The sequence below is a fragment of the Carya illinoinensis genome, chromosome 4, assembly GCF_018687715.1.
Source record: "Carya illinoinensis cultivar Pawnee chromosome 4, C.illinoinensisPawnee_v1, whole genome shotgun sequence".
Lineage (NCBI taxonomy): Eukaryota > Viridiplantae > Streptophyta > Magnoliopsida > Fagales > Juglandaceae > Carya > Carya illinoinensis.
This window is the reverse complement of record NC_056755.1, coordinates 33,692,345-33,764,433: the sequence shown is the minus strand read 5'-3', so window position 1 is coordinate 33,764,433 and position 72,089 is coordinate 33,692,345. Positions and strand designations below refer to the sequence as shown.

Below are 72,089 nucleotides of genomic sequence, written 5' to 3'. Positions count from 1 at the left end.
ACTGGTTTTACGGGTGCGTGTGTATCACGAGCCCAAGCCGGGATGGGTTATTATCTCGGTGGAGCTCCTCTGGTCACTCGGGAGCGGAATAAACTGAGTGATGTCCCCTGAGTTATCGAGAGAGATGACGGGAGCGGGACTAGGGGATGCTTGGCTACGAACGTGCCGGGCATGGAACCGGGCATCGCCCTACTCACCGACTCCGTGGCCCTTCGCTGGCGAGGGCTAGAGGATGCTTGGCTACGCACGCGCGGGACGCGGAACTGGGCATCGCTTGTTAGGTGTCACATGCGTGGTGGTACTCTGCGGTGTGACACTGGAGCCAGGGTGTGCGGATGACTCCTAGGGGAGGTCATGGTGCATACGGTTAAAATTGGATAATGGTTTATGAGGCCAAATGTGACTTTTGGCGTGGGCCAGATGGACTTCTGGTGAGATATTGGGCCGGATGGACTTCCGGCGAGATATTGGGCCAAATGTGACTTTTGGCATGTTTTTCGGAAAGGATATGTTTTTGGGTCATATGGGTTTTTGGCGTGTGTGGAAAACTGGTGATTTTGGGCTTTGTGCATTGGGCATGTTTCATGCATCTTGTTTGAGTTATATGTGTTTTTATCTGGTAGTGTTTGGGGTTTTACTTACCTGCGGAACCATTTGTGGTTCCGTAGCTTTTGGTGCAGGAGTTGAGGAGGAGGAGGAAGAGGCTGAGCCCGAGGATGCGGCTCCGCCGGGTTGCTGATGTTATCTCTTTATTTGTTTAAAACTGCATTTGTGTTTTGTAATATTTTATCTATGTATGTTTTAAACAGCTTGTATTACGTTAAGAAAAATTCTGGTACTTAGTTATGACTTTCTTATCCGCTGCGTGTCTCTCTGTACACAATTGCTGCCTTGCACACACTCGGCACCCGTCGATGGGATGGTGACCCGGGGTGTCACCATCCGGACGTCTCAATTTCCCCGTGTTCGGGCATGGGGATTTTGGGGGCGTCACAATATATATATATACTAGTTACTTACAATATATATAAGTAACTAGTATAAAACTCTATACTATAATATATATAGTTATCTAATATATATTATATATACTAGTGAGAAATTTTTTATTAGTACTAATACTAGTATTACTAATATAAAACGTATTGTTTTACCTCTTGTACTTATATATATATTTTTATGAAGTATTATATAATTTATTCGAACTTATACCCTTTTAATTCGAACTTATACCCTTTTAGTTCAAACTGATTATATGTCCATTCGAATGAAATTATGTTATTTAAGCCGCAAACCAGTTTCTTCTCCATTCATTTCGTGTCTCCTCTCATTCGAACTTACTCTTCGATTCCTCTGCTGTTAGTAGCCACAACGCCGCCACCAACTCCGACCAACTCCTCAAATCTCCTAGAACAAGAGGTATGGGTTAAATGAGTTTTATTTTTATTAGTTTTTTGGTTAGTTTTGGGGGGGTCGGATTTTGAATCAATCCGACCCCATTTTGTTGTTTTGGGGCCAAATGACACAACTATAATCGGTAGAAATGATAGGGATTTACTCCTAAATCATTTCTACCAATTAAAATATTGGATTCCTTGTGAAAAAATGAATGTGTCGATTCGGGTCTGAGTCGACTCAGACATGTCTGTTTGGCTCAGGTCCGTTCGAATGAATATAAATTCCATTCGAATTAAAGTCAAGTCCATTCGAATTAAATTTAGATTCGTTCGAATGGAATATAATTTTATTCAAATGGAGTTTAGGCTCATTCGAATTAATTTTATGTTCATTCGAATGAATTTAAATTTCATTCGAATGAATATAATTTAATTCGAATGGAATTAAAGGCCATTCGAATAAGCAGTTGTCAAACATGACAGCACAACATCATCATTCCTCTAATTCACTTTAATTAGATCACATATATATTTTATACATCAACAGTATACTAATGGCAAGCAGCAGCGGAAGAAAACGTTCCAAACCCCAGACAGTCGAAAGTACCTCTGCAGCGTCTTCTCAGCCAGTCGTCAGGCCTATACTAGTTGAGTGGGAGATCATTCTAGGTGAATTCCGTGACCTCACTTGGGAGGGGCAGAGTATACATGACATCATCACCGATCGTGGATGGACCCTGATCTGTCGACAGAGGGGCACAGCATATCCTGAGATGGTCGGTGAGTTTTACTGTGCCATAGGTGAGCAGTCTGGTGATGCTCTATGCTATAACTTAGTAGTCCGGGGAGTGAGTATTATATTCTCTCCCCGCGTTATTGCTGAGTTTCTAGATTTGCGGCGAGAGCCCGGTGCCTATCCTGCAGTAGCAGAAGCGAGAGCAGTAGTGAGAGTAGTGACTGCACCATCTAGAGAGGACACAATAGTCGCATCCTCATCGCCCTCTCCGGATGTACAAACCACAGAGCTGGATGCTAGCTCGGATGATAGTGAGAGCGGTGATGAGGTACCTGATGATGGTCTCACAGACGATCAGGTTCGTGACCTAGTGCGAGACCCTGAGGCTCCTCCATATGATGGCAGTAAAGTGATCCGACAGGCCGACTGTATAGCATTTTTCAGAATGCTTAATTTGATTGTCGGGTATAACATTGATCCGAAAAAACACAAGACTGATTTCATGATCGAGCGGGCCAGATTTTTGTTACGGTTAGCACAGGGGGAGCCGATTGATCTGGCATTATATTTCTTCCACCGCACTCGCACAGAGTCACGCTATTCGGGTGGAGGTAGTCTACCATTTGCACTTTTGATATCTAACCTCTTACTCCATTCAGGGGTTATAGTGACTTTGACTGAGCGGAGGTCGCCACAAATGGGGCTCGTTAACAAGATCACATTCAGTAAGAGCAAGGGTCACTTGTCGAAGACTCGTGCAGTCCTACAGGATCAGCCTCCGCCTACTGATCCAGCTTCTACTGCTGCTGCCCCTATGTAGAGACACCCTGTTGGGGCTACTCCAGATGAGGCACGAGCTATATTGGCGGAGCACTGTGACATTTTATTGAGGGACTTCATTCAGCCCATGATGGAGAAGCTTAAGGACCTAGAAGGACGCTTGCAAACTTTATAGGAGGATTTTGATTTATATAATAAATAAATATTGTTAGTAATTTTTTTATTTTTTTATGTTGTATAGAACGTCTAAATCATTTTGGAATGTAATTAATGCAGTATAGTTTTTATTTTTAGTGTTTGCTAGCCTCTTTATTGTTAATTATATTTTCTTCTCATTATAATTAGTGTTCACGATAATTGAAAAAATGACACTATCTTTAAATTAATATTTAGTTAACTAAAATATTTTTAAATTAATTACATAAAATTAATTTATGAATTTATAAATATTTTAATTCATTGTAAATCATAATATATAATATATAGACTTTTTATTTACTTTGGAAATGATAAAAAATTAATAGAAAAAATATGTATTCTTACAATTTTAACAATATATCTTTTCAATTAAATAATATCGTTTGAACACGTTAATACTCATTCGAACAAATAATATTGCATTCGAATTAATTAATTTTCTATTCAAATTAAATTTAATTAGTTTGAACGGTATAGATTTTTGGAGACGACCTAATTCGTCTCAGAATCTCCAGTTCGAACTACTATGTTTTGGTTCGAATGGATTTATACGGTTTTCCATGTTTTGAGACAAAATTAAAATTTGGTCTAAGAAAAGTACTTTAAGGGACGAAATTAATTTCGTCTCTACGAAATTTTGTCCCTAAAAATAAAATTTCTTGTAGTGCATGTACATGCATGCAATTACATGAAAATCCTGTTTTTATTTTACAAACATGAACATCGTGCACTATGCAATGTATGACATGAAACCAAACATCATCCAAATATAAGTAACTCTATCCTCAAATCCATCCGATCTCTGACTCCTCGGACTCAATCCTGCAACCAACCAATCACAATTTATTGTTAAAAAAAATATATTTAAATCTAAAAGAAAGTTTGAAAAATACTTACAGCACTATATAATAATTTCTGAAGGATCAATGAGCTAAAACGGGCGTATAAAAAGCAACGTAACAATGTAAAAACACTGTGGCCGTGGGTTGTAAAATATCCACTTTTGAATGAGGACGAACCAAGCCTTGAGATTGATAGGGAATGGCTTAGAGGTGTTTATGAAGCTAGTGGAAGTGAGGGTTGGCCATGGGTGGCAGAGAAAACTACGGTGGAAGGCCGAAAAGCTCAAAACAGAAAGTGAGGTTGTGGAGGCTGCTCCGGTGATGGATCGAAGCCGGAAATGGATGGTTTAGGATGGCAAAAGGTCGGTGATGAAGTTGTGAAGAGGTGATGGCCGGAGGTGAAACGACGATAGCGAAATGAGGGTAAAACAGTGCGGCTTGGAGGAGCCCACAGCGGCTAAAGGTGGCTCTTGGTGGCTTAGGGGAGTCGAACAGTGGGGGTGGTGCACCGTACGGTGGCGACCGGTGGCAGGTCTGGGCAGATGAAGGAAAACGACATGGAGGGGGGGCTGGTCGCGTGGGAAGAGGGGAGTGCAGGGGAAGAAGAAGAAAAAGAAAATGAAAGAAGAAAAAGAAAAGATAGAGAGGACGAAAAGAAAAAGGAAAAAGGAAAAAAGGAAGGAAAATAAATGAGGTCCAATCCTCACTTCTGGAGTCAAAAAACTAATCCAACAAAAGCAATTTTAAAAGCTACAAATTGAATAAAATAATTTAAACACAATATCTAGCTAAAATATAATAAATAACTAATAAAAACAAACAATAAAATTTTAAATCCAAAAACAAACTAAAATAAATTAAACAACAATTTAAACTCAAAACAATAATTAATATTAAGAAAGCTCTACAAAATAAATTTCACCACTAAATAAATCCAATTAAAATACGATGATTTAAAATAAATGAACTAATATTTTAATTAAATTAAAATACTCATTCAATAAAAATACACGTAAAAATAGGGTATCACAAGAGAATAGCTCATGGAGGCTAGTGGTGGTTGGTGGCCGTGGGTGGCAGCACACAAAGGAGATCGGCCAACTTTGAGGAAAAGAGGCCGTGGGAAAGTGAGGGAGAGTGTGGTGGCTATAGGCAACGGTAGGGCATGAGAATGGATAGGAGAGGTCACTGGTGGATGGGCAAGCCGTTGGTGGTGGTGCGGTGGCCAGCGACGGTGGTGGAAATAGGAGAAAACTGTGGGGGGTCGTAGGCTTCGTGGGAGCAAACGATTGGGAGTTAGGGGCTGAGCTTGGTGGAGGATGTTGACCGGTAGGAGGGGAAGCTATGGCAGTGGTGGTGGCGCCAGACAATGGCACACTACGGCGCAGTGAATGTAAGCTCAATCAGGCTATACACAGCCAAGAGAGAGAAAGAGGGGGCGTGGGGAGTGGTGGTTGGCATGGGTGAGCTCGCCGGCGTGAGGGGAACGTGGTGGGCTAGGCGAGGAGGTACACGGCGGCGCACGGCGTTGGTGTGGAAGGCTAAACTGAACGGAGAGAGAAAAAAAAAAGGAGGGGGAGGCTCGTGCATGGGAAGAAATACAGGGAAGGAAGAAGGAAGAAGAAAGAAAAAGAAAAGAAGAAAAAAAAAAGGAAAGGGAAAAAGAAAAAAGAAGTGAAAATAAATGAGATCCAACATTTTCAACTCAGGGTCTCAAAACTGATCCAACGAAAATAAATTTTAAAACGGCAAGTTAAATAAAATAATTTAAACGCAGTGACTTAGTAAAATAAAATAATAAAATCTAACAATAAGCTACTTTAAAATAAAGAGCACAATAAAATAAGTAAAAGCCAAATAAAAACATTACAACTCAATATTAATAAAATAAAATAGTTAAAGCCCAACAATAAAATAATTCAAACTAGAGAGTAATTTAAATGCGAAATAATTATTAATATCAAGAAAATACATTATTTAAATCTCACAGCTTAAAAAAAATCATAAAACAATACAACAAAAACATGTTTAGTTTAAAATAAGAGAACTACTAATTATAATAATCTAGATAATCCTTCAGTAAAAATACACGTAAATACGGAGTATCACAAACATTCTCTATAATGTCTCTGTTTTATGAATATGAAGTTTTCCTATATATATACATATATATATGTATGTATATATAAGCATTTGATGCAGATTGCATCATAGAATATCTATCGGAAATGGAGTTTTGAAGTTGAGTTAATTTTGGCAAGGTAAGGTGACGTTGGTAACTCATAATTTTAGTTCATTTCCTTTCAATTCTCTTCACAGAATCACAAGCCTTGTATGAATTCGTGCTAAATTTTACAAGTAGTGTTTTTTATTTCTTTGAGGTTGCATATAGTTTAGTCTTTATCCTTTAAGTAGTTCTACCAATGTACCGCGCTTGGGTTTCGGGATAAAGTTAGGTAATTCCCAAGTTTTTTTATTAGTAACAAATTGTGTTATCGCCCAACAAATTACTTCAATAAAATTGGGCCTGCCGTCTTCTTTATAAAAGAAACATAAAGAAAAGTATCGGTAGCAAATTACCAGCGTAATCAAGGTGCCCATTTATTGCAAATATTGCATATCAAACTTTGATATAAATAAGACCAGCGACATTGTTGCAAATTATTAAAGATTGATGACAATAATTAAGCATATCGTTATAATTTGGTCGTGCCTCTACGAGACAAGGACAGCCAAACAGTTCACTTAGGAATACGGAAATCTTTCCATGCAACAATATTATGTAAGGTTAATTCTTTTTAAAATTTTCATCTTAGTAATCTTTGAAACGATCACCAAAACCAAACTGATTCAAGGACCCTTTCCAGTCATCAAATTTCTCCAAGACCTTAACAATTGTCGTCCCGTAATCACCAACTATGATTCGAGAATCTTTGCGGAGCTCAACATAACCACGATCACTTTTGAAGAGAGACTGCAATGCTTCAGCATGAATGGCTTCAGCTTCCCCCTGCTTAATTTCAATGCATCCTGTGTTCTGATGCTTATTTTTGGGTGGTTTATGGCCAAATCGCGAATGATATTAGTTACTTGAGCAAGAAATTGGTCCTTCCATCCGTTGTTGGTGGATCCATATAAGAAAGTGTAATCCTCGTCCACTTTCTATATGTACAAGATATATATATATGTCAGACATAGTCACATTTTATTTGGATAATGCAGTATATGAATATTATTGCTTCAAAATTGCAATATTATGCATGAATATTAGAATGATGATGTGTGTATATATCAATTCGTCTGCCAATGCCCCCCACCATATATTCCTTTTGATTTATTTATATATATATAGATGCAGTCAGAGATCAGGAAGAAAAAAAAAAATTACCAGTCCTGGTCCTGTAGCTTTGACCGTTAAAACTAATCGTCGTCGCATCTGCCGCATACGAAGTTTTGGCGCTTGTTCAGCTATGATTGTGGAAGGGAATGATCAGCACGTAATTTTATGTTGTAAAAATGGCAGCGCCAGTACCGACATATATATGCATTCACTCGATCATATATATATAGCTCGCAATATCCTTCATATATATATAAAGGAAACAAACATATGACGCACGAAATTCGCACCCAAATAAGAAAATCAAATTAATTTCTATAAAAGGGAGCAAAACAATAGAGATAAATTAATTAAAAAGATGAGAAAACATTTCGATTGCATAAAATGTGTTGTGCCTCCGGCCTGTCCGAAAATCACACAAAATAATTTTAAAGTGGTTCAGCAAATTGCTTACATCCACTGGAGCCTCTTTTATAGAATTTGTACGAGATTTACAAAACACTTTACAAAATTCTATTTCTCTCTCTCACGTCCCTCTTTCTCTCTTCATCCACTGCATTTTTATATCAGAGCTTTCTCCTATTTATAGGAGAAGAGCAGCCCACCTGTTGCAGCTTCTTCTGACTTAGGAGAGGGTGGGTGGCCTAACAATGGTAGGTGGTGGTGGGTGGTGGTGGGTGAGCATGAGTTGGTGGCTGCAAACCCAAACTCATTTCACACTCACACTTGGGTTGATTTCAACAATCACCCCCTCCACCCAAGTGTGCCATACCAGAATGCTTACAAACTGATTCATTCTTCAAATAAATGCACCTCTTTCTTTGACATGAGAGACTTCTGCTATCGAATACGCTCCAATGCACCCGAGGGTGCTTAGCAGTGTTCAATACTGATCAAATCCAAACAGTGTTGGAACTTGATCCCTGTGACGACTTTCGTCTACATATCTGCTGGATTATCTTCAGTGTCAATCTTTTGAAGTTTGATGTCATCTTCTTCTAATATTTCACGTACAAAGTGAAATCTGACATCTATATGTTTTGTTCGAGAGTGATATACTTGATTCTTGGCCAAATGAATTGCACTCTGACTGTCACAGTAAACGGTAACCTCTTGCTGCTCAAAGCCCAAATCTGTTACCAATCCCTGTAACCAAATAGCTTCTTTCACGGCTTCTGTTACAGCCATGTATTCAGCCTCAGTTGATGATAGTGCAATTGTTGACTGCAAAGTTGATCGCCAACTAACTGGTCCTCCAGCCATAGTGAACACATAACCAGTTGTCGATCGACGTTTGTCAAGATCACCTGCATAGTCTGAGTCAACATATCCAGTTACTAGACTATCTTCACTCTTCTCGAACCTCAAACCAACATCTACGGTCCCCGCGATATACCGTAGAATCCACTTAGCCGCATGCCAATGAACCTTTCCAGGATTATGCATATAGCGACTAACTAAGCTAACGGCCTGGGAGATATCAGGTCGTGTACACACCATGGCATACATTAAGCTTCCAACAACACTTGCATATGGACATTCCTCATTTAGTCCCGCTCTTCATCGGTTTTAGGAGACTGCAATGCACTGAGCTTGAAATATGGGGCCATAGGAGTACTCACCGGCTTCGTCTTCGAGTCGATGTTGAATCGTTGCAGTATTCTCTTCAGATACTGCTTCTGAGTAAGGTGAACTGTACCTTTCACCCTATCTTTGCTGATCTCCATCCCCAGTATTCTTCATGCTTCTCCTAAATTTTTCATTTCAAACTCATTACTTAACTGAGTTTTTAAGCGATCTATCTCCCCCTTACTTTTACATGCAATTAACATATCATCTACATATAAAAGCAAATAAATGAAAGATCCATTTGCAAGTTTTCTGAAATATACACAATGATCGTATTGGCAACGAGTGTATTTCAGATCCAACATAAAGCGGTCGAAACGCTTGTACCATTGCCGAGGTGACTGCTTCAAGCCATAGAGAGACTTCTTCAGACTGCATACCCAATTTTCTTTGCCAGCTTCTTTGAATCCTTCTGGTTGAGGCAGATAAATCTCCTCTTCCAGATCACCATGTAAGAAAGCTGTCTTTACATCAAGCTGTGCTAACTCAAGATCATATTGTGCAACCAAAGCTAATAATATCCAAATGGATGAATGCTTCACAACAGGAGAGAATACTTCACTGTAGTCAATTCCCTCTATCTGAGCATAGCCCTTGGCTACCAACCTAGCTTTGTATCACACTCCATTTTTAGCAACTTGATCATCTTTTTGATTGAAGATCCACTTACAACCAATTGTCTTCTTTCCTTTTGGAAGCGGCACAAGCTCCCAAGTCTGGTTCTGGTGAAGAGACTGCATCTCTTCATTCATCGCCTTTGTCCATTTAACTTGTTCACTGGACTGTATGGCTTCTCTGTAAGTGGTTGGGATCTCACCCCCTTCAGCTGGTAATGCATATGTCACATAGTCTGCATGACGTATCGGTACACGTTTCTCTCGTCTCGGTCTGTTGGTTGCTATTGACTCGGGTTGACTTGGAGGTACTGTGACTGGATTATCAACCTCATCTTGTCCATGCTTTCCCAACTTCTTTGAAATAAACTTCACACTCTGTGAATCATCTGATGTTTCGCCATCACTGCTGCCTTCACTGGAATCTTTATGCTTATGTGACTTAAGCATCTCAGATTCGTTAAATGTAACATCTCTACTGATGATTACCTTTTTGGACTCTACACACCAGAGTCTATACCCTTTTACATCGATACTAAAGCCCAAGAATTTTGCTTTCTTGGCTCTAGGATCAAGCTTACTTTCTTTAACATGATAGTAAGCAAGACATCCGAAAATGTGTAAAAGATCATAATCAGTAGCATGTTTACCTCTCCACATTTCAATGGGTGTCTTCCCATTATTGGCAGCTGCGGGTAGTCGGTTAATGAGGTGGCATGCATAGGTCATAGCTTCAGCCCAAAATTGTTTACTGAATCCAGCATTCAGCAAGATACATCGCACTTTCTCTAATAAAGTATGATTCATTCGTTCTACCACACCGTTCTGCTGCGGTGTACCTCGTACCGTGAAGTGTCTGACAATTCTCTCTCTGTGGCATACTTCCATGAAGGGGTCTGAAGTGTATTCACCTCCATTATCAGATCTGAGCCGCCTGATCTTCCTGCTGGTCTGAGTCTCAACCATTTTCTTCCAATCAAGGAAGATTTTCAGCACTTCATCTTTATTCTTCATCATATACACCCACACACGACGAGAATAATCATCAACAAAAGTTACAAACCAATGTTTACCTCCCAAAGATGCATTTTGGGTAGGTCCCCAAACACCGGAATGCACATAGTCAAGAATTCTTTGTGTATTGTGTACTGCGGTTCCAAACTTGATCCGCCTCTGCTTCCCCAATACACAGTGCTCACAGAAAAACAGTTTATATGTCTTGGCACCTTTGAGTAAGCCTTGCTTTACCAGTGTTTGCAAAGCTTTTTCTCCTGCGTGTCCCATACGCATATGCCAAAGACTGGTGGTGTCGGCATCAGTCTCATCTAGCTTCTCATAGCCTGTGGAAGCTCTTCCATCAACAGTACTTCCTTGCAAGAAGCACAAGTTTCCTCGCCTCAAACCCTTCATTGCCACCCGAACTCCCATTAGTACTTTGAGAGTTCCGTCTTCAATGGCGATTCTGAATCCCTTTGAATCCAGAGATCCCAGTGAGATGAGATTCTTCCGTAAGTCTGGAACATACCGAACTTCTGTCAGAGTCTTGACGCTGCCATCATGCAGTTTTAACCTAATGCTACCTATTCCTTGAGTCTTACAGGCACTATCATTGCCCATAAGTACTGCTCCACCATCAATTTTTGTGAAGTCAGTAAACCAGTCCCGATTGGGACACATATGATAGGTACATCCGGAATCCATAATCCATTCATCGGAACGACAAATAGATGATGAACTTGCCAAGGCAAAATCTGACTCGTCATCTCTGTCCACGACATTGGCTGTGTTGGGTTGATTCTACTGTTGTCCCTTTCGGTTGGGACAATCCTTCCTCCAGTGTCCTTTGTTGTGACAAAAGGAACACTCGTCTCTGGCGAGTTTTCTGCCGACTGATGAACCACGTGATGTGGCCCGGGTTTTCGAATGAAAACCTTTCCTCCTTCCGGGATACCTTGACTGTGATCTCCCTCTTGCTGTTAGTGCTTCACTTGATGTATCTTGGTGTACCTGTTTATCTTTTCTCTGGTACTCATTGCTAATTAAAGAGCTAGATACATCTTCAAAACTAATCTTTTCCTTCCCATACAATAGAGTAGTAATTAAATGCTCATATGTATCAGGCAAGGAATTCAACAGTAGTAAAGCCTTATCTTCATCTTCGATTTTAACATCCAAGTTTAACAAATCAGCAAGAATTTGATTATAATTATTCAGATGTTCAGACATTGAAATACCTTCACGAAATTGGAATCTGAAGAGCTTCTTCTTCAAGTGCAAATGGCTCTCAATGCTCTTCTTCATAAATTTATCTTCCAATTTCTGCCAAAGTACCCTAGCATCTGTCTCTCTCATGACCAAAATACTTTTGTTCTTTGGTAAGGCATAATCGGATTGTACTACAAGCTTGAGTATTAAGCTTCTTCCAACCCTGATCAGTCATATCATCTGACTTTACTCCCAACGCAATATCCAACTCTTGTTGGATCAACACATCCATGACTTCACACTGCCACATGCCGAAGTTGCTTGTTCCATCAAACTTTTCAACTTCAAACTTAGCATTTGACACAGTGGACCGACGTCCCGAGCTACTGGCATGTTCAGAGCTCCTATCTCTTCCAGATCCTTCCATTTGAATTTTAAAAAATTTAGACTCAAAATTTCAAAATTCTAACCGTACGGATGAGTCCGGAACGATCCAAATAGTAGGAAAGCACTATTTGATTGCTGAAATCGGACTCCGAATGGCTTAGATCAAGCCGAAAATGAATCTGAAAAACGGACGGTTGTGATCTGTCTGGCGCGTGGGATGCACGCGCTACACAGTGCAAGTGGGCGTGAGTTGGCACGTGTATTACACGCGCTTCAGCACTGTGTGCGCGTGGGGGCACGTGGATAACAGCAGATGCACGCGCGGACCTTCTAGGGGTGCGTGTGGGCTACTCCGACCTCCGTTTTCGATTCCGTTTGAGGCAACGGATTCGTTTCGACGCGAGGAACACCCTGGAGTTGTAAAAAATTGATTTTGAGCAACATGAATTTTCAGACAGCTCAAACCAGATCTCTGATACCAATTGTTGTGCCTCCGGCCTGTCCGAAAATCACACAAAACAATTTTAAAGTGGTTCAGCAAATTGCTTACGTCCACTGGAGCCTATTTTATAGAATTTGTACGAGATTTACAAAACACTCTACAAAATTCTATTTCTCTCTCTCACGTCCCTCTTTCTCTCTTCATCCACTGCATTTTTATATCAGAGCTCTCTCCTATTTATAGGAGAAGAGCAGCCCACCTGTTGCAGCTTCTTCTGACTTGGGAGAGGGTGGGTGGCCTAACAATGGTAGGTGGTGGTGGGTGGTGGTGGCCGGTGGGTGAGCATGAGTTGGTGGCTGCAAACTCAAACTCATTTCACACTCACACTTGGGTTGATTTCAACAAAATGTACATAATACAGTAACTACTTTACTCGTACCGCTGAGGATGAGAGGTACGTACGTAGTTTCCATTTTCTATTTTCCTTCCAATAATTAGAACTCTATCTGCTACGTACCAATACCTCACTTTTATATTCAGTTAATTTGGAAGAATAATTATACAATGAACATCATGTAGGAATAGGGGTGTGCATCCGGACCCGGATCCTGGTATCCGGCCATAACCGGATCCGGATCCGGATCCGGATTTCAAAATCCGGGCAGTTATCCGCCCGGATTGAACCCGGACTCAATCCGAGCGAATAACCGGATTCAATCCGGATATCCGGAATTTTTTTTTTTTTGGCTTTTAATCCCGGATATCCGGGTTATACCCGGGTTCAATCCGGGTTATACTAGGTTTTGGAAAAAAAAAAAATCTAAAAAAATCTTTATAACTTTAAAAAGAAATTATATCACTTTTTTTTTAAAAAAAAAAATCTGATCTTATATATTAAATTGCCCAGATTTTTTTAAAAAAATAATCAAAACTTCTAAAAGAATTTTCTAAAAAAATTAATCGAAAAAAAAATAAAGTAAGAACGTCTATAACTCGGTACAAAGTAATACTAACCTACTAAAGCAAGACAGAGACAAGCCACTGGATAAAATATATTACAGACAATCACTAGAGGGGAGTGGATATTTTTTAAGTGCAGTATCTGTTAGCATAAACAACCAAATTCATAGCTCTTCATTTCTCTCTTCGTGAATCGTCATTTGCACAGAGTCTTCATTCTCTTTGCAGCCTAAACAAATCCCACAATGACTTGCAACTCGTCGATTTGCTTCACCAATAGAAAAAAAAATACATTTTTCATAACAGAATAATGGCAACTATAATCCAAAAGCTGCTGAACTAACAATGTCATTACCGGATTAATGTACATATGTTATTCATTCAGTATTTTATAAATATAAAAATAGAAAATGGCTAGAAAAGGATCAAAGTGAACACATTTTGAAAATACCTGTGACATGAAATGCCTCTGAATAACATCTACTAATTGCTCTTTTGATGGGTTGGGTATGGCATCCACCTACAAATCCAAGAACATGTTTGTCACTATTGTTTCACATGAAAGTTGGACAGCACAAAGGGTAAAACCAAGCTTAGATAAAGGTCACATACCACGGACCCACGAGGAGTAGAAACAGACCCCTTAGACTGCGAGTCACAGGAGAGAGATCTGCTCATAGTCCTATGAGATGACCCAGACGATTTATGTATTCTACGCCTCAATCTGTGGGACTTTTGAGTGTCATCCCACGCTGGAAAATCAGAAATAACACTACTAATATCAAAAGGTGTTGTGGGTCCAATAAAAGGATAAAGAAATAAGACAACAGAGCTTTTGGAAATAGTAAAAGCAAAAGTCGAAGACACAATAGATCCTATGCACCAATCTCAATTACTTTACTCCAGAAAACAAATCTGCTCCAAACCAAAATTGCATTGCTCTCTCTTTCATTTAATCTAATAATTAACATAATTTCTTTCTTCAAGAGCTGTTGCAGTTGGGAGCTGCTGAAATTAGCCCAGATGAGTCTGTGCTTTCTGTTGATGATTTAGCAGATCAGATTGTCGAGGTTCTCGACTTCTTTGGGTAATTTTTTTTTTTTACTTTTTCACTTATATTTAGCTATTCTCTTTTTACTTTGGATATATCGAAGGGAAGCAACTGATGCTCTCTCTCTCTCTCTCTGTGTCTCAGACTTGGTGCTGTGATGTGTTTGGGGGTTTTATCTGGAGCATATGTTCTTACCCTATTTGTTGTAAGTTGTCTAACCGGTTTAAAAAACGTTAACACAGATGGAATGTTTCTAAGCATTCTCTTAGAAGAAAACAAGAACTAAACCACAAAATACTAAACTCAGAACATCAAACACAAACCCTAGCGAAAATCCAACACAAATCCAAACATTTCGGAATCAGTCTTAAACCCAGAACATCAAACACAAACCCAAACAGATCCAAGCAAAAATCAAACACAAACCCAAACAGATCCAAGCGAAAATCAACCACAAATCCAAACAGACCCAAGCAAAAATCAAACACAAATCTAGAAAAACGGAATCCAACTAAACCGAGAGAGACAGAGAGAGATTAACATACCTATTTCACAATCGCAATGGCACGGCTAGGGACTTGAGGAGGAGGATTTGAGAGACTTGAGAGACGAGCGGCGAGAGACGAAGGAAGGAAAAGTGCAAAGGATTCGAGAGACATCGAAGGAAGTATTCAATCTAGCAACGGTGCCGTTTTCGGGTTTAAAAAAAAAAATGAATGTATAACCCGGTTACGGATAACCGAGTTATAAATCCGGATCCGTAACCGGATCCTGAATTTTTTTAACCGCCCAGGTGTAATCCGGGCGGATAACCGCCCGGATTTATCCGGATTCCGGATTTTCGGACCGGACCGGAAAAAAATCCGGTCCGGATGCACACCCCTATGTAGGAAGATATTGAAAGGTTAGGCCGTCAGAGACGGTTGGTCCTTTTTCAGGTGATTGATACATAATATATACTGATACGTAACAACTGGTCGTGAGAACTAAACGGTCTTGTTATTAAAAATAAAAGCACTCGTAACAAACATTACGAAAATAAGTACTGTTGCAGTTATAAAAAAATTTCACAAAATTAGTATTCTCATCATTCGTAACTTCACATGCGGGGATAGCACATCAAATAACGTCAAATTTTTGGTTTACTTTTGTGAAATCTTTTTTATAACTAAAATATTTATCTTTAGTTAAATCACAAAATAAGCTAAGGTCATATATAGATAAGATTGTTAATTACGGCCATAAACAAAATAGACAGCTACAAAAATTATATAGGTAATTGCCAGACAGATAGATGTTTAATAACAGATTCAAGGTACGTAGTGTTTCCTTGAGAACCAAATATCATTTCCTATTGCCTTACCTATTTGTAGACGGCAATCGTTTAGATTCTTCTTTAGTAAGTCGAGGTTGATGCTCATCTTTTCGATCAAGGGCGATAGATCCAGTGTCTTGACCCTGGAATCAGGCAACTAATTAACCATGGTCATTTGTATTAGCTTGAAAATGAAAAAAACTCATATTTTCCCTCCCCGTATGGAAATCATCTAAAAAACATATCTTATAAGTACTGTAACGTAGTACATCATGACAGTGATTAAATATTCCTAGCTATTATATATCAAAAGGATTTGAGAATATAAGTGAGAACAAGTGATGAATTGGGACAAGAACTTACGTATCGTTACTGAGACAAAACATTTGAGTCATGCAGGCAACAACAGTTGTGATAACCCAGTAGACATTCAATGGGATACATGAGTACTCGTGTATCCCATTGATAGTGGTAATCAAGGCAACTTTGTTTCCATTGGTATCAGCCGAGTTAGATAGCCTTTCCAACTCAATAATGTATTTGATTGCTTCCAAAGTGTCCTTGATCAAATAGCTAACATCACCAATCTCTTTCTCACATTTTTTAAGGTCTGGGCAATTTATAGTAGTAGATACACGTTTTGTGAATCCCAATGATTCCACAAGTTTGCCGACCGATTGCAACTTAACAAGGGCCCTAAAATCTCCATAGCCCAAAGCAAAAGCAGTAAGTATAATCACTGCTTTTTCAGTCCATGAATAGCCTGAGAGCTTATTCCGAAGTATGAACATTGACGTGTTTTCTAGTTCAGTCTCCCCACACGGAGCCCTTTGTCTCAGCTGACATGACATGAATCTTATTATGGAAAAATACTAATATAATAACTATATACACGATGCATGAATCCTTTCTCTTTCTTTTATTAAATTTGTTATTTTTGAGTTTTAAAATTTTAAATGATTTACGTTTTCCTGCACTCTCAATGGCTCATTTATAATACAAAAACTTCAAAATATTTGAAAAATTATTCATAAAATGACTTCCTTCTGATTATATAAAAGAATTGATATAGTAACCCATTATATGTGGCGAATATTTATAAAACAGGTTGGGGGTGGGGGGAGGACGAAGCATAAGGAAACCGATCGAATTTGCACACTAGTTGTAATTACCACAGTGGAAAGTTGGTCGAGGGAGCCCGGAAGTAGGCTGAGGTCACCGGTGGTCGAGACAGCCTGTACCTCCAGGTTCTCCAGTCCTCCAGTACCCTATTGCAAGTCAGGTAATTATTAGATATATAGAAAAGAACAAAAAACGATTATAAAGTCACTACAATATGTATCCCCTATATTCGTTCACGTATCTTAAACCTTAGTGCTAATCTCTTTACCAACATATATAGTGAACGTTCGGATCTTACCTTCGGAGCAGAGATAACATGGAATTCAAAGGGAAAAAAGGAAAAAGAATCAAAAACATAAATTATAGAGATCATATATATACACGAACGGTACACGTACACACACATATATATACATACCAGCAAAGCGTTGTCGACAATATGGGTTGCAAGGTAAAGAAAACTTTTAATGGCATCGAAAAGATCAGAGCTAGGAATCTTTTGGTTAGGAACAGGAGCATGGGTTTCACGAATTTGATTCAGGATCAGGTCGTCGGACACGGACAACTCGCTTAGGAGCACATCACAATTGGGTTGCCCTACGCGATCTATTTTCACTACGGGCAAGGTATTCTCCATTTTTTCTTTTTTAATTCCCAACAAGGTTATGAAAGAGATACAGGTTTCGGGAAGACGAGAGAAGTAATTGGCTAGCTAGCTTGTTTAGTTTGTGCAAGAACGTTGCCTATTTATATATGGGCTTTGCTACATACAGTCGGTAAATGCAGTCGGCGTGCAGTCGGCTGTACAGAATGAATAAAAAAAATTATAAAAATTTTTTTTTATATTTAGGGGGACCTACATGAATAAAAAAAAGTTATAAAAATAAATTTTTTTTTTCATGTAGGCCCCGTATTAATTCACTTTTTTATAGCCGACTACATCTGCCGACTGCAAAAAGTATTTCTCTTTATATATAGCTATGAGAGTCGGAATTATAAAGTGACAAGAAAAGAGTACGTATACCACTATACTTAAAGCTAGCAAGGGTGAAGCTTCTCAAAATTCTTGAATCATTAATTTAATCGAACTCGCCCTAGGTTGCGCACTTGTCGATCGATCGCCATACTTGGACTCACATGTACACTACAGCTAAGCCATGTGAATTTTTTTAAACAAAACAAAAAAAGACGTCAAATAGTTTGAATATATAAACAAAGACCAGAAAGTCAGGATCATCTTGATCACGATGGCTTAATTATTTTGCAATATTATGTAAAATTAAGTAAAAACATGTCAAAATAAGATTTATATGAGCTAAAGTGTAATGCCCTGTAGGGGACTATCATATATACTTACGCTTATATCCATAATTGAAACCATTATAAAGAGCAAAATTTTTGTTTCCCAAACAAAGTGGGATCCGTACATACCCTTAGGACAGGTTTGACAAGTGGGATGAGAAACAAAATCTCATATCACTATTACAATTTTTTTAAATTTTCACATAAAATATAATAAACAATTTAAATTTTTCAAATCCTAACTCAACTTTTTCAAATTCTAAAATAATAATAATATTAAAAAATTATATTTTAAACTTTTATCTAAAATAAAAAATTATCATCTCACTATCCAAACCTATCCTTAGTATTCAGTACTCTCTAAAGGAGAAAACAATTTTTGGGACCAAAATTTTTGTTCCAAAGTCATGCTAAAAAGCCTGTTCCAAAAGGTATGTTGGGACAAAAATTTTAGTTTGGTCTAAAAAACTATTTTTAGGGATAAAATTATGCTAAGCAATTTGACATCCGTTCAAACGAAGATCCTTTTTGGAACAAGCGATTTCGTCCTGAAATTCTTTTCAAACGCAAAATATTTATTTGAAAAGACATTTTAATGCTCGGACGGGCTGGTCGGTAATTTAGTTTGAATGCATGGCATGAATTTGATGGCTTAGATCAAATGAATTAAGTGCATATTCGAATGCTTGAGTTTCTATTCGAATAGATATAATCTGTTCAAATGTTCATGGGCATAATTCAAATGAAATTTTGACGATCAAATACTCAAATGGTACAATCATGTTCGGACGTTTGAGTCTCTTCGAATAGATATAATGTGATTGAATGTTTATGGGCACAATTCAAATGAAACTTTGACATTCGAATGCTCACACAAGCAACGTCGTCTTCAAACTTAGTAGTAATCCATTCAAACTGTAGTATCGATTTCGTTTTCATGCGAATGATTTATTTTGGTGTGTTCAAATGTTAATATATGATTATTGTTGGAAGGAAATACTTTCCATTTTAACAATAATCAAGGATACAAGAAATAAAAGGCGAATTTAAAATAACAAACCCACATTAAGCTAGTCATAGGAGTCATATTTGTTCAAATGTTGCATTAAAACATGTTGAAAACTTAGTACAATAATTGTAAAAATCAAAAATTAAGATAATAAATTCTAAGTTGGGTGGCATAAATTATTGTGATATCATTAACTAAAAATGTTCCAACATTTGTTGTTGTTGAATCTTCATCTCCCTCTGTAAATCTTGTTGTAGAGAGGGAAAGACATTGTAATGATCAATACAAGTTATCAATGAATACAGTTTATTTAAAAAAATAAAGTATTATTTTCAAAAAAATAAAGTATATCAATTGGTCGAATTATTTTTGTGAGACTTTTTTTTTTGGTTGTTATAGCACTTCTGTCCATTTAATTAAATATAATTAAACATCAAATAATTAAAACATCCAAAATCTTCAGACCCCGCTGGCCTACCTCTCCATAGTCTTTTAAACTCATAAGGCCTCAACTGTGAATATATATTTTATTATAATAAGTGACTACTTAAATGTTACAATAATTTTTTTATTTTTCTATTAGTTTTTCTTGTTTTTCAAGATCTATTATTTTGCCGTTAACGAGCGTCAAAAGTCCCTTGTGTCACACACGACTCCACCACACTCCAATATCCGAGAAGAACCAAAAAATATACAATGGGAAGCAAGAAACAGGAATTGCGAAGAAAACATACCTAGTAAACCAACATAAATGGAATAGAATCAACAAAAAGAGAACAAACAATACCCACGAATGGAGAATCAAGAGGAACAAAGAGAAACGCACAGCTAGAACATGAGAGAGCTTGTTTCAATACAGCTTGCTAGAAGGAAAAAGTACAACTAAAAGAAGAAAGAAAAAAACCCTTTAAACTTGCTCATACAGTCTTCAAGAGAACTTTGCTATTCACTAAAAGATAGAAATCCATAGTTCTCCTGGCAGCATGAAGCCCATCATATGTAGGATGTGAAGAAAAAAATAGCTCCTCATTAAGAACTTCCTGGTCCCAAGAGTTTGGCTCCTTAGAAAGACGACTAGCTATACGATCTAGAAGCTCAATTAATGGAATTGTCGGTATGATATAGAAGAAAAGAGAAAGGACTGTTAAAAGGTGTTACAGCGCCAATGAGAGAAGGGAGGGAGAGAATCAAAGAAGAATGAATAAAACTAGGGTTTTAAAGCTGGGGCTAAAATGGTGTCATTTAATTGGGTGGTAGGCTTTTTTTTTTTCTTTTTGGCTAGGCTTCCACACGGGTTGGGCTTAATTTTTGACCACTAGGCTTTATGTTTAAAATCGAACCATCTTAAAAATTAGCTCATCTAAAAATTTTATCACAAATGATTTTTAGTATTTTTTTTTCTTTTAAATTAATACTAATTGTTCTTAAAAAATTTATGCTAAAATAAATTTATTCATCTATAACATTAATATTACATTAATGGAATGGGGTTAATTCATTGGTAGTCATCTAATTTTTTTTCCTTATATAAATGGAATTAGTTTTTTCTTTTACATTTTATAGTTCAAGTAACTAGGGTCTTGTCTTGTTTCTATTATGAGAATTTGAAGTTGGGTGTTTAATTAAACATGAGGTTAGATAATTTATTAATCATTTTTCTTTTGTAAAAAATCTAAACTAGGAAAACGTCTCTTGGATGTTGCTCTATTACTAGTATGTATATATATGTATATATTATTATAAATACTGTTAAGTTATAAAGTTATATTTCAGTCCTTTACTGTAAATAGACATTTAGTTACTTTACCTTTTTGTTTTTAGTCTTTTAATTGAGTGTCAGTTTTCTGCATCTTGTATAAATAGGAGTTGACTTGATGTACGGTACACATTGAATAATTTAGAAGTATTTTTCATCTCTTCTTCTATCTTTATCTTCTTGGTTGAAGTTGTTTCGTATATATATATATATATATATATATTTATATGTATATACAGAATACACTTGAATAAAAAATAATAAACAAATAATACTTGATAATATTAATGCAAAATCGTCTAGGGTTGGGTACCAAGAATATTTCAGGTATTCTCAAAATACTTTATTACTATTTATTAATTTATTATTTTTTTTATCTACTTTTTACTACTATTCATTATTTTTTAAAGGAAAATGCTATACTTTTTTCGTAAAGACATGTTAGAAATTGATTTTTTAAATATACAATTCGCTTGATTTAGGAAAATGGAAATCCATGTCTATCTGGATTTTTTTCTTCTAATTTTATTTCTTTCGTGACCCCTGGCGTAAAGTTCCAATGGCATAAAGTTCTAATTTTATTTCTTTCGTGACCACTGGAAAATAGAAGTCCAGTCTATAAGAAAAGTAAAGTTCCAATGGCGTCAAACGAACTCACTAATTCTGTACAAGATGGAGAGAGGATGAGTGAGGGATGGTTATGGATAGTGTGAGGATAGGAATGGAGGTATTTAGATCTGAAATGGGTTTTTCCTGATGCCAACTCACTGATTATGGAGGGAGGATGAGGGAGGGATGGGTATCAATGGAGGGAGGATGAGAATGGAGCTATTCAAACCTGAAATAGCTTTCCCTTTTCTATTTTTTTTTTTCCCTAATTCTTTTATCTTTTTTTTTTATTATTTTAAATTATCACATGTACAATCGGTCGATTATCGGTATAAAATGTGGGCTTCGTAGCATTACCCTTATTATAAAGCGAATTTTCGTACAGCTGGTGTCAACTAATTGTATTAGATTTAAAACCTAGAGCTAGCTGTTAAATAATAATAAATTCGAAGTTACACTTGTTCTGGCAAACTACTGAAGATTAATGGAGTTCTTGTGTAAGGGAGAAACTTTAATTGTTTTTTGCCTTCATATATGGCTTCAGCCTTCAGTCAATATTTTGACTTTTGGGAGCCACAAACCGCTCGGATCCATCTATAGATTGGTAGATAAGTCAAATAATTAAAAATCAGACCCGTTTATTTTTAAAATAATTTCCATCAAAATAGAAAAAATATTTTACATATCATCTCTTACATTGCACACCAACATTTAATTTGCTATTTATTTTTAAAATAATTAAAATTTACATGTTATTATATGGTTTAGAAATGATCAATAACATTTCTCATTAAAATAATAAAAACAATTGTCATGACTTTTTAACTTGGTTTTTATATATATATATATATATCAAAATATCATACTTCATTGAGTGTGATTAATTGCAAATGCATATCGGTCTAAAGCCTGTTTGTTTTCACAAATCATTTTAACTTATCTCATTTCAGCTAATATTATCATTATAATTTTCTTAAACCTCTATGTAAAATAAAATAAAATAAATAATTTAATTTTTTTAGTTTTAAGACAAAAATATTAATCAAATAATATTTTATTTAATTTTTAATTTTAATTTCAACTCATCTTATCTCATCTATAACAATAAACTAGATCTAAAGGATTGAAAGAAAATCTGTATAAGATTCCCATCAAGCATTGAGATATTTAATTTCCATGCATTCCTAATTAGTTTTTATGGGCTGCATTATTACCCAACCTACCCACACGTTGTATTGGACCCTCTGGAATCGGCCTCTTCATCAGTTATTGGATATCTTTAACTTGAATTAATATTGAATAAAATAGACAAAAGAGAATCTAGAGAAGTTTGCCTCATGTTCAACTTGTATTAATTTGCGAAAATGTAGTTAAAATCATGTCCAAGTTGTATTACTTTGTGCATTTTCTTGTTATATTTGGAGCTAAACCATGTGATGATCAATGGACGATTTGCATTTAAAAACAAAACAAAAAATTAATATTTTAAAAAGGCCATTTGAGGCTTATACAATACCACAACTTGTAATTGTAAACTTTTTTCTTTTTCTTGCCTCCTTTTATCGTGTACCATATATGCTGGTCAATAGATCAGAGAAGGCGGGAAAAAAATACGTACATGACCCACTTGATCATAGTCCTTGTATAGATCAAGTAGCCAATGCTCCTCTTTTTCTGGGATTCTGAAGCGTGACTTTTTTTCTTTTTCACACTACATCTCAACCATGTGAATAGATCGATCGAATACTTAGAAAAATTAAAAAAGAATAATTATAATTTGACATTTAAATTAGCAGGATAATGATTTAATTTTAGATGATTTAAGTTGATCTATGAATAGTGATATTTTATTATATTAAATATAAATAGCTTGAGATATATATAAAATATGTTAAGATAAATTTAATTTTTTATAAGAAATTGAAAAAATAATAATTGGTTTGAGGTAAATTGAGATTTCTTTTCTAAACACAGTCTAAACCATTTTGAATAATAATTGAAAAAAAAGACCAAAAATATAAATTAACATATATTTTTCATCATTTTCAACATTTCTTAACCGTGAATATTAGGCTACACGTACGTTTGGTTACCAAACTCATATAAATTCATATTAACTTATTTCAATTCATATCATCTAATCATTAGTTTCTCAACGTTTGGTTACAACTTTCTCAACTTTCAATATAAAATATAATAAACAATCTAATTCTTTTAAATTTTAAAATAATAATAATATTAAAAAATAATATTTTAATAATATTTTATTTAACTTTTAACTTTCATCTCATCTCAACTCAAGTCATTATCCAAACCAGCCAATCGATTAGCTCACAAGTACATGATGCGTAGTGTCATTTATGTGACTTTAATGGCAAATTCCAACATAGGATATTCTTCTCTCTAACGGTTTTCTCTCTAGAGAAAACAGAAAGAGGTGAAGCGGGAGTTAGCTTCTCGTTGGACTGGGAATCAATTCTGGTACGACGGAAGAAGATGGTGTCTGGATGGAGGAACTGGAAAGGAAATGGAAAGGACTACAACTCTCTAAGGAAGAGAGTATGGTGATCGAGATAGATGAGAGAGTGCTAAAGGGGGTGGGAGAGAAAGAGGACCGATGTCTAGTGAGAAAAATCCTGACGGAGAGGAAGGTTGGACAGGGTGTGATTGGAGCCACAATGGGGAAAGTATGGCATGTAAGCAAGCCTGCGGTGTTCCAGGAGGTAAGAGCTAATGTGTTTGTGATTTCCTTTGCTACAAAGGAGGATAGACAGAGAGTGTGGGCAGGGAAACCCTGGTTATTTGATAACTGCTTGATTGTCCTCAACCTGTTCGATGGTTTTACTAAGCCAGCCAACATGTGCTTTGAAAAAGAATTTTTCTGGATCCAGTTACACGATCTTCCTCTTGCTTGTATGAATGACAGGTTTGGGAAGATGGTTGGTGGTATGGTAGGAAAGGTGGTTGAGATAGATGTAAAAGAAGATGGATGTAGTTGGGGTGAATTCCTGAGAGTTAAAGTAGAAGTGGATCTAACAAAACCGATAACTAGGGGAAGAACAGTTAATGTGAAAGGGAAGGAGTTGTGGATTCCTATAAAATATGAAAAGATGCCACGGATTTGTTTTGAGTGTGGGAAGTTTTTTCATAGCAATCTGGAATGTATTGGGAAGGGTGGAAGAAAAAAATTACAAGGGGAAGGTGAAGGTCAATTTGGCATATGGCTGAGGGCTGGACTAAACCAAAAGAGATTTGGGATGGATGGCTATAGAGGCTTTGAAGCTAGTGGTACTAAAGGAAGTTATGATGTTGCAAAAATGGATAGAAAGGTGAGTGATGAAGTATCTGTTACAAGTGAGGGGAAGGAAAAAAAGAAAAAGGATACTGAGGGAGATGTAGATGCTGGAAAGGAAGTGACAGGTGCAGTTTCGACTGGTTTGGTAGCCATAGGGGTGGATGTAGTAGAGGGAGGTGGGGAAAGATCAATGATAGAAGGCTTGGAAGGGGAAATGGTGGTTAAAATAAAGGAAGGGCAGGGAAAGACAGATACGAGGCAGAATGGGGAGGGCTTGTTGGTGGAGGTCGAGGTGCAGGAGTCCATTGAGGCTTTGGGTGGGGAAGTTATAGGCAGTGAACAGAATCATGTGGTGGGGATGACAGGGGGAAAAAATGAAGGTAAAAAGGAAAAGTCTATAGGGGAAGGAAAGTGGAAGAGAAGGGTAAGAGGAAGAGGGATAGAGTCAGGGTTTAAAATAGGCAAGATCCAAGGTAAAATACCTGTGGATGATGTCATACAGATGGTTCAGGAGGGCAAGGAGGGGAAGAAGGTTAGAAGAAAGGAAAACTTGGACAATGAAGCTACTGTTGAGGCAGAGGCTGCTGTGCAGCCCTGCCAAACATAATGAAAATTCTAAGTTGGAACTGCCGAGGGCTTGGGAACCCTCGGACAGTTCAGGACCTTTGCTTAATAGTGAAGGAAAAGAAGCCCAACATTGTCTTCTTAATGGAGACAAAATTGATTAGTGTTAAAACTGAATGGTTGAAAAGTAGGGTGGGATTTCAGAATTGCTTTGTGGTGGACCCAATGGGGTTAGGGGGAGGTTTGATCCTGTTTTGGGACATGGAGGTGGAGCTGGAGGTGTATAACTACTCTCAGAGACACATCAATTCATGGATTACTGACAGAGATTCTAAGTTTAGCTGGCTTCTCACTGGCTTTTATGGTCATCCCGAGGTGCATAAAAGGCAGGAGACATGGAGAATGTTGGAATCTTTTAAGCCTTCAAAAGAGGAAGGTTGGTGTGTCCTGGGAGATTTCAATGAAATTGTTATGGATGCTGAAAAGGAAGGGGGAAGGCCACGGAAGGAGTCTCAAATGGATTCTTTTAGAGAGGCTCTTGAAGTGTGTGAGTTGCATGATGTGGGGTGGAGGGGAAATAGATTCACATGGAGTAATAAACACAGTGATGAGACCTTCACTAAGGAACGGCTAGATAGAGCAGTGGTTAATTCTAGTTGGAATGATACATATGCTGGCAGGGAACTTGAAATCCTGGTCTCAAGATGTTCTGACCATAAACCTATCCTTCTTTGCTGTAAAAAACCTACAAGTCTTGAAAGACTCAATAGTATGGGCTTTAAATATGAAGCATCATGGGCTCTTGAGGAGGGGTGTAGGAATGTCATTGAAGCAGAATGGAAGAAGGGTGTGGAAATGAGAAACACGGGGCTGAGGATACAGAGTTTACTTGAAAAATGTAGTGTGGCCTTGAGGAAATGGAATAGACACCTGATTAAAGATAGAGGGAAGGCAATACTTGAGAAGACTGCAAGCCTCAAACAGCTTTAGGATGTGGAAGGAATGCACAATATGTCAGAAATAAAGAGACTCAGCAGGAGGTGGGGCTGTTGCTAGATAAAGAGGACCTAAAATGGAAGCAAAGAGCAAAAAAAGCTGGTACCAGATGGGGGACAGAAATACTCGTTTTTTTCATGCATGTGCAACTCAAAGGAGGAAAAAGAACACTATCAAGCAGATTCTAAACAGGGAGAATAGAATGGTCAGTGAGAAAGTTGAGATTGAAGGGGCCTTCAAATCTTACTTTGATGATCTCTTTAGCTCCACCAATCCTACAGAGTCTGTAATTGAGAAGTGTATCAGAGATGTTGCACCGAGGGTTTCTCTTGAAATGAATGAGAATCTGAGTAAGAAGTTTACTAGATTGGAAGTGGAGGAGGCTGTTTTCAAGATGGCTCCACTAAAATCACCAGGACCAGATGGTTATGGAGCTAGCTTCTTTCAAACCCATTGGAGCATCGTGGGAGATGAAGTTAGTGATGCAGTGCTGAAATGCTTAAATGATGGTACTATCCCTTCCTCTCTTAACTATACTTATATTGCTCTTATTCCAAAGGTGAAAGAACCAAGTTTGGTTAGTGAATATAGACCCATAAGCCTTTGTAATGTAGTGTACAAGATAATATCAAAAGTAATTGCAAATAGGCTAAAGTTTGTTTTATCAAATGTAATCTCCCAAAATCAAAGTGCTTTTCTGCCTGGGAGGCTTATTTCTGACAATGTAATGATAGCCTATGAAGTTTTGCATACCATGAAATCAAGACAAAGAGGCAAGCATGGAAGTATGGCTTTAAAATTGGATATGTCCAAGGCATATGACAGAATTGAATGGAAATTCTTAGAGCAAATGATGAGGAAGTTGGGTTTTAATGAAAAATGGATCAAGCTTGTGATGGGCTATGTGTCATCAGTTACATATTCTGTTTTGGTGAATGGAGTACCAGGTGAAAGATTCTGTCCAGCAAGGGGATTAAGGCAGGGGGATCCCATATCCCCTTATTTGTTCATTTTATGTGCTGAAGGGTTGAGTGCCATGTTGAACAAGGCTGATCAGAGAGGGATAATTAGAGGTGTCTCGGTGTCAAGAAGAGGGCTGAGAGTAAATCACTTGCTCTTTGCTGATGACTGTGTCTTGTTTGGGAAGGCAAAGAAGGAAGAATGGAATGAAATGATGCAAATTCTCCAAAGGTATGAACATGCATCGGGTCAAGTCTTAAACAAGGAAAAATCTTCTTTGTTTTTCAGCACCAACACAAGGGTAGTGGAGAAGAGCAGAATTTTAAAAGGTGCTGGAGGTGTAGTGTGTGGTAGCTATGATAAGTACCTTGGACTTCCTTCTATGGTTGGCAAGTCTAAATACAACACTTTCAGAAGTGTAAAGGAGAGGGTGTGGCAGAAGATGGAAAGCTGGAAGAACAAATTCTTATCTCAAGCTGGCAAGGAGGTGTTAATTAAGGCTATTTTACAAGCCATCCCCTCCTATATTATGAGTGTATTTAAGCTGCCTAGAAATTTATGCTACGAGTTGAATATGCTATGTTCGAAATTCTGGTGGGGTTATAAAGATGATGTAAGAAAAGTACACTGGTGGAATTGGGAGAAAATGGAAACACAGAAAAGTAGAGGAGGGATGGGATTTAGAGACTTAGAAAGTTTCAATTCTGCCATGTTAGCTAAGCAGGGCTGGAGACTTCTACAAAACCCACACTCATTGGTAGCACATGTGTTCAAAGAGAAGTATTATCAAGACACAGATTTCCTAAAGGCAAAACTAGGAAGATGCCCCTCATTTATTTGGAGGAGCATATGGCATGCAGGAGGTTTATTGAAAGAAGGTTTGCAGTGGAGGGTTGGCAACGGGTCTAAAGTCAAGATATGGGGGGAGAAATGGTTGCCTACCCCTTCATCTTTTTGTGTGCAATCAGCTCCTAAAATTCTGAACAGAAATGATAGAGTGGAAAGGCTCATAAATGGACAAACTATGGAATGGGATGAAACTCTAATTCATGATATCTTCGAAGAAGGGGAAGCAAACCAGATATGTAGCATTCCAATAAGTAAAATGGGGGTGGAAGATAGAATTATTTGGAGATACACGAAGGATGGTCTGTTTACTGTTAGGAGTGCATATCATGTGGATATGGACAGAAAAAGGAAAAGAGAGGGAGAGCCTTCTGAGGTAGTGTCCAATGGGGCTGAATGGAAAAGTATATGGGAGATGAATGTGCCAGGGGTTGTAAAGCAATTCATTTGGAAGGCAGCAAATAATATTCTTCCTACACGAAGTAACCTGTTCAAGAAAAAGATTGGAGATAATGCTTTATGTCCAATCTGTCAAAAACATGAAGAAACAGTGACTCATGCTATATGGAGCTGCTCTTCAGCCAGTGATGTATGGTCAGAATTCACAAGCCCAGTGCAGAAATGTGTAGTTGCAGAGCATAACTTCCTAGAACTATGGGGAAAGCTCATCAACAGGTTCAATAGAGATGAGTTAGAAGAGATAGCAACAACCATGCGCATAATATGGCTAAGAAGGTGATTGAGTTGAATTATTGCATTTTTAATGCTTTTGGAACCAATATATATTAATTCTTTCATTACTTTATCATTGGTTTTATATGAAAAAATGAATAAATCAAAGTTGTGATTTTAATTGATTAAAAGCATGAATTTCTGCTCTAATTTTATCAACTGCCAAATAATATGGATTATGGTACATTTCGCTCGAGCGGCCAGAAGCCGCCGCTCGAGCGAAGTCAGGCAGATTCAAACTCTCGACTTACGCTCGACAGTGGGCTCGACCGAGATGCGGGAAAAGAGATCGCTCGAGTGGAGGCATTTGGCCGCTCGAGTGAATTCAGGCAGAGTTGAACGCTCGATGTACGCTCGATAGGACGCTCGAGCGAAATCAGGCAGAGTCGAACGCTCGACACGCGCTCGACACCCCGCTCGAGCGAATATCGTATTTTGACAGATTTTAGATTTTCTGCCGTGAGACCATATAAAAGCAATTTTTCACTCTAGAGCCAGGACTCTGGGGCTGGAAAACTCGGTTTTTGAATAGAGAAACACTTAGAATTCATTTTTTCTTTGATTTTCGTTCAGATTCGAAGAGGAGGATTCATTCAATCGATCATTCACGCAGCTACACAATTTCCACTGGATCATTCACTCACACTGCAGCAGATTGAAGAACTCCTTGAGGGGTCCAATTGCCACTGCAGCTCAGCCTCCTCCACCGCTTCGAATCTTCATCACCATTCAACTGGCTTGATCTTTTCAATTCCCTACTTGCTATTTCATTTCAATTTTGATTTTCTGAATTATTTTAGAGAATTTTGATTTAGACGTTTGAGAAATTTATTTATTATTCATTCAATTCATGTTATTTATTTTTATCGTTTCGTTAAACTTTCATTTTAGTAGTAATTGCAATTACGATGGTTTAATTTGAGAATTTGTGATTTGAACATAATGATGAACCCTAGAACATTGATTTTGGGGCTTTTCAATTTCAGTGCATGTTTTGTCAATTACTTCCTAATTTAGTTTAATTCTTAATTTAGTTTTATCAATTTCTGAGTTTAATCCATTAGTCATTTACATTCTGATCCTCCTCCACATTAGTGCTACTCATTTTTGAGTGAGTCAGAAGGAACCTTTTCATTTTTGAGCAGAAGTTTTACAGCCCACGAGAGTTGGTTTTGAAGACAAATGAAGGGTTAGAAGATTTCAGATCAGCCCATATATTACTGAAGGAAAACAGACCAGGTGGGAAGAGGAGTAGGCTATGTAGGAGATGGAAGAAGCCTGGAACAAATGAAGTCATTGCCAGTTGGGATGCTACTCTAGATACAAAGAACATGACTATGGGAATGGGGATTGTCATTAGAGATGCAGATGGAGAAGTTCTAACCTCAGTTTGCAACAAGAGGCCCAATGTTGTTCATCCAACACTAGCTGAATGCCTTGCTCTTTGGAAGGCAATTGAAGTCTGTAAGGACCTTGCTTTTTCAAAGGTGATCTTGGAAGGTGATGCAGAAGCAGTAATCAAGAAAGCGAACAATGTGGAGGAAGACCTATCAAGGATGGGACATATAATTGAAGATGTAAAAATAGTTTTAAAGGGTAGGAAGGACTGGAAGGTGAGGTTTATACCGATAGAAGGAAATAATGTAGCCCATTTATTGGCAAAGCATGCTTTAACATTAGATGGAGAAGTTATATGGATAGAGGAGGGGCCAAATGTAATTACAGGCTCTCTTATTAGAGACAAAAATTGTAATAGTTGAGGAATACAAATATACGAGAATGTTTTTGTTTCAAAAAAAAAAAAGTACATGATGCGTAACAAACAATTAAGAATAATTATAGGGCCAATTGCTCCCATGGCAATTACTGCTGGCTAATTTTTTTTAATTCTTCTTTGTTTTGTGATTAAGAAGGTATTATTTAATAATATTATAAATCTTTTTTATAATTTAAAAATATTAAAAAATATATGTAAAAAAATACATAAAAAAAGTTATTAAACTGTTAACGTACCACCGCTAGGTTAACAGTTAAGTGATCAGCGGTGAGCGGTGAGGAGCTTCCAACAATTAAACGTCACATGTTGAGTGATGGGAGCTGGATGGGACGGTGAATATAGTCAACGTCTAGAACCTAAGGGGTCATTACCGTTGATGTCATTATCCCTTATCATCCCTACGTAAGCTTGCATAACTTTTTATTTATTTTTATTAAATTAAAAAAATTATTTTACTCATAATCTATATATATTATATATTTGATAAGAAAATATAAAAAAATTATATATAATGTGTGATATAAAAATGAATAGAAATTTTTATTAAAAATAAAAAACAAGGACTTGAACGCGTATATGGTTAATACCATGACATCATTGATGGAAACTGTTGAATTTGAGTCGAGGGATTGTAGAAGGAAGACATTTTTGATTCTGTACAAGACAAGTTTCGTAAAGCTAACTGGCTTTAATAATTACTTGTATTAATTTCAAAACCTGCTTTTAGATAATAATCAAATCCAAGTTGTATTTAAGATTAACAGCAAGCTTTTGTATGTGTGGTAGAAAGAGAGAGTACGTAACCTTTTCTTTTTCTACATAAGGCCTCACGTACACTGTTTTCGTGGGAGCCACGAAGCAGATCATCAGCACAGATCGAAGACTTCCCTAATTTTCTTCAACCAGGTCACCTAATCATCTGAGACTCTGTAGTATTACCATTAACCCAAAATTGCAAACCATGGAAAAGTACTAAGTGCGATACCTCATGAATTTCCTGGAACGAACAAAAACAAAGTTGGTGAGTTTGGTAAACATTATAAGGGAGAGCGAAAAAAGTGTGCGTGCATCTTATGCAGAAGCCACCGAAGTTATTAGCAGCGATGATTTTGTGAAAATGATAGTGTTTGATGCGGCCTTCATTATTTAGTATTTTCTGAAAAACAAGTTCCCAAAACAATGGACGGCTGAGGACAAGATAGTGATAAAGCCATGGCTAACTGCTAGGATGCAGTTGGACTTCCTGTTACTTGAAAATCAGCTTCCTTTCTTCATTATTGAGAAATTATATAAGCTTGTTTTGGTCACTAACACAATTTACCCACCCTTTATTGAGGTTACCTTTTTTTACTTTTTTTTTAACAATCAGGACAAGTCTTCTGATTCGGTGTTCCAAATAAAGCATTTCGTTGATTTGCTGAGAACCTTTTATCTACCTCCACCTGGTAGAGCTCTATCAGAAAGAAAAGATGAGAACAAGGTTGAGGATATATACTGCGCAACCAAGCTGGCCGAGGCAGGAATGACCTTCAAGAAGAGTACACACAAGTGCCACCTTGATCTAACATATGCAGAATGGGTGTTAAAAATCCCACGCTTTACCTTAGACAATGCGACAGAGCTTTATGCTCGAAACCTCATGGCCTTGGAGCAATGTCACTATCCAAGAGAAGCAAATATTACTGATTATTTTTCTCTGTTGGATTTCCTTATTGATACAGGCAAAGATGTGGGTCTACTTGCTCGAAAGAAGATCCTTGTTAATGGGCAGGGTGCCGACAATGCAACTTTTGTCAACAATCTGGGCACAGATGTCGAATACTCATCCATGAATTCTGAGTATATTCGTCTTTGTAAAGATTTAGTTGATTTCTACGATAACCCTTGGCATCGATGGAAGGCTATCTTGAGATGTGATTATTTGAGTTCTCCTTGGAGAATTGCTTCTATCGCAGCTGCTATTATCTTCTTGGTGTTCACATTAGTGCAAACCCTATGCTCTATCATTCAAGGGCTACCTGCATAGATCTGATGCTTTGATCTGTTATGTGCTACGTGAAAATAATTGTCTTAATTAGTAGAAATCTTTGTACTAATCAATGTTACACCACACCTCTAATAAGGAAAATAAATAAAACGATAAAAACTAAAATTTGTGTGGTGTTGGCCGGATGAAGAGTAGAATTTTTCTGAATTAAATAAGGAGTTTTACTCCATATTATTTTCATTGCTTGTAAGTTGTTAAATAGGCCTTATGGATAGGAGTCTTATGGTTTATGCTTCCACTTTGTAACTTGTTCCCTTGGGGAGGTTAAGGTTTCCTCGAGCTGAATTGTTGTTTAATTTTCTTTGTTCAAGGATTCCAGGAAATTAATGAATTGACTGTAATTCTTCTTCAACTCCTGTACAAGAATCAGTCTCCATTTGATGCTCAATCGGCCTTTCTGCAGCACTAACTTCTAACCAACATAACCTGACCCAGATTGCTAACTAACTACTAGTACGTCCCAAAACAATTACGAGTTCATATGTAAGTCCCACCATGTTAACCTCCATGCCCAGTACTCTGCAATTTAGAACAAGTTCCCCATCTTCCCATAGTCATCAAATAGCTCTGGAACAATACGAATACTTGACCCAAAAGAAACATTTATTATTTCCTCCAAAATTTCTCTTCTTGCAGAAGAAGGCATCTGGTGTCTTATTCCTATTCAAGTCTCAGTGTAATTTATCGATGACAGTTGATCAACTCTAGAGAGAGAAGCTCTTCTCTCTAGAGATTTGAAACAGAAAACCCGCAAGTCCCTCCCCCCCTTCCTTTTAGTGTACTGCTTTCCTGCCTTAATTTCCAGTCAATAGATTTAGCTTCGTTTTGTTTTTGTTTAGGTGCTTGTCAATAAGGCTCTCTGTGGTGCGATTTATGATGCTTAAGGGAGATGCAACAGCTCTGTTGCAATGATGTGGCCCAGGCACAAGAAGTTGGCAGCGGAGGAGCTGGAGGGGGCTGGCCTCCATGTGGTGGCCATGTGGTGGCCTTGAACCCCTATGGGGGTTCTCAGTTGCAAGGCATGCCTCTTTGTTGGGTGGTAGCATCTGGTAGCACCACAACACAACTCATGCTGAGAACTTACACGTCCATTAATGGCATGCTCATCTTGGGCTTTGCTCAACCTATGGTGGTTCTTGGCGTGAACCTTGGTGGACCCTGTGGCCAAACTCCTAAAATGGAAGGTGAGAGTGCTCTGTTTCGAAAAATGAAAACAGAGGAGGCTCGACAGCTGGGGTGCAGTCCTTTGTTGGGGGGAGGCACGCATGCTCAGGCTAGCTCACAGTGGGGCAACCATGGGGGTTGGCTCTAACGTCTAAGAACGTTGTCGTCACTAGCCATGAGTTTGGCAAACGACGCAGCCGTGGAAGGTGGTGGTGACTCGTGGTTTGCTGTGGGGCTTGGTGTCAAGCCATGATGTGGAGTCATGCCGGGAGTTTTGGAGGAGAATTGCTACCTTGGTGACTCAACGGACTGGGTTGCAGCGGACATAGAGGAGCAGAAGAACGTGGGTGTTCTGAACGAGGCTGGGTTGCAGACCACCCACGCATGCTTGCTGCAAAAGGTGTGCAGAAAGTGTTTTGGCGTGGGTGCTTGTCGGGCACTCACAGAACCTAATGGGCAAAAGGTGTGCAGCAAGTGTGGCGTGGGCTTGACAAAAGTTGTCCATGCTTGACAGCCGTTTGGAGGGCCATTTACGAGTGTTTTTAATATTTTAATGCTTTATGTTGTAATGTTGACTTTATGTTGTAGTTAGTTAAAAATAAATAGAAATAGACTATTGGACTTATTATCCATAGTAGGCTTGTCCCTCTCCTCTTTTGGAAGAAGAGGGTTTATCCCTCTCTTCCATTGGAAGAGAAGCGTTTTCTCCCTCTCCTCATTTGGAGGAGTGGGGGTTGGATGTGTTTTCTTAGACAAGTCGATTGATGGACTCCTCTTGTATTTACAGAGTCTCGTTTATCAGAAGGTCTTGTCACTAGACAGTTTATTTGAAGTTCAAACAATGTCCGTCATAAAGAAATTTATGTGCAGGGAAGTCCCAAACATATGAATAGTTTGACCTGTATTTATCAGTCACAGCTGTAACTTCTTTCTGAATGAATTGAAGTCAATTTCCCATAAAAAAATAAAAAAGAGGAACAAGGAATTCTAGAACATCTTTTCCTACATGGCCCTTTGCCAGAATCATCTGGCAAGAAAGGCGCCCATGGCCACTGAACATCACCAAATTCTCATATCTCAACATCAAAGACTAAATCCAACTCACTAGCAAACCACAAATTAACCTCTACATCCCAACCTTCCAATCCACTAACTTCACACTATTTGCTATCCTAGACCTTGGACATGACTTATGACTTGGATGACCCAAAACCAAGCCATACATGGAAACCCTAAACCAAACCCCACTACAACATAAGTAACTTTTTCAAGCCAAAATTTTCATCGGGAAAAGTGGTATAAATCGCCATGAGACACTTTTCCCAGCAATTTGAACCTCATAGCCTTGGAGCAATGTCACTATTCAAGAGAAGCATATATTACTAATTATTTTTTTCTGTTGCATTTCCTTTTTAATACAGACAAAGATGTGTCTACTTGCTCGAAAGAAGATCCTTGTTAATGGGCTAGGCAACGACAATGCAATTTTTGTCAACAATCTGGGCACAAATGTCGAATACTCATCCATGAATTTTGAGTATATTCTTCTTTGTAAAGATTTAGTTGATTTCTACAATAACCCTTGCATCACTACAAAAAAACTAAGAATTGCCAGCGTTTAAATCATCAGTGTTTGTTTATGCGCCGATAAAAATATATTATTACCGGCGTTTAATTTTTACACCGGAAAATTATTAAGCTTTCCGAATGCCAGAAATAATATATAACTTTGGCGGCATTTAAAAAAACACCGATAATTTATAAATTATACGCCGGTAAATTAGGAGTTTGTCGAGATTTATATTGTTACACCATTAATGATATATTGTTTTGGCGGCGTTTAAATAAATGTCAAAAAATTATCAATTATACGCGGATAAATTAGTAGTTTGCCGGCATTTATATTGTAACGATGATAATATATATAGCTTAGGCAGCATTTACAAAAATGCCGAACATTGATCAATTATACGCTGATAATTTAGAAGTGTGCTAGAGTTTATATTATTATGCCGGTAATTATTTATAGCTTTGATAGCATTTAAAAAAAATGAAAACTAATCAATTATACACCAATAATTTAGTAGTGTGCCAGCATTTATATTGTTACGATGGTAATAATATATAACTCAAAAATTTAAAACTATTAAAAATTTATTGGTAGTTAAGGAAATATTAAAAAGAATAAAAAAACTTATTTAAATGATATAAAGAAAAACATACTTAGATTTTTGCTACAAAAAAATGGAAAAAAAACAATCATAATGTGTCATTGCCAACACTTCTCTTGCTCAATAAACAAAACCAAGATCACAATAAAATTTTAAGGAAATTATAAAGAAAATATGATTAATATAATTTGAGATTCTTCACATATAATCCCCTCAATCCTCGTCCACGCCGTTCTCTTCCTCTTTTTCTTTTTCATCTTTATCTTCCTCTGCATTCTCTATTTGATTTTCTCCTAAAGCTTACATATAAATTCAAATGAGGGTTCAGGTTGATTGATATCAACTAAACATATGTGGGGTGCTTACATGTGCATGCACGAATGTGTTTACTAATTTTTGCAATTCAATTAATTCGTCCATTTTATCAAACTCTTCCTTGGATATACCATCTTCTTGCTTAGAAATTGGAAGTGAATGTTGACAAGTTTGCCTTGTAGGGGTTGGCCCAAACCGCACACACATCCAGACCGTTTTGGGCTCATAACTTTAGAATAAACATCATTTGATGCCCAAACCATGGTTCCTCCAGACCCCATTTTTATCGGACTTGTATCCTGTGTTAAAAGTCCCTAAATCTCAACCTGTAATAGATAATAAAAAATACACATTTTTCATCTAATAAATCCATTAAAATTAAAAAATAATAAATTTGAAAATAAACATACAATTTTCTTCCTCGTCTCATCATTGTAGTTGGTTCCATCCTTGCACTTATGGGTCCTGACAAACAATTGAGCTCGACTTGGCAATGCCCCAATTGATTTTTGCCGCATCCAATATTCTAGATTAAACACATATATCGAAAATAAAGAATTAAAAAATATTCGAGAATAAATAAATATTCATTAAATATATACCTCATCATTGACATATCTTGCATAACTTTTTTCTATCCTCTGCTGTTAACAACCACCAGCTTCTTATGGCACTCATTGTTTTTATTATATTTTGACTATGATTATAAGAATTATGATTAAAATAACTAGTTGGTTGACTTTCTAAATCTATTAGAGAAATGCGCACATTGTTACATATATTTTGGATCGAACCAAAGATTGGCCAACTTCGCTAGTTGCAATAAGTCTCACCATATCGGGACTTGCCCTTGCCATAACTTGTGCTACAGATGTGTCTTTTTCATTAAGTAACTTTTTCTTCAATTCGTGCTTGTAGTCTTTCCATTTCTTCCTCATGTCCTTTAGTAGCAATTTTTTTAATGCATCCAATTTGTCATTAGAAACTTCAAACTTGCCTTACAATCAAAATAAACTTACACAAGTATCTATCTTGCTTTCTAACAAAATTTTCAAAATATACATATTTAAATAATAATAATGGTTTAATACAAGTTCTATACTATTATAAAATCCCACGCTTCCTCCTTTATGGTTTTAGACACCGGCCTCCAATCCTTGTAACTTATTAGAACCAACCAATTAGTTCTCGCTATCAGACCACCAAACATTGCCACCTTTGTGTCTTGTTTTTTGATAGGTTGACCAAGACTATTGAGCTCAATATCAATTCGCTCACCTTCTGGTAGATGCCAAATGTCATGAATTGAGTACAATGGTCTCTTTACTCTACCTCCAATATTATCAACATAAATGGATTTAATGACATTGTTACTATTTTGTATATGTGCATTCATAGTGAAATAAATAAGAAGTAAGAAAAACAAAAACATACAAACAATGACAACAAAATGATTTCAAATGTCCGAACACAAGTCGACATTTTCTGCTTCGAAATGTGGTGCTACTGGTACAGATGTACATTGCTGGGTCTCTCTCCTGATCTCTGTATGTGTGGATAGTTGGCCTCTCATTTGTATCGATGTAGAAGGTTGGGTCCCTTCATGTGAAGAAAATGATGGTTGGGAAGGACAATCTACAGAATGTGATAACTCCACCATCCTATCAATGAGAGGGGGGTGGCCCAACAACAAAGTGTAATGAATGGGCTGCCCTATCAAGAGATAGGTATGATTGCGTTTCATTATGGACAGCTGATACTACAGTATATTGTCTTCACAAGTGTGGTCTGATAGTCTGTTTTCTTTTTTGGACCCATTGTACCTATGCAAAAACAAGTCGTTATATTTGCAAATCAATAGAAATAATAATATTTGGAACATGATATAAAAGAAGTAAATTTATAATAGATATCATGTTGGTTAAATATATAAAACAAAAAATCAATTATATTAAATAGTCTAAATATATATTTCTTACTCAACACTATTACGCAACTTCAATCTTCACTCCATCTATATCATTTCGTGTCCACACAACATTGTCAATGGCAGGTTCAATAGCTTCATCATTGTAAGTGTTACAATATTCATTCTCATCGTTGCCAGCCACTTCCTCTTCACCAATATCATAAACGTTTCTTAGTTTTGTCCTAACGATGACAAGCCAATTTGGGCATCTTTCATCTGCCACATAATATACTTCAGATGCTTGGGAGGATAAAACAAACGGATTATCAATAATTTGATTACCAATGTGTACTATATGAGAAAAATTTACAAGACTAAAGTCAAATTCATCCTTATTGAATATTGTAACACTTACAACAATAAAGCTATGAACTTGCTATTTACGATGTTGTGTGGACCAGAAATGACATAGATGAAATGACGATTAAAATTCCTTAAAAAGTGTTAAGTAAGAAATATATATTTAGACTTTTGAATATGAATAATTTTTTGTTTTATATTTTTAACTTACATGATATCTCTTATAACTTTACTTCTCTCTCATATCATGCTCTAAATATTATTATTTCTATTGATTTGCAAATATAACTTATTTTTATTTTGGTACAATGGGTCCAAAAAAGAAGGCAAAGACTATCAAACCACACTTGCGAAGACATCTACTTCAGTATCGGCTATCTATAGTGAGATGCAATCATACCCATCCCTTGATAGGGTGGCCCATTCATTACCCTCTATCGATGGGCTGCCCCCTTGCGTTGATAGGATGGTGGAGTTATCACTTTCTATAGATTATCCTTCCCACCCATCATTTTCTTCATAGAAAGGGACCCAACCTTCTACATTGATACAAATGGGAGGCCAACTATCCACACATACAGAGATCAGTAGAAAGACCCAGTAATGTACCTATGTACCAATAGCACCACATTCTGAAGCAGAAAATGTCGACTTGTGTTCGGACATTAGAAATCGTTTTGTTGTCATTGTTCGTATGCTTTTGTTTTTCTTACTTCTTATTTATTTTACTATAAATGCACATACAAAATAGTAACAATGTCATTAAATGCATTTATGCTGATAGTAATGGAGGTAGAGTAAAGAGACTATTGTACTCGATTCATGACATTTGGCATCTACCAGAAGGAAAGCGAATTGATATGGGGCTCAATAGTCTTGGTCAACCCATAAAAAAGCAAGAATCAAATGTGGCAAGGTTTGATGGCCTGATAGCGAGAACTTATACGTTGGTTCCAATAATTTATAAGGATTGGAGGTCGGTGCCTACAACCATAAAGGAGGAAGTATGGGGTTTTATAATGGTATAGAACTTGCATTAAACCATTATTATTAATTAAAGATGTATATTTTGAAAATTTTGTTAGAAAGCAAGATAAATACTTGTGTAAGTTTATTTTGATTGTAAGGCAAGTTTAAAGTTTCTAATGACAAATTGGATGCATTAAAAAAATTGCTATTAAAAGACATTGGAAAAAAATGGAAAGACTACAAGCACGAATTGAAGAAAAAGTTACTTAATGAAAAAGACACCTCTGCAGCACAAGTTATGGCAAAGGCAAGTCTCGATATGGTAGGACTTATCGCAACTAACGCAGTTGGCCAATCTTTGGTTTGATCCAGAATATATGTAACAATGCGCGCATTTCTCTTATAGATTTAGAAAGTCAACTAACTGGTTATTTTAATCATAATTCTTATAATCTTAGTCAAAATGTAATAAAAACAATGAGTGCCATAAGAAGCAGGTGGTTGTTAACAGTGGAGGATAAAAAAAAGTTATACAAGATATGCCCATGATGTGGTATATATTTAATTAATATTTATTTATTCTCGAATATTTGTTAATTGTTTATTTTCGATATATGTGTTTAATCTAAAATATTGGATGCAGAAAAAATCAACTGGAACATTGCCAAGTCGATCCCAATTGTTTGTCACAACCTATAAGTGAAAGGATAGAATCCACTACAATGATGAGACGAGGAAGAAAGTTGTATGTTTGTTTTCAAATTTATTATTTTTTAATTTTAATAGATTTATAAGATGAAAAATGTGTAGTTTTTATTATCTATTACAGGCTGAGATTGAGTGACTTTTAACACAGGACACAAGTCCCATAGAAATGGGGTCTGGAAGAACCATGGCTTGGGCATTAGATGATGTTTATTCTAAAGTTATGGGCCCAGAACGGTCTGGACGTGTGCGCAGTTTGGGGTTTGAGCCAAATCCGCACAAACCCCAAACTTCACACACGTCAAGCCCAGCTCGAGCATTGCCAAGTCGAACCCAATTATTTGTCACGACCCATAAGTGAAATGATGGAACCCACTACAATGATGAGACAAGGATGAAAGTTGTGTGTTTATTAAATTTATTATTTTTTAATTTTAATGGATTTATAAGACTAAGAATGTGTTTTTTTTTTTTATTATCTATTGCAGGTTGAGGAGGAACTTTTAACATAGGACTCAAGTCTCATAGAAATGGGGTCTGGAGGAACTATGACTTGGGTATCAGATGATGTTTATTATAAAGTTATGGGCTCAGAACGGCCTGGACATGTGTGCGGTTTGGGGTTTGAGCCAATCCCTATAAGGTAAACTTGTCAACATTCACTACAAACTTCTAAACAAGAAGATGGTATATCTAAGGAAGAGTTTGATAAAACGTGAAACGAATTAATTGAATTGTAAAACTTAGTAAACACATTCATGCATGCACATGTGAGCATCCCACGTATGTTTAGTTGATATCAATCAACCTAATTTTGAAATTTTTGGACCCTCATTTGAATTTATATGTAGGCCTTAGGACAAAATCAAATAGGGATTAATGAAGGGGAAGAGAAAGATGAAGAGGAAAATGATAAAGAGGAAGAATAAGAGGAAGATGGAGAAGAAGAAGAGAACAACGATGATGAGGATTGAGGGGATTATAAGTGAATAATCTCAAATTATATTAATATTTTAGTTTAATGGTATTTGCAACTTTTATTAATTGAGACAATATTTATGGTTATGCCATATATTGACGCATTGTATTTTCTTTATAATTTTTTTAAGATTTTATTGTAATCTTAGTTTTGTTTATTCAGCAGAAGAGGAGGTGGCAATGACACATTATGATTATTTTTTCCATTTTTCTGTGGCAAGAACTTTAGTATTTTTTTCTTCGTATAATTTAAATAAGTTTTTTTTATTCTTTTTAATATTTCTTTAACTACCAATAAATTTAAAATAATTTTACTTCTTTTGAGCTATATATTATTACCGACGTAACAATATAAACACTGGCACACTACTAAATTATCGATGTATAATTGATCAATTTTCGCCATTTTTTTAAATGCCACCAAAGCTATAAATAATTACCGACGTAACAATACAAACATTAGCAAACTACTAATTTACCAGCGTATAATTGATAAATTTTTGGCATTTTTTTTAACACTGTCATAACTATATATTATTATCGGCGTAACAATATAAATGCTAGCACACTACTAAATTACTGGCGTACAATTGATCAATGTTCGGCATTCTTTTAAACACCGCTAAAGCTTTATATTGTTATCACCGCAACAATATAAATACCAACAAACTAGTAATTTATCTGCTAAAGCTATATATTCTTAAATGTTGCCAAAACAATATATCATTAATGGCGTAACAATATAAACGCCAGCAAACTATTAATTTACCGGCGTATAATTTATAAATTGTCGGCATTTTTTTAAACACCGCCAAAGCTATATATTATTACCGGCATAACAACATAAACGTTGGAAAAATCAATAATTTACTGGCGTAAAAATTAAGTGCTGGCAATAATATATTTTTATCAGCACATAAACAAATGCCGATAATATAAACGCTGGCAATTCTTAGTTTTTTGGTAGTATATACACACCTCAACCAGATGTGGAACTGAAATAAAGTTGCTCTAGCCAAAGTTATCTTTCCAATCCACCTAATAATGCCAAGTAGAACAGCAAAGAACCTTCAAACTATGGTAGCAGAATTCTTATATATGTATAAATATATTTATTTAAAAAGAAGAATGAAGCCATTCAATCACCGAAAAGGAGGCGGCTCAAGTATAGAGTGAATTCATATTAAATAATCTATAAAGCAGAAAACGTTTGTAATGTGGTAACAAATAAGCTCCCGACACCATATTTATATTTGCACCTGCCATGCTTATGCCAATTTTGACCCTTTAGCAATCAAGTTGTTAGTCTATCACATTACAAGGTTCCCTTGCCAATGGGAATTAGTAGTGGTAGTAGTAGGAAGAGGAGCTAGAGACTAACAAGACCAAGGGCCCTCCAAAGAGTAAAGGCCAAATAAATTCCAAACCTTCACCAGCTCTTGGTCCATTTAGGACCCTTTGGCTTTTCATCTTTTAAAAATAAGAGAGAATATAGTCCTTTAAGGTTGTAAAGATACATCTAAGTCCTCTAGACCCTAGTAATTGTGCCTCAAACTTATATTTCAAGCAAAAGGAGTTGAGGAGCATCGAGCAACCTCTCATTCTATGTTGTTTACACTTCTTTACCACAATTATTTTTCTTCTAAATTCCCTCTCAGATTCAACTACCATAGAAAGCACAATTTTTCGATCAAATTATTTTTCCCCATCACCCTCAAATAATTAGCCTCCTCATCATGTTTATCACTATAGTTCCCCCAATAATACATTAAACTTAATTAATGTAGTGTAAAAGGTAAGAACCATGATCCCAAAGTATAAACTGGCAGAGTTTCTAAAAGTGGGAGGAAATAGAAAAAGATCAAAAAAAGGGGAAGGGGCCAAGGGTTGAGAACAAATATCAAGCAATTGTTAGGAGGATCTCATTTTGGAATATGTAGTTAGGCAGTAATGCAATCAAATATCTTATGGGGGAGCACCCCAATTTCAATTTGATAGAACTGCATGTCCAATTAATAAACCACAGCACAGAAACTAGTATCCACGTCGAAGAACACGTACAAAACAAAAGACAACAAGTTTCTGAATGCCAAATTTTATGCGTATCATCAGCTTCCAAAAAATTGAGAAATGGAGGATATAAATCTAACCTGAGATTTTGCTGGTAGGATTATGACGGGAAAAAAAATACCTTGATAAAAAGCGAAATCTTCCAATTCGTCATCAAAGCACATTACAAATTGACCTCTGGATGTTCGTTGCCCGCTTTTGGATCCGTCTCCATTATACAAAGTCACTAAAAAAGAAAATTCATTCCAATTCTAATCGAAAATACATTTGTAAGAAAAAAAAAACCGCAAATGATGTATGAGAAAACCGCACCCAAAGTTATCCAGCGCCATTGAAAAGGCGAGAGAGAGATTTATCGGTGAAACGGAAATCTTGCGCAATGAGAAGCAAATTCTGTAAGGGCTTTTGGTGGGGGAAATTGAAACATCAAGAAACAGAGGTAGGGTTAGATCGAGAAAGGGGTGTTGGAGATAAGACGAGAGAACGTCTAAAATGTCACTGGAAGAAATATCAAATAAGAATGGGAATAGGCTGATGGTTATTGCAACAGTAATTAATATCGCCGTAATACTTGTATTTTCAAGGGAAATTAGCCGACGCGCTACAGGAAGAACGTTTCTCACGATAAAATTGTCACAAAAGACGAAAAACTCTATGTAAAAGGTCACCGTTCATGATGACCATTCAATATATTTAGCGATGGAAAGTAATAGACAGGAGTGTAAAAAAAAATAAAAAAAATTGATGAACTGAACCGGACCGGATTAAATTGGTGGGTTTGGTCCGATATTGAATTTAATTCGGTTTGATACCAATTTTATTTTTCTTAAATCCGGTCAAAATCAGTCCGATTCTAGTTTTTCTTATTTAAAAACATAACCGAACCAGTTCATATATATATTTTAATTTTTTATATTGTATATAATTTATATATATATATATATAATTGTTTTGTATTATATAATAAATTACTAATTAATATAATATTAAATTTTAAAATCTTATATCACTATCGTTTATTGTATTAATAGTTATACTAATATTATAGAGTACATATTAATAGTTATATTAATATTATATCATTATATATTATAATATACTATAATATATCACTATATTATATATTAGTGATATATTAAAATAAGAGAATAACTTATAATCGATGTCTCCTATAAGGAGTGAAAATCGGAAACCAATGTCAACGTGCCATGTAAGGAGTTGATGAATACATTACCTCTCTGCACTGTAGGGGATCCATTCCCCCCTCTTTCTCTTTTCTCTCTCTCGATGAGTCTAGTATGTAGAAATCACTCTCTCTCCTTCCATACCTCTCCTTCCCGAGTCTCTCCTTCCTCCTTCACGAAAACCTTAACCCAAACTCACGAAAATGAACCCTAAGTCATGAGTCTTACCAATCCGGTTGGGAGCATGTGTACGAACCCTGTGGTAAGGATGATGCCAACAGCAAATGCCTTGGTGAATATGAAAATATTGCTGTAAGTTCGGAGGAAGTGGCTGTTCTTTCCAACAATGGGGATTGAGATTTCGATGGATTGAGTGATGAGGATCGACGCAATGGCGATGGTTTTGAAGACAAGTGTGACTGGTTCATCTGAATAGCTCTCTAAATTGGCACCTCTATAGCTCATACTAGCCATGGTTTCCGATGTCATGGGGAAATTTAAATCTTTGTTCCATCCAAAAACAAAGAATGCCTGAATTTTAAAAACAACCAAAATACAAACCATTTTTCTGTTTAAGGTTGAAATCGTTTGGTTGCAGGGAAAACACAAAATTAAAAAAAAAAAAAAAAAGGAATGAAAACACAAAAATGGATGAAAGGATAACTTTCTTGTATAAGAACACCAACACAAATTGAATTTGGTATAGTTTTAGACTAAAATGGTACACAATTATTGCATGCCATTTAAACTAAATTCAAACATTTTGCCAAATAGAGTTCAATTACCTGAGAATGCTACAACTCTTTTTTTTATACCTTCAAGGCAGAGTAAGGACCATAAATTCTAAAATGAAACCCAAAAACTAGAACATCATCATCATTAATGGAAAGAAAACAGCAAAATCAGAAAAAGAAAAAATGAAATGGGTCTCGAGCAATGAACCTCAATGAAATTCATCAGAAGAAATTGGGAAACCTAAGAGAGGGTGTTAGAAAACAACACTATTATACACAGAAAGGGCTTGGCTTATTCCGATGAACACGAATCTGGGAATTTTTACACGGAAAAGAGAAGTTTAGAGATATAATGCGTCCGAGAATATGGAAGGGGAGAGAGAGAGAGAGAAGAGAAAGGGGGGGGGTCAGGGGAAAGATTCGATGCAACGCAGTCTCTACCTGTGTCTTCCTAAACTCCTTACGTGGCAACTTTTCATCAATCTCTGACTTTCATCTCTTTTAGGTGACACCGGCCTAAAACGTTTCTGTTATAATATATCAATATAGTCAATAATACAATTATAATATATATTATCACTATAGTATTATATATACTATATTATATATAGTATTATATTATCACTATAGTGTTATATATACTATAATATATATTATATATACTATAATATATATTATATATTATATAATATAGTATAATAAAAGCAGAAAACTGGATTGAACCGGACCGAAACCAGTAAAATCGGAAGAACTGATTTAGAGAGTAATCAATGCGGAATCGATTCTTAAAAATATAAAACCGGTTTATACCGGTTCGGTCTCAAATTTTATCCAAAATCGGATCAAATTAGATCGGTTACAACCCTACTGATAGCAATATAAAAATCATAGCGATTACATGAAATTGGTTGCGATTTTTTTTTTTTTTTTTTGCAGCAAGGACGAAATTGCCATAATAGAGGATATTTGTTGTAGTGGATCTCTTCTCGTAGAGATAATCCTAGATCTGCATCCTACAATCCCAAAATCTATGTTATCAAACTTATTGATTCAAGACACATTCACTTCTTCTTCGACCATCATTCTCACTCAAACCCAAACCTAGTTTTGGTACTAATTGTTAGGAATGATAAGAGAAAACATAAAATAAAAAGTAGAATTAATTACACACAACATAAGGTTTACATGGTCCAGCAATGTGCCTACATACACACAGTTACAATTGATTTGATTCAAATGTTAATCAAAGATATCGTATGGTGGCCGTTCAAGAGTTTACTATGATGTATAGCAACCCGGCCCAAGCTGGATTGATTATGGACAAGCCTCGTGGTGGTCCAAGGGATCATTTGGCTTGTTTTGACTTTTAATTAGAATAACAATGAATCATTGTCAAGTCGGATCATTAAACCGGGTGGCCATAAACACAACCTTGTCGAGGTCTCAATCACTTTTTGCCTATTTTTTGTTATTTCATAATAACAGTTATTTAATTATAACTATTATTTTCATCTGATTATCACTACCGTGATAAATTAACACTTCCTCATTTTGGTTATGAAAAAATTATCCACAATAGGCGTGGTCGCGCACAAACTCTGTAATGAATAGGGTTTAATTAAGTACTACTTTCTTGGAACTGTAAAAAATGGTTTATATGAAAGTCAAACTAAATTTCAAAAAATATACTATTTTAATCTATAGTTGTAAACAAATTATAATATATGAGTAGTTAGTCCATCATTTTTCTTATATATGTTTGTATTTTCTAATTACACATTCTCTGGATCGATCAGCACATACGTTTCTTAGCATGAAATGGGATTTAGAGTAGTGATCTTAGAGAATATTAGTGAAGACCAAACACGTAAACAACTAACAAGATTGCCAACGTACGTAACCATCAAGATGCCCATTACTGAAGTACCATACATTGCATTTCATACTTCCTAGCTAATACGTACGTACTGGTACTAATTCCCAATTTTCCAAAAGTCACTTTTAAAGCTTTCTATAGCAATTTTCAAAACAATATTGGAAGCCAAACTTATTAACAAATCCTTTCCAGTCATTAAACTTCTCCAAGACCTTCAGAATCGATGTCCCATGATCACTAACTACTGTCGTGTCGGGAACTTTGCGGAGCACAACCCATCCACTATCACTTTTGAAGGAATACAGCAAATTTCTGGGATCGTGCAGCTTTGCATTCAATAATTTTTGTACATCATCTTCTTCGTTTCCTTCTCCAATTAGAAACCACCTTATGCGAGTGTTTGAGTTCTTCATGTCCCAATCATTAGACATTTTAGTTAAATTACTAGTAAATTGTTGCTTCCACTTGATATTGGCGAATCCGTAGAAGAAAGTATAATCCTCGTCGTCCTGATACTGAACAAAGATACATATATTAAAGCTTAAAGTTTATTTGGGAAGCACAGTATGAGTTTTGCTTAAAATTGCCTAATATTTAGAGTCTAGAGCACAGTATCTGGAGTTCTTGCCAGAATTTTAAGGCCTAGGTCAAAAAAGAGATTGACACATATAAAAATATAAATATATAAATACACATAATTCATTTAGAGTTTTGAAAAGGACTTTACCACGAACGGTCGTTTTAGTGCTTTGTTGATCCTACTAAATTCAAGGCGCGGTTTTTCAGGTATTAGTTCCTTTTCAATTGTGATGGTGAAAGGGAAGGCCTTCATCCCCCATAATCGAATCATGCAAAGAGCATTTGGGTGTTCCGCCACCCTTTGTTGGTTTATCACCACGACGATAGGCTTATTCTTAAAGTGCCATTCCTCCGTAATGAACTGGTTGTCTACTATTGATGAAAAATACGGCAGTATGTACCATGGCATGTTGGACCGCAAAATCTCAAACTTGGCTTGTATCTCATCGTGTTGAGTTTGGCTTGATTTCCTACTGAAAATGTATTTTTTGGGGCTTGGCTTGACTGTTGCTTGACCCTGGCTCGACCGTGGCTTGACCCTGGCTCAAGCTAAGGTTAGCTCGACCCTCCGCTAGACAGTCGGTTCGAGCGAACTCATCCAGAGAGTTCCGCTCGACAGTCCGCTCGAGCGAACTCATCCAGAGAGTTCCGCTCGACCCCCGCTCAACAGTCCGCTCGAGCGAACTCATCCAGAGAGTTCCGCTCGACCTCCGCTCGACTGTCCGCTCGAGCAAAATCTTCCAGAGAGTTCTGCTCGACTGTCCGCTCGAGCGAGAAAGTAACCCTAACATGCGCTTGACATTTCGCTCGACTTCCGCTTGAGCAAATGTTCTGAATTAGCGCCGTGTGCTATAAATACATCATTTTCTCTTCATTTTGAGGTGTGTTCAGCAGCCAAGAAAGAGAGAGTTTTGAGAATCCTTTTGTATACAATCCTAAGAGTCCATTGAGTGTATTGGGGCTTTAGAATTGAGGATTTTGTGATCAATACTCTTGTACTCCATCTTTGTTTATAGTGAAATCATTGAAATCGACCCCGACAGTGGACGTAGGCTCACATTGAGCTGAACCACTTAAATTTTGGTGTTCTTTGTGTGATTGTTGTTTATTTTGTTGCTTCTGATAATATTTACTTCAACTTAGCCTTTGTTTATTTGGTCCATTCCCAACAAACTGGTATCAAAGCGTCAAGCTCTTTGCAAAGTCTTGAGGAATGGCTATGACAAAGTTTGAAGTGGAGAAATTCGACGGTCAAAACAGTTTTAGTTTGTGGCGCATCAAGATGAAGGCTTTGTTACGACAACAAGGCTTGTCAAAAGTATTGGAAGGGAAGGTATCCGAGGGTTCTCCTGCACCGTCAAGAGAAGAAGATGAGAAGGCACATAGTGTCATTTTGTTGTCACTATCGGATGGAGTTTTGTGGGAGGTTGCCGATGAGGAGACCGCTTTCGGTCTTTGGTCCAAGCTTGAGAGCTTGTATACGACAAAGTCACTCACCAACCGTTTGTATTTGAAGCAACGGTTATACATGCTCAAAATGAAGGAAGGTACTCCTATCTCTGAACATTTAGATGAATTTAATAAGATTATCATAGATTTGAGGAATATCGATATTAAGCTTGATGATGAGGATCAAGCATTAATTGTGTTGTGTTCGTTGTTGATATCATTTGAAAATTTTGTAAACTCAATGTTGTATGATTGAGACACCATCTCTTTGGTAGATGTAAAATCTGCTTTGAACTCTAAGGAGTTGAGAACAAAATTGGGTGTACAAGGCACGGATAATCAAGCCAGCGGTTTGTTTGTTAAGGGTTCATCTAGTAGGGGTAGATCACATGAGAGAAGTTCAAAGAAGAACAGGAGTAAATCCAGGGGCAGTTCACAGTCGAAATTTAACAAGAAAAATGTTAAATGTCATTACTGCCATAAATTTGGTCATTACAAAAATGAGTGTTCTAAATTGAAAAATAGAGAGGAAGGCACTAGTTCCTTTAATGCTGTTAGCGTTGCTGATGAAAAGTCTAACGGCGTAGATATTGTTCTAGCAATTAGTGGCTCAAATAGTCGCTATGGTGACAAGTGGGTCATGGACTCAGCTTGTACCTTTCATATGTGTCCCAAGAGGGATTGGTTCACTACCTATGAGTCAGTCAACGGTGGCTCCGTTTTGATGGGAAATGATATGGCGTGTAAAACTGTTGTGATTGGTTCAGCTAGGATTAAGATGTTTGATGGGATTGTCAAGACATTGTCTAATGTCAACACATCCCAGATTTGAAGAAAAATCTTATTTCCTTGGGCACTCTTGATTTTTTAGGTTTTCGGTACACCGGTGAAGGTGGAGCTATTAAAGTCAGTAAGGGCTCCATGATTGTAATGTGAGGAAATATGACAGATGGTCTTTATTTCCTTCAGGGTAGTACATTGACAGGTACAGCTGCAGTGTCTGTTTCAGATAATCCAGACTCAGACAACACCCGTCTATGGCACATGCGTTTGGGTCACATAAGTGAAAAGGGGATGTCTATCCTGAGTAAGCAGGATTTGTTGTGCAATCAGAAGATAGGAAAACTTGAATTCTGTGAACATTGTGTGTTTAGAAAACAGTGCAGGGTTCAGTTTACTACAGGAGTTCACAGAACTAAAAGTCCTGTGGACTATATTCATTCTGATCTTTGGGGTCCATCTTCAGTTCCATCGAAAGGTGGAGCCCAGTATTTGCTTACCTTTATTGATGATTACTCACAGAAGGTTTGGACTTATTTTCTGAAACATAAGAGCGATGTATTTGCTAACTTTAAACAATGGAAGGTTCTGATTGAAAATCGGACAGGCAAGAAGGTTAAGCGACTCCGAACTGACAATGGTATGGAACTTTGCGGAGGTGATTTTAATGAATTCTGCAAAAATGAAGGCATAGTGAGGCACTGCACAGTAAGACATACTCCACAACAAAATGAAGTAGCTGAGCGGATGAATAGGACTCTCTTGGAGAGAGCCCGTAGTATGCTTTCAAATGCCGGCTTGTCTAAAGATTTTTGGACTGAAGCAGTCAATACAGCTTGCTATTTGGTTAACCGCTCTCCAGCCACAACTATTGGTTTAAAAACTCCAAATGAGGTATGGACAGGTACTCCCTCTGATTATTCAAATTTGAAAGTTTTTGGCTGTCTTGCATATTTCCATGTTAATGATGGAAAACTTGAGCCAAGGGCAAAGAAGGGCATATTCATTGGATATGCTAGTGGGGTGAAAGGATTTAGGTTATGGTGTACTAATCCCAAATCACCTAAGTTTGTAGTTAGTAGGGATGTAGTATTTGATGAACAATCCATGCTTAATCCAAGGAAGGAGTTTATTGTGTCTACAGGTAAAGAGCAGAGTAATGGCAAGAAGGTGGAGTCACAAGTTGAGGCTTCAAAAGGAATGCCAGACGACACCCAAGATCATGTCAATTCAGATGAGCATGATCCTGATTTTGATGATGGCTCACAGGGTGAGCAAGATTACAATATTTATACTGATAGACAAAGGAGGCAGATTAGGCCACCTCAAAGATATGCTCATGCAGATATGGTGATGTATGCACTTACTACAGTAGAGGACATAGATGGTCAAGAGCCTTCCAGTGATTCAGAAGCTGTCAAAAATAAGGAGTGTGCACAATGGTGCGCAATAATGACTGAGGAGATTGAGTCCCTTCACAAGAACCAAACTTGGGATTTGGTTAAGTTGCCTAAGAAGACGAAGACTGTTGGTTGCAAATGGGTTTTCAAAAGGAAAGAGGGAATCCAAGATGTTACAGATGTAAGGTACAAGGCACGCTTGGTTGCAAAAGGCTATAGTCAGAGAGAAGGCATCGACTTCAACGAAGTTTTCTCTCCAGTTGTGAAACACAGTTCAATCAGGGTGTTGCTTGTCATAGTGGCAGCACATGACTTAGAGCTTCAGCAACTTGATGCTAAAACAACGTTCCTGCATGGTGACCTGGAGGAGACCATTTACATGCATCAGCCGGAGGGGTTCATTGTTCAAGGCAAAGAAGATTATGTGTGCAGATTGAAGAAGTCATTGTATGGTTTAAAACAGTCTCTGAGGCAATGGTATAAATGCTTTGACTCTTTTATGATAGATCATGGTTATGTGAGGAGTAGCCATGATTGTTGCGTTTATTATAGGCAGTTATCTGATGGGTCTTTCATCTATTTGCTACTTTATGTTGATGATATGCTTATTGCTGCTAAAAGCATATCTGACATTAGTTTGCTGAAAACCCAACTTAGAAATGAGTTTGAAATGAAATACTTAGGTGCTGTAAAGAAGATTTTGGGGATGGAGATCCACAGAGATAGGAAAGCTGGAAAGTTGTATTTGTCCCAGGGAAAGTATATTGAGAAAGTTCTTCGGAGGTTTGGAATGTCTGATTCCAAACCAGTAAGTACACCACTTGCTACACAGTTTAAACTTTCAGCATCACTATCTCCTCAGACAGATGAGGAGGAATGTTTCATGGCTAGTGTTCCTTATTCCAGTGCAGTTGGCAGTATTATGTATGCAATGGTTTGTACTCATCCAGATATTTCACAGGCAGTGAGTGTTGTTAGCAGGTACATGGCTAACCCGGGTAGAGCTCATTGGCAGGCTGTGAAATGGATACTCAGGTATCTGAAAGGTACTTTGAACCTTGGTTTAATATTTGATAGAGAAACTGACTACAATTCAAGGGTGGTTAGTTATGTTGATTCTGATTATGCTGGGGACTTGGATAAGAGAAGATCATTAACAGGATATGTTTTCACTTTGTGTGGCTCTGTTATTAGTTGGAAAGCAACACTACAATCTACTGTTGCTTTATCAACTATAGAAGCAGAGTATATGGCAGCAGTTGAGGCTGTTAAGGAGGCCATTTGGTTGAAAGGTTTGATTAGTGATTTGGGATTACAGCAGGATGCAATTTCAGTGTTTTGTGACAGCCAGAGTGCAATACATTTGACCAAAAATCAAATGTATCATGAGAGGACAAAGCATATTGATGTCAGGTATCATTTCCTTCGGGAAGTTGTTACAGAGGGAGTGTTAGAAATTCAAAAGATTGCTACTACTGAGAATCCAGCAGATATGATGACAAAGCCAGTTCCAGTATACAAGTTTAAACTTTGCTTGGACTTGATTGGTGTTCGGGGTATGTGATTCCCTTAGGAGATTTGGTGGAGGGGTTCGGTTTCTTGGTTAATGGTTTTTTGTTTAGGCTTGATGGAATTCAAGCCAAGGTGGAGATTTGTTGGGTTTGGCTTGATTTCCTGTTGAAAATGTGTTTTTTGGGGCTTGGCTTGACTGTTGCTTGACCCTGGCTCGACCCTGGCTCAAGTTAAGGTTAGCTCGACCCTCCGCTCGAGCGAACTCATCCAGAGAGTTCCGCTCGACCTCCACTCGACAGTCCGCTCGAGCGAACTCATACAGAGAGTTCCACTCGACCTCCGCTCGACTTTTCGCTCGAGCGAAATCTTCCAGAGAGTTCCGCTCGACCTCTGCTCGACTGTCCGCTCGAGCGAGAAAGTAACCCTAACGTGCGCTCGACACTTTGCTCGACTTCCGCTTGAGCGAATTTTTTGAATTAGTGCCGTGTGCTATAAATACATCATTTTCTCTTCATTTTGAGGTGTGTTCAGCAGCCAAGAAAGAGAGAGTTTTGAGAATCCTTTTGTATACAATCCTAAGAGTCCATTGAGTGTATTGGGACTTTAGGATTGAGGATTTTGTGATCAATACTCTTGTACTCAGTCTTTGTTCATAGTGAAATCATTGAAACCGACCCCGACAGTGGACGTAGGCTTACATTGAGCTGAACCACTTAAATCTTGGTGTTCTTTGTGTAATTGTTGTTTATTTTGTTGCTTCCGCTATTATTTACTTCAACTTAGCCTTTGTTTATTTGGTTCATTCCCAACGCATCGCTCCACTTCCCCACCACTGGGATCCATACAATTTTATATTGTTCCTCCTCCCTTGTTCCATTAAAAATGGGGTTTAAAATCGAGATTTCTTCAATGGAGAAGTCCATAGCCGAAATGAACAATAGAAGACTCTTCTTTTTCAGCATGCGGTCGATACTCAACTGTTTTTGCCAAATATATAGTTAAAAAAAAAAGGTCAAACTAATAATTAGTAGATTAGTTTGACTATTGCACATATTTATTAAGACATAAAATAAATAATGAAATCTATTTCTTCTCAACAACTCAAACTTTTAAGACAAGTAGTGAATCTACATTATATCAGAGCAGAATTACTCTTTAGAAACATGAAAATAGATCAAGCACAACGTACGCAAGAAAGTGCTACAAGGGAAAGGCAATATTTAGGTACTTTAGCCTAGGTCAGTGGTCCATAATTCAACTGGAATCAATATGTTTTACATGCCAATAAGATTCTACTTCAGGCTTATTCATAATTCACTACAAGAAATTTGGTCTTTTCCCTTGAGTTTTTCTTTGTCAGGATCTAATAACGTGGCAAATAGGTAGCTTATGACGCGAAATTAACTGTCCATGGGAAAAAATTAAGCCTTTTTGTATTTTATTTCACGAGATCACATCCGATGAGCAAGACTTCATGGGAAAACGATTAACAATGCGAAAAAGATTAATATTTATAACGAGAGATGACCAACTATTTTATAAAAGAGCAAACATATTGATTAATAGGTGTTTTCGATCTAGTGCAGACAATTTGTGAAAGCCATTGCCTCTTCTTTATCGGTGTACAAAAAACTACGTACGTATAATTCAAGTGCTAATTACAGCTAACCATTTTGTTTGTGGAGCCATCAATAAGCTGCTGCAGATTCTCCTCGGATAAAATCAGCGCCTTGAAAGCCTCAACCATTTTTGTAGGTGTTACCGGAGTTTCCTTCATTCGCCAATATGCCTTCACTTCCCCTGCAGTGAACAAGAATATTTATTCAGCAGCGTTGCCCACGTTTAACATCCCATTCTATAGTTCGTGCAACAGATTCAAGGTTGCACTGTTTTCCCAAGAACGAAATCAGCGTAATAATGTTTGACCTATTTGTTGATGGCATTCTTCTATTTGCATCTTTAGCAGGTTAAGAGTGACGTTCATCTTCTTAGACAAGGGCAATAGTTCCAGTATCTTGTCCCTGAAATCAGGAAACCATGGCAATCATTTGCATCGCATCATGTAGGTCAAATATGTTATTTACACTCCCCTTCGGAGACCTACGAACATAATTCATAACTTTGACATGGTCGACAGAACATGTCAAGGACAAGAACTTACTCATCTTTACTAAGACAGTACATTTGAATTGTGCATGCTATAACAGTTGTGATTGCCCAATAGACATGCACTGAGATAATGTCTACGCCACTCTTGAAGGCAAGTAAATCGCCATAGGTATCCTTTGACTGACATAGTTTTTCCAACTCAACAATGCATTCGATTACTTCCAGCGTGTCCTTGATCATATTGCTAAGCTCCCCAATTGCTTTCTTGCAGTTTCGAATGTCTGGGCGATTTAAGGTGGCAGTTACAGGCTTTGTGATTCCCACTGAGTTGGCGAGTCTGTCCAATGAGTGCACCTGTGAAAGATCCCAGAAATCTCCATAGTTCAAAGCAAATGCCGCAAACGTCAGCACTGGCGCCTTTGCTGCCCAAGAATAGCCAGAGAGCTTGCTAAGTATTGATATTAATGTTGTTTTGAGTTCGATTTCCCCGTCTTGAGCCAGCTGAAAAATGACATTACACATTTTTTTATTATGGAAAGATGCTAATATTTGACTACAAAGTAGAATGATGACACTCATCTTAATCTTTAATCACATCATTCATCCATTAAATGTGGGGAGGAGAAAAAAAACACATATTTTGCAAGATTTTCTATGGGTGAGAGAAAGAAATGCCTCTTATTACCTCCAAGGAAAGTTGCTCCAGTGTCCACAATTGTGAACTGTGGTCGGCCATCCACATCTGACCCTCCAGTTTCTCCAGGCCTTGAGTACCCTATTGAAAGTCACAAGTAATTATTAGAGAGAATTTACAAGTGTATGTAAAGAAATTTAAAATTAAAACAAAAGCGTATCATCTGCGCCTCAGTTTAAACAAAAAATAACGTTATCCTATTTATTAATTGTCCACTTATGGAATAAATATGTTAAATCTTAATGGTCATGATCTCTCTAAAATGGATCCAACCGATGGGCAAGAGGATAAAATGGAATATTTGGAAGGGAAACGAAAAATAAAAACATAAATCTTATATAACTAAGATCATGTACTGTAGGAAAACGAATATACCAGCAAAACATTGTCAACTACATGGGTAGCAAGGGAAAGAATAGATTTAATGTCAAATGAAAGAGAGGTAGGATTAAAAACTTGGACAGGAGGAGCATGGGTTTTGTAAATTTGATTCAGGATATGTTCATCGGACATGGATAACATGCTGATCAGGATCACACAATTAATGGGTTGCTCTGCATTATCTTGCAGCTGCATCTCATTGCTGGCCATAGTATTGACTTTTTATAAAGCACGAGACGCTAGAAACTTAGGGTTTGGGGAAGAAGAGAGAAGTGGTCTTGCGTAATACGTGCAATAGCGGGGCTATTCTATATAGCTGTGCGAACCGGATCAAGTATACGGTGACAAGAAAAGAGTTGTTAAAAGGTGAAGATTTTCTGACTTCTTGAAGCATAACAACGTGAATAGAAGACTTTTTTGTTTGACTAAAAGAAAAAATGATAAATTAAATTTTTATATAAAGAACGACCAAAAGAAAGTCCAGCCTCATTGTTGTTGATGCCATTTCATTGCTGCTTTCACAAAGGTCGGATGTTCCATGGCCAGTAGTAGACAAGGAAATAAAATACAATTTCTGTACCGTTGAACTCAAGCTTGAATACAAGATGATCAAGAAGTTTCTCAATGTCTTCTTCTATGATCTTGTACCGTTTCATTTTCACTACGCTCTCTTTCTCCTGCGAGAAGGGTGAAATGACCCTAAAAACAACAATAAACAAAATGAATTTACTGATCTGAAGTCTATCCGAACATAATAGAACTAAGAGTGAGATAGACCTAGGATAACAAAGAAAGTTACCCATATGGGCCAAGAACTGACGAATTCGAGAAAGGAAGATTTTGATCAAATAGAAGCATTTTAGAATATAATTGTCTTCCACTTTTGAATTTGTGCTTGTTTGGAATTAATGTGAATGATAGTTGTTGAAGCAATTTCCCGGCTCTCCACAGTAGTCATGTGGTTTTCTTGCAAGAAGAACAATTAACAAAACTCAGAGTCTTGGAGATGCTAGACGCCTGATGGTGAGGGTGGGAATCTTTTTCGTCCATTTGGATGTAGCGGCCGCCTCTGCTTTTCGAGGATTGTTCAATGCCCTCAACATTTCTTCCTCATTGACGAAGTTGTTTCCTCTATCCATTTATTTCAACAGGGTTAAAGGCTTCTTTCTTGCCAACTCCGCCATAAAGGGGCGTTTGGGCCAAATCCCTCCTAAAAGCACCACCATAGTTACCTTTTCATCTTGGTTGTCCATCAACAAGCATTCCTAGTTAAAAATCATAAGATTAGCTTTCACTTTTTCATTCTCTTGCTACTATATGGTGAGAAGCTACGTGGTCGGTAGTCTCTTCCTCCTGCTGGCCATGAACTGTAATAAGAATTGCCAATAATGTCCTCAAACTTGGTTATAGAGCCTGCTTGTAAATTTCCCAATTCTGCACTGTCCCTGTGAGGGTTATAAGGAAAGGCCTACACATGATTTCTTTTGAAAACCCGTAAAGGGTCATATGGGCATTGACGGTCTCTAGATGCTCTATTGGATCTTTGGACCTGTCATAGAGGTCTATTTGTGACACCTTGAATTTCGATGTGAGGAGGCCACCACTATTTCCCTACTGTATGGCTAATCCATGCTGCTAGTAGGCTGTCAACTAATAAAGACGCTCTCACTCACCTTGCCATCTTCTCATATTTTTCCATGAGGTCATACAAGTCGTCATACATCTTCATTTTCTTATCATTGTTGCTTTGGGATGGTCCCCGTTCAATTTGGGACATCAGCATGGTCGTATAGGTCGTCATACGTCTTCATTTTCTTATCCTGGTTGTTTGCCTTGCTCCTCCCTTGTTTCACCCTTTTTCAACTAGCCCTCCCTTTTTTTCAAGGCCTCGTTTTCTTTCTGTAATGCCTCCATTTTATGTGCCATCCGTTGCTTCATCTCCGCAAATCGCCTATCCAACTCTAAATGAACATTGTCCATCGTAGCTATTTCCCACTCATGAACCTGTGTGAGTGCGTTGTATTAGGCATTTTGATCTCGATTAAAATTTACATATCCCATAGATGGCTCCAAATTGTTGAAGCTATTTCCTGCCTATGGTCAGTAGTGTGATTTTCCTGTCTAAAGAACAAAGCTCGGGGTCTTGAAGTTAGGGAAACCTCTGATGATTAGGTTAGATTGGGTAATATGAGTGAAGAAAACTCAAAATGTAGAGAGATTGCTAAACACACATGTCGATCTGTTTATAGATAATGAGAGGTGCATATAGCTTTTTTGCTCTGAGTGCTTGATCTTTGGGATCTGACAGGGTAATGCCTCAAAGTGCTTAATTCCGAGCATTTTGTGATAATCACTCTGGACCTGATTTGACTATTGAAAGGTCAAGTTGGTGCACATGTTTCACTCGAATTTTCCTACGTGTCAATTGATTGCTTTAAAAAATATATATATATATCTCTTCAATAATGATTTGAAATGAATCGTAATTTAGAGGTTCGAATCCCATGGAGATACGGCATGTTTGACCTGCCCATCTCTTAGTTGTTCCCACGCGGGTGAATCTCAGATGGTTGAGGCGTTAATCGCCTGCGTGGCTCTTCCTTGCCCGGTCAACGGGCTTAGGCCCAACAATAGTTAGTTTAGTGATGAGCTAGGCTTAATTTTATTTGTACAGATAAGTATTAAAAATAAATAAAAAATTACTATTGAAAAGTTATTTAGTATTTAATAAATATATGCTTGATGTATTTTTAAAGGCTTAAAGCTATTATACTTGTAAATGAAAAGGTGTTTTTAGAGGTAAAACTCACAACCCTAATAAACTTCTTTGGCCCATTTACAAAATCCATCAAATTGAGTTTTGGTAAACCCAAAAAAGGAAATAAAAAAAAATAAAAAAACACATTAAACTTTTAAAATGTTCAAATTACTTTCATAAAATTTAGCAAACAAACTAATTAAAATTACACAAAAACCACTTCTTGCATCTTAAACACATGCATGAATACCAAACACGCTCGAATGATGGTCTTTTCGTACTTATTCCTAATTTTCGTAGATAATGGCTAAGAAGTACTATAGATTATATGGAAAAAGAACATCAATCGGCAAAGATGAATCAAAATTGCAAATCCATGTTTTATTTTCCCCCCCAGCACACTACAACAGAAACATTATTTTGGGACGAAAAATTTTGTCCCAAAATGTACCCTTTTTGTTCCAAAAAATATTTTGGGACGAAAAAAATTCATCCCAAGGTCGTCCCAACATCACTATCCCAGAATATATTTTGGGATGAAAATCACCATTTCATCCTAGAAAATATATTTATGGACGATTTTGAACTTGACCGTTCGATACCGTTTGAACGAGCTAGTTATTTGTCACGGTTCAATTTCGTTCCTGAATGACGTTCGAATGTCAATAATTGTGCGTTCGAACGAGATGACATTATTTGAATGGTTATGAAAACTCGTTCAAACGATCCCAAATATTTTTGAACATTCGAATGTTTAAAGAAGAGATCAAACGGTAAATGGATTGAACAGTCTTGAGTTATGTTCGAACGGTACACTAACGAATTACGTTCGAAAGTTTTTTGTCAATCTGGTTTCGTTCGAACGTATATATCAATAATGTTCGAATGTTACATGGTCGTTCGAATGGAAACTATTTTATTAAAATTCAGTAATAATAAAAAACCAATTTGATATTCATAAGATTTGAAAAACATACATTAGAAACAATTTAATACTCACGAAAGTTTTATAATAAGTGTGAACTAATAAATAACCATGAGACTGACATTGTTCATACATAATTAGATAATGTCATAATCTATACGTAAAAAACAATCAATTGCTTGGAGGCCTGTACTGTTGCATAAGCTGCTGCATTTGGAGTTGCATTTCTCTCCTGAACTGTTCTTGTTGTTCTTCTTGTTGTTTGAGGTGCGCCTCCATCTCTCCTTGTTTTGCCAATTGAGCCTCTAACTCATGCTGTCTTGCAACCAATTCTTCGATTCTGTGATTCGAATTCTCTTGCGCTATAGAGGCCGCAGAAGCAGACCTGGAAGAAGAGGAAGAGGAGGAAGGTTTGACACAGTGACCCAAACCCCTCAAATATCCTGAACGTTGACCCAGAACTTGTGTGAAAATTTCAACTTTATTTGTTGTGGAGTTTTGATCTGATGCAGATTCAGCACGTATGGCAACCAGTTTATCCTACACATAAGATAAATAGTTAATATCATCATAAATATTCTAATATATTTATTTATAATAATTTATAATACTTACATAATTCTCACGGGCATCAGGATGACTCCACTCTCCATTACGATTAGTATGTGATGCAGCATATAATTTTGTTAGATCATAATTGGCATCTGAATCTTGCTATAATAAATATTTGTTAAGATATAAAGTCATTAGGATTCATATATTCAGTTACTATATACAAATAAAAAAATAGCAATACCAATTTCTTAGAAAGGCGGTGGAAAGATTTTGAGCCTGCAGAGTAATCTTCAATTTTGATCTATTTATTTTGTTTATAGAACTTCGCTCCTACATAGAAATTGAAAATATTAGAAAGCGAAATTAAAAATAGGATGACTAAAATAATTAATATAATGATACCTTATATGATGGATCCTCATACATGTCACAAAGTTTTTCCCAATCAGAAGGTTTGAGATCTTGAAAAGGATGTTGGCGTGCATCTTTCATATTCTCGAACTTATTATAGTGCTCATGACACCTCGCCTTATATTTGCAGAATGCATTACTCATAAGTTCTTCTACAGTCTTACGCTCCTCCCTCTGACCAAAATTTAATTCAAAATCATCCTGTAAAAAAACATTTAGACAAACATATTATCATTTATAATATTCTAACTTTAAGTAAACATTTACCAACTTACTATCTGTTTTTAACATTATCAAACAACGCTTCTTGATAAGCTCTTTAACATTTTGGGGGACTTTCTTCCATGAACTTGTTGCCAAAGGTGCATAAGTTCGTGTAAGAGCACCCATATGCGATGCAAGCCAAGCTGCTGGTTGTCCTTCGCCTCTGGTATGTTCGTCAAGAATGTTAACCTTGATTTTACCCACCTTACGATATTTTTCCAACGTCACGCCTCTCGTAGTGCCTCGACTTTGACGAGATTGTATTGTGAAGTCATCATGATATACAACATTATAATCAATTTTCTATTATAATCTTAATTAATAACTTTTATGACTATTAGAATTTTACCTTGCTCTGTAGAGTCAATCTCTAATGGTGAGTCTGAAGGAGAGCTAGGAACAGGTGGAGATGGGTTGCGAACTTCCTTTCTCTTTGGAGGCATAATTTCAAAAAACTGATACAATATTCATTAAGTATAATAGTGCTCATCATCACATAATGTGAAAACATAATTCGTCAATCACTATCTGTATCAGTATCATTTGACAATTCAGTCTCATCATCTGTAGATATTTCAGATGAATCAACATTTTGCTCAAGTGTCGCATCAACAATTTCAGCCTTAATATCTTCTCTATTCAATGGAATCATCTCATACTGGCTCAAATCCACAAACAAATTAAAGATAGGCTGACTCTCTTGGTATGCTTCTTGAGTAGAGGCATCATCTTCTTCTTCATCTCGCCCTTCTGCCTGAGGGATAACATCATATATATTTCTTGGAGAATATTTTTGTACTACTCGCCATTGATTTCCTAACTTCAGGTCATCTAAGTAGAATACTTGAGATACTTGAGAAGCTAAAATAAATGGATCATCCTCGTACCATTTTCTTAATGTATTAATACTCAAAAAATATTCATCATCACGGACTCCAGTTCGAGGATTGCTTAAATCCCACCAATCACACTTAAACAGATACACTGCAAGCTTCCCCAAATATTTCATTCCAATTATATCAACAATCACTCCATAGAAATCAATATTTTCTCCATCATGATTTCCCTCAACTAGGACACCACTATTTTGCATTTTCCTATAATGATCTCGATCTATTGTGTGATACCTACTTCCCCAAGAAATACATGCAAAATATCTTGTAGCGTGTCTCGATGGGTCACTTGCTAATGCATACAGTTCATCTGATATATCGTTTGGATTATTCGTATGCATTTGTACAACCTACATATTAAGTAAAGCTTCTATTATATCAATAAAAAACCAATCAATATTTTCTGATGTATTGAATGAGTGTCACATATGTAATGTCATTACCCGTTGTTCAAACCATCTCGGAAACTCCTCTTCATGTTTCTAGTCTATATTATTTACTCCTAATTCCTTGAGCATGTTAATATGATCACTGAAATTGATGATTACCACATGTATTTTATATTCTTAGAATTTTGTGAAAGTAAATGAACGAATATTAAATTAAAAAAAGATTAGTACTTACTTCAAATAATTCTCTATCTCAGGGCAATTGTTCAGCACGTACCACTGAGCTTTCTCAAACTCTCTTCCACATAAGTCATAACCACGCACTGCACCAAGTGGACGTACTTGTTGGGAAAACATGAAAAACACATTTCGTTGTCTTGCTCTGTCAACGTCAAAGTTTCTTTCTGGCCGATCAAACCTAGGGTCAACTCCGTGGAAATATTTGGAACAGAAGGTATGCCACTCATCATCAATATATGCTTCTGCAATTGATCCTTCTGGGCGAGCTTTGTTACCAACTGTTCGTTTCAAGTTCCCAAGAAATCGTTCAATGGGATACATCCATCTATACTGAACTGGTCCTGCAAGTCGAGCCTCATGTGGCAAATGGACGGCTAGGTGAACAATGACATCAAAAAATGACGGTGGGTAAATGCTTTCTAGCTTACACAATATTTTGAGAATTTCCCGTTCCATTCGATCCAAAGCTTCTACATTTAATGTCCGTGCACATAAATTTTTGAAAAATAAACCCAACTCAGTCAAAGCCACGCGCACGTCTCTAGTCAAGTACCCACGGAGACCAATAGGCAAGATACGCTGCAAAAGGACATGACAATCATGACTTTTTAACCTAGTTATTTTCCAGTCATTTGTTCGCACACACCTTGTCAAATTCGAGGCATAACCATCTAGTAATTTAATTTTCATTATCCACTCACAAAAAGTAGCCCTTTCATTCCTTGACAATGTATACCACCCAATCGGCATGTAAACGGACGAACCATTTTCTTGCAACTGCATTTCCGATCTTATTCCCAACTGCTTCAAATCCTTCCTTGAGTGTAATGTATCCTTCGTTTTTCCTTCAATTGACATCAATGTTCCCAATATGGATTCGCATATATTTTTTCAATATGCATAACATCAAGACTGTGCCGTAATTTTAACTTTGACCAGTATGGAAGATCGAAAAATATACTCTTCTTAGTCCAATTCAACTCAGATGTAGCTCGTTTTCTCTTTCGATATTTTTTTACCAAATTTATTACAACCAACATCATTACAACCAACATCTACAAATTGTGCAAGTAAATCTTCACCAGACAAATATGGTGGAGGTTGGCCCCATTCAACAGTACTATCAAACATTTGTGAATTTCCCCGCCATCTATGATCACCAGGTAGAAATCGACGATGACCCATGAAACATAATTTCCTCCCGTAAGTGAGCCATTCAGATTTAGTATGTTTGTTACAAGTTGGACATGCCATTTTCCCCTTAGTACTCCAACCTGACAAGTTTCCATAAGCTGGAAAATCATTTATTGTCCATAAAATGGCAGCATGCATCTTGAACGACTTGCCTGTTGATGAATCAAATGTGACAACTCCATTCTCCCACAAATCTTTCAATTCTGCAATCAATGGCTGTAAGTGTATATCTATATCATTTCCCGGTAATCTCGGACCTGGAATGAGCAAACTCATCATGAAATATGGATCTTTCATACACTTCCACGGTGGTAGATTATACGACATAAGTACAACTGACCAAGTACTGTGACTAGTACTCATGTTCCCAAACGGATTAAATCCATCTTTTGCCAACCCAAGTCTCACATTACATGGTTCTTCTACAAACCATGGGTGTTCCTTATCAAATTCCTTCCACACCTGGGAGTCAGCAGAATGTGATAAAATATCATCGTTTCTAACTCTGGCTGATGAGTGCCATATCATGTCTGCAACCGTTGCACGTGACATATATAATCGTTGTAATCTAGGTGTCAATGGAAAGTGGCATACTACCTTTTGAGGCACATTTTGTTTGTCAGATGTCCATCTTGATTCATGGCATATGGGACATTCGTTCAACTACTCATTCTCTTACCAAATTAATATGCAGTCATTTTTACATGCACGTATTACGTTGTAATCAAATCCAAGTCCTCGTTTCAATTTTTTTGCTTCATAGAAGTTACGAGGAAGTGTATTATCTGATGGCAGTGCCTTCTTAAACAACCCGAGTAACATATTGACAACCTTAATTGATAATCGACACATTGATTTTATGTGAAGCAGTCTTACGGTAAATGACAACTTACTGTTTCTTCTGCATCCTGGATATAGCTCACGTTGTGACTCATTCCACAATCGTGCAAAAGTATTATGATCCCCATCATTTGAACTTGATGTGTCTGCGCCACCTTCATTCATAAACATTCCCGCACCGATGTCACCTAACATTTCTTCCATATCCTCATCATATTCATCTCCAACAACATCTGGTTGTACATCTTCATCGATCTCTTCTTCTTCATGTGGAACATCGAATGAAGTTGGATATATATGGTTCGCCGTGTAAGACCCAATCAGTATAACCCTTGTCAATACCTTTCACAAACAGATACTCTCTCATCAAGTCTATCTTATGAGAGTGCAAATTCCTGCATTCTTTACATGGGCATCTAATACGTCCATCACTATCACATGTACCCAATGCAAACTCTAAGAATTTCTTAACACCTTCAGCATATACATTGTAATTCTGACCCAAACGATCGCTAACTCGCATCCAACTCTTATCCATGCTGACTATCTTCATTATAAACAATCACGTATGCATCAACAAACAAGCATGTATCATGTATCAATCAAGGAGTATGCCACCTTACACTGGGTAGTTGGTCCTATCCCATTCGGAATTGTAAGATCATAGTCGCAAACTTATCCTATATAATCTGTCATGCCCAACAAAATTTCGGCAGCATCTCCCCATAGTTCTCCAAATATGCTCGTCTGGTTGTGTGCACTGATGTTTAACACGTCCATACATCATCACCATCATGCATATCCGGAGAACAAGGGAAGAATGAATCTACCAAAATCTTAATGCTGGACGTATAACAGATATAGATCGATAGTTTGCGAGAATGATCTTACAATTCCAAACTGTCCACTCTGAACAATTCAAGAGTTATCAATTTTTCAATTACTCCAGATTGATAACTCTCGAACGGGTATAAGGTTTATTTTGATGAACAAGCAATACAAGATATGCTAACATGTATCTTACAAACAATGCATATAACTCTAATTAAAAGTCAATTGATTAAATTAAATAGGTAAACAAATATTAATTATTAAATTTATTAATTTAATAATTAGTATTTAAGTATTATTAAATCTAGAATATTTGTAATGTAATTCCAAACTTCAATTTTATTAATTTAAATAGTTACTATTTAAATATTATTAAATCTTAACTATTTGTATTGTAATTCCAAACTTTAATTATATTAATTTAAATAGTTACTATTTTAAATATTATTAAATCTTTCATATTTGTATTTTAATTCATGACTTTAATTTTATTAATTTAAATAGTCACTATTTAAATATTATTGGAATTAACTATTTGTATTTTAATTCCAAACTTTAAGTATTTAAGTAATATTAAATCTTAATTATTTTTATTTTTTTTTAAAATTCAGTTGATTAATTTAAATTTTAAGTATATGTTCAATTATAAACTCTTAAGTATATTGACAATTAAACTAAGTTCATATATTTAATATTTTAACATTGACCAACATAACGTTCAAACGGTAATCTATCTGTTCGAACCTATGACATACGTTCGAACGGGTCTGGAACAGATTCCAATCATCTTCAATCTCTGAAGACCCAACATATATTAAACTCATTACATCAAACGAAAGCACACAATATCACAAACAAAAACAAAAACACAATATTAAACTCAGTGCAGCAAACAAAAACACTTATATTCAAACCAAAATGAGTCAAAGATAGCATAAATACCCGATTTTGATAGATGAAATTGGAAGAGTATACGTAATGCCCAAAATCTTGAAAATGCACTTCAAAAAACAGTACAAATAACCCCTTAATTCGAAAACATACGAGATGGATGAATGCAAAAAATATTTGGGGGCTGGATTGAGAGAGAATGGTGCTGGTTATATGAGAAATGAACTGGGAGTGATTTTGGGAGCTGTGAGACGAGCGTGAGATTGTAAGTTTCTGTGGTCTAAATGTAGAACATTTGAGTTCGAATGGTAACTTACTAACTGTTCGAACATGAAATTATTTTCCGGAAAAGTTTTCCACCGCAATTTTAACGTTCGAACGTGAAATATTTAGTTCGAACGTTAATATCCCGGGTAAAAACGTTTGAACGCATTATATTACCCGTTCGAACGGTCAGTTGCAACTATTTTTTTTTATTCTTTTTGCATATCTTTATTACTATATCTTTATTACTATATCTTCATTACTATATCTTTATTAGTATTTTTTAAGAATTATTTTTAAAAAATGCATATCTTATTTACAACAGAGTCTCTTTGCTATACGATTGTTTAGTTTGATTTAAAAAACAATTAGCATATGATTGTTTAGTTTAATTTAATGAACAACTTGACATCAATAGCTATAACATATATGCTTGATTATATATTATAATCAAATATTACTATATAGGTTAATATGTTAATATATCCTAATATATATAACATATATACTATCATATAATATAATGTCAACTATAGTGCTAGAATAGAGAGTGTTAGTTAATTAGCTTATAACTAAAATATAATTAGCTTAATATACTAAACAACTCATAACATGCATATAACATATAACACTATTATATGTTATCTAATATTATTATATAGAGAACTCTATATAGTATATTATATTATACTACATCATATTCCCAATACTATATATAAGTTAATATAATATAATATAACATTATTACCTAAATGAAAATATACTATATACCATACTATAAATAATAAATATAACAATAATGAAAAATTATTACCATAATAAACAAATCTTTTATTAATAATCGTATTAATTAATTACAGTTAATACGTTCAAACGGTATAACTTACCGTTCGAACGGTAATGCTTATATAACCCACGCCAAACGTCATTTTCATGGAAGCTGTACATTCTCTTACATGGTTCTCCGCCGTTAATCGTCGATCTCCACTGTTCAACGCCATCTTCTCTGACGGAAACAGTACCCACTCGAAGCCAATCGATCTAGGCACCGGTATTCTTCTTTTTCAAAACGTTTTACCGTTTAGATTTAGGTTTTAATATTATTTGTTTGATTTAGGATAAACTCATTTTTCCATCAATACTCACCGTAGATTTGCTTTAGTCCTTTGTATGAATGTTTATTTAGCTTTGCATTTGATTTATTTAATGTATGAATAGTTATTTAATGTATTTTTATTGTTGATATTGTGTATCTAATTTTTAATTGTAAATTTCAGGTTGATTATAATGTCTTCTTCTAGGGCGGGACGTAAGCGACTCAATCTTGGTGAGACTAGTAGTGGTCCGGTCAGGGAGAGGATTGTTTCACTGGAGCGACCAGTAAAGATTTCTGATTTCCAGAGTCTTGTCTGGGAGGGTCATTCACTGCCAACAGTCTTCAGCGATCGTGGTTGGGGACCTATCCTAGACGCATGAGAGGAAGAATGGGAGCCAGTCTCCTATATTGATATTGTTAATGAGTTCTATAGAGAGCTCGGTAGTGCTAGCCCTAATGATAGAGGGGCCTACAGGATATCCGTCCGAGGAGTGCCTGTTGTATTTTCATGGGTACTACTTGCTGAGCATCTCGGTATTCCTATGTTGCCAGATGCATATCCAAATGTGGGGCCTAGAGAGTCTGATCCTTCAGTTGAGGTGGAGACAGCTGAGGAGGAGACATCAATTTATACTGATGAGGTCGATACCCTTGCTGATCATGAGGTGAGGGATTTGGTTGTTGGTCCAGATGTTCCATCGTATGATGGGATGAAGAGCATCAAACAGATAGATTTATCATCTTTCTTCAAGATTTTGAATTTGATAATTGCCAACAACATTGACCCTCGGCAGCACAAGACAGATGTTGGCATTGATCGGACGAAATTTATGATATGGGTCGCTCGTGGCATTCCTATCGACTTGGTGGGGTATATATTGATAGGATTCGATCAGAGTCTCGGTACATTTTGATGGATATACTGCCGTTTGGGATCCTGATCACTCGATTTCTACTGTTTGTTGGTGTTGTGCCTGATGTTGCCAAGCATAAACGAGAGCCGATGGGACCGATAAACAGCACCACCCTCTCACGCAGCACGGGCCACTCGAGATTGCGTATTCATGGAAATGTTTGAGATCAAGTTGATCCTCAGAGAGATGCAGAGCCGGGAGATCATGGAGTATCAGCTGCTAGGACATCCACACAGGCCAAGGCATCAGTAAACAATGTTACTCGTGAGAAGATGAACGAGATTGTGCATGCAGCGATCAGCGAACAGACATTAGTGGTGATTGATGCGGTGCGTACAAAGATCCATTCTACTGTGTCTGTGCTTCGTACACAGATTGATGCCATGTCTGCGACTCAGGTCACCATCTATACTCGACTGACACAAATAGAGGAACGTATAGCTGCAGTCGAGGAAGTGTGCAAAGACTTGGGTCTTAATTAGTACCTTCTATTGTTGTTTCTTTTATTTAGTTTTTGTTTTAAGTATGGACAATATTTTGTATTTTATAAATTCAGTATTTAACTATGGAATAGTATTATTTTATATTTTCTAAACTAATTATTAATTTATATTATTCCTATTATTTAATTAACTAATTTCTTATATTTACTAGTTAATATAAATATAATTCTGTAAAAAAATAAAAAAATAAAAAATTGGTTACCCCTGTTCATTGTTCGAACTATAAAAAAATAAAAAATTAACGTTCAAACGATAAAATCGGTTTCCCTCTAAAAAAAAATTTTACTTAACGCGCCAAAACTATGTTCGAACGGGTAATATTTATACGTTCGAACGATATACATTTAGTGTTTGAACGTTTAACTAATTTGGGACAAAATATTTCGTCCCTAACTAGACCGTTCAAATGCATTCGAACGGTCTGGACTATCCATCATTTTTTGGGAACAAAATTCATATTTCGTTCTGAAATCTAACTTTTTGGAACGGTTTTCATTTCATCCCAAACCAAAATCGTCGCAAAATCAATTTTTTGTTGTAGTGGCATCTTGTTGCTATACTTGGAGCAAAGGATAAAAGCCTTGGAATAGAAAAAAAATGACATCATATCATTTGAATAAAGAAAGACAAAACTCTAGCGTCATGGTTGATATTGATGTCATTACAACTGCATGTGTGTTACTTTTGGTTCAGCTAGCTGTAGGTTCTATTTTTATATGATTTTAAAGTATGACCTTTTCATTCTCGGCCAAACCCCATCTACACTGCATCTAAACCACGTGAATAGAAGACTTGATCGAGTTTAAAAAAAAGAAAAAAAAAGGTTTGACATTAAGTCATTGGTATAAAGAAACACCAAGAATGATATATAATTACTTAAATTGGTTCTGCTTCTGATCATGAACTCTTTTTTCCTCATTCTATTTAAATTTCTTCTTCAAGATCGGAGTTCTACTCAGTGGTGGAGCCACATATACTAGACACCACATGTTCCACTCCATCGTGCCCCTTTCCTTGAACCTACAAAACACCACATGTGTCACTCCATCGTGCTGTCACCAATTGGCAATAGTATTGGAACATCACCTAACTATAGTGCCCCTTACCTAAATATGACTTCAGACTACGTACATTGCTCGAGATAGTCCACCACCATTTGGACTATATGGAAGCTACTATTTCAGCGGTTCCTTCCTTAGCTCGGCTAGAGAGTACGGGCCAAAATCAAATTCTTATTATATCTGGAAGGGATGTTTACACCCCCTATCGGGTTGGGCACTCATCCTAGAAGTCCCTGTAACCAAAGCATAGTCAGCCCACGAGTTAGGTTAAGAAGGAGGCCCAGCTGATATGAACCCGTGGGATTATAATCCTTTGAACCTACAATCAATTTGAAAACTCATCCAAAAAAGCCAAAATCAAGTCAACGGATGGAAGGATTTAAACCCGTTGAGGAACTTGTTCCAAGAACCTAAATTATATTAAAATCTAGACTCATTGAAGAAACTGTCTCAAAAATCTAGATTATAAATGAGGAACGCCACAAATGTTCTGATTTACTTTTGATAAGTTCAAAAGTTCAATAAAGAACAAAATGAGATAAACTCAACTCAGAATAAATAAAATTCATCAAATTGCATAAACATTCATAAATTGTGGCTACAAGTAGTTTAAATAACCCTAGCTAAAATAAGGCCTATTGTTTCCAAAAATATCCTTAAGTGAATAGTGCTGCAACTACAGTTCGCAGCTACAGTACCATTATAGTAATTTAGCCTCTTGAAACCCTAGTTCAACAAAATAAAACATATGTGAGCCAAGCATCCTCAAACTCAATTATTCTAGACTAATTCGTATAACTAATAAAATGAGCTCTTTTAATGAAATAAACAAGTCCAAAGCCTTCAATCACATAAACATAATAATAGGTCCTAATTTATGTTGCACTCTTCCATAGCTTGTATCACGTGGATGAGAACTGAATCTCCTTCTCTCAAGCCCATGTCTTAAATATTGGGCTCTTGGCAGACTTGTTCCAAGTGGATTACACCAATCCTTGCCTTGTTGTCTTGCTCTTCTTGGCTCTCAATCTTGTGATTGCCTCATTTGGAACTTGCAATGGATCTCTAAGACTCGGTATACTTTGAAGCCCATCCTTCCTCCTCTCCTCAAAAGGATTCAAACTCGAATCTCCATCTGCATCAAAGGGAAAAAGATCAGTAACATTGAAAATAGCAGACACATGATACTTACCTAGAAGATCCACTATATATGAAGTACCTTAATTTTCTCAAGAATTTCAAAAGGTCTATCCAAGCTACTCCTGTCTTCAACAAGCAAAAGCATTAATTCAAAAGGAATAAGTGGATTAAAACAATAAACAACTTCGAAAGGAGAATATGAAGTAGTAGTATGCATGGTCCTATTATATGCAAACTCTATAAGTGGCAAACAATCCTCCCAAATTTTTAAATTTTTATGAACAACAGTGCATAAGAGTTGAGTTAAGGTCCTATTAACTACTTCAGTTTGGCCGTCAGTTTGTGGATGACAAGTAGTGAAAAATAAAAACTTAGTACCCAATTTTCCCCACAAAACCTTCCAAAAGTAGCTAAAGAATTGAACATCCCTATCAGAAACAATACTCCTAGGCACACCATGAAGTTGCACTATCTCCTTAAAAAACAAGTCAGCTATATTTGTGGCATCATTAGTTTTATGACACAGAATGAAATGTGCCATTTTGCTAAATTTATCCACAACCACAAAAATAGAATCTCTATCCCTTTTTGTCCTAGGTAGTCCCAAAACAGAGTCCATAGATATGTCTACCCATGACTCACTAGGAATGGGTAAGGGTGTAGAATGGGT

At 36.7% G+C, this 72,089-nt stretch overlaps 2 protein-coding genes and 2 long non-coding RNA genes across 5 annotated transcripts; 1 reads left to right on the top strand and 3 right to left on the bottom strand.

Moving 5' to 3' along the window:
- Positions 1 to 13,542: 13,542 nt before the first annotated feature.
- LOC122307851 lies at positions 13,543 to 15,223 on the bottom strand. The gene is made up of 4 exons (XR_006241841.1): positions 15,127 to 15,223; positions 14,143 to 14,282; positions 13,982 to 14,050; positions 13,543 to 13,798 (listed from the first exon to the last, which is right to left on the bottom strand). It is a non-coding gene; the product is annotated as an uncharacterized LOC122307851 (long non-coding RNA).
- Positions 15,224 to 25,595: 10,372 nt separating this feature from the next.
- LOC122306435 lies at positions 25,596 to 26,543 on the top strand. Its single transcript, XM_043118863.1, has one exon. It carries the CDS (start codon positions 25,596 to 25,598, stop codon positions 26,541 to 26,543), a length of 948 nt encoding a protein of 315 aa, XP_042974797.1.
- A 9,777-nt stretch (positions 26,544 to 36,320) lies between these two features.
- On the bottom strand, positions 36,321 to 44,179 carry LOC122306690. 2 transcript variants are annotated; one of them, XR_006241500.1, is made up of 6 exons: positions 43,865 to 44,179; positions 43,674 to 43,778; positions 42,461 to 42,520; positions 38,541 to 38,746; positions 36,972 to 38,384; positions 36,321 to 36,887 (listed from the first exon to the last, which is right to left on the bottom strand). It is a non-coding gene; the product is annotated as an uncharacterized LOC122306690 (long non-coding RNA). The 2 variants fall into 2 exon arrangements; XR_006241499.1 differs by having other exon boundaries at positions 38,541 to 42,520.
- Positions 44,180 to 54,720: 10,541 nt separating this feature from the next.
- On the bottom strand, positions 54,721 to 58,051 carry LOC122306434 (protein SIEVE ELEMENT OCCLUSION B-like). Its single transcript, XM_043118861.1, has 6 exons — positions 57,924 to 58,051; positions 56,820 to 56,949; positions 55,861 to 55,950; positions 55,228 to 55,676; positions 54,993 to 55,087; positions 54,721 to 54,866 (listed from the first exon to the last, which is right to left on the bottom strand). The coding sequence occupies exons 1-6, from the start codon at positions 58,049 to 58,051 to the stop codon at positions 54,721 to 54,723; spliced, it is 1,038 nt and encodes a 345-aa protein (XP_042974795.1).
- Between the last annotated feature and the right edge of the window lie 14,038 nt (positions 58,052 to 72,089).

Coding starts and splice junctions, on each gene's coding strand:
- LOC122306434 (XM_043118861.1), bottom strand. CDS start 58,051: ATGACGACCTATACGACCATGCTGATGTCCCAAATTGAACGGGGACCA. Junction 56,950..57,923: donor AAATATGAGAAGATGGCAAG/GTGAGTGAGAGC, acceptor TGTTGTTTTTAG/GGTCATTTCACCCTTCTCGC. Junction 55,677..55,860: donor TGGAGCAACTTTCCTTGGAG/GTAATAAGAGGC, acceptor GTCATTTTTCAG/CTGGCTCAAGACGGGGAAAT.
- LOC122306435 (XM_043118863.1), top strand. CDS start 25,596: ATGAAAATTCTAAGTTGGAACTGCCGAGGGCTTGGGAACCCTCGGACA.